The sequence below is a fragment of the Harpia harpyja genome, chromosome 20 (assembly GCF_026419915.1).
Source record: "Harpia harpyja isolate bHarHar1 chromosome 20, bHarHar1 primary haplotype, whole genome shotgun sequence".
NCBI lineage: Eukaryota > Metazoa > Chordata > Aves > Accipitriformes > Accipitridae > Harpia > Harpia harpyja.
The window spans coordinates 1,842,305-1,903,252 of NC_068959.1; the positions used below are offsets into that span (position 1 = coordinate 1,842,305).

The 60,948-nt window shown below is 43.3% G+C and overlaps 4 protein-coding genes across 14 annotated transcripts in view; 1 reads left to right on the top strand and 3 right to left on the bottom strand.

Moving 5' to 3' along the window:
• NDFIP1 (Nedd4 family interacting protein 1) overlaps positions 1-17,958 on the bottom strand; it is an 18,962-nt gene extending 1,004 nt beyond the window's left edge. Inside the window, exons 1-7 of the mRNA XM_052816470.1 lie at positions 17,473-17,958; positions 7,356-7,443; positions 6,036-6,166; positions 5,056-5,143; positions 4,757-4,881; positions 3,038-3,104; positions 2,321-2,426 (exon numbers count right to left, since the gene is read on the bottom strand). Coding sequence (XP_052672430.1) covers positions 2,323-2,426; positions 3,038-3,104; positions 4,757-4,881; positions 5,056-5,143; positions 6,036-6,166; positions 7,356-7,443; positions 17,473-17,517 — 648 coding nt within the window. The 5' untranslated portion in view covers positions 17,518-17,958 and the 3' untranslated portion in view covers positions 2,321-2,322. The remainder of the gene's footprint in view (positions 1-2,320; positions 2,427-3,037; positions 3,105-4,756; positions 4,882-5,055; positions 5,144-6,035; positions 6,167-7,355; positions 7,444-17,472) is intronic.
• Positions 17,959-24,218: 6,260 nt separating this feature from the next.
• Positions 24,219-30,188, top strand: GNPDA1 (glucosamine-6-phosphate deaminase 1). Of its 4 annotated transcripts, none has more exons than XM_052816287.1 (7): positions 24,219-24,369; positions 24,454-24,595; positions 24,679-24,780; positions 25,877-26,059; positions 27,754-27,953; positions 28,624-28,798; positions 29,076-30,188. In XM_052816287.1, the coding sequence occupies exons 2-7, from the start codon at positions 24,472-24,474 to the stop codon at positions 29,171-29,173; spliced, it is 882 nt and encodes a 293-aa protein (XP_052672247.1). In that variant the 5' UTR covers positions 24,219-24,369; positions 24,454-24,471; the 3' UTR covers positions 29,174-30,188. The 4 variants fall into 4 exon arrangements, with proteins under 4 accessions (XP_052672247.1, XP_052672248.1, XP_052672244.1 ...); XM_052816288.1 differs by having other exon boundaries at positions 24,219-24,360; XM_052816284.1 differs by having other exon boundaries at positions 24,219-24,595.
• Positions 30,189-32,029: 1,841 nt separating this feature from the next.
• On the bottom strand, positions 32,030-40,793 carry RNF14 (ring finger protein 14). Of its 3 annotated transcripts, none has more exons than XM_052816290.1 (9): positions 40,661-40,793; positions 39,980-40,135; positions 39,221-39,383; positions 38,528-38,679; positions 37,059-37,586; positions 36,422-36,650; positions 35,566-35,738; positions 34,844-34,974; positions 32,030-33,590 (listed from the first exon to the last, which is right to left on the bottom strand). In XM_052816290.1, exons 3-9 carry the CDS (start codon positions 39,372-39,374, stop codon positions 33,533-33,535), a joined length of 1,425 nt encoding a protein of 474 aa, XP_052672250.1. In that variant the 5' UTR covers positions 39,375-39,383; positions 39,980-40,135; positions 40,661-40,793; the 3' UTR covers positions 32,030-33,532. The 3 variants fall into 3 exon arrangements, with proteins under 3 accessions (XP_052672250.1, XP_052672249.1, XP_052672251.1); XM_052816289.1 differs by having other exon boundaries at positions 39,929-40,135; XM_052816291.1 differs by having other exon boundaries at positions 39,228-39,364; positions 39,929-40,135; positions 40,661-40,792.
• Positions 40,794-41,198: 405 nt separating this feature from the next.
• On the bottom strand, positions 41,199-60,405 carry HSPA4 (heat shock protein family A (Hsp70) member 4). 6 transcript variants are annotated; one of them, XM_052816330.1, is made up of 20 exons: positions 60,126-60,262; positions 55,812-55,869; positions 54,469-55,112; positions 54,000-54,140; positions 53,163-53,285; positions 52,610-52,709; positions 52,065-52,198; positions 49,909-50,153; positions 49,424-49,500; positions 48,969-49,120; positions 47,829-47,935; positions 47,350-47,483; positions 46,698-46,879; positions 46,190-46,279; positions 45,506-45,658; positions 44,864-44,989; positions 43,751-43,858; positions 43,326-43,445; positions 42,757-42,918; positions 41,199-42,479 (listed from the first exon to the last, which is right to left on the bottom strand). In XM_052816330.1, exons 3-20 carry the CDS (start codon positions 54,601-54,603, stop codon positions 42,276-42,278), a joined length of 2,493 nt encoding a protein of 830 aa, XP_052672290.1. In that variant the 5' UTR covers positions 54,604-55,112; positions 55,812-55,869; positions 60,126-60,262; the 3' UTR covers positions 41,199-42,275. The 6 variants fall into 6 exon arrangements, with proteins under 6 accessions (XP_052672290.1, XP_052672291.1, XP_052672288.1 ...); XM_052816331.1 differs by lacking the exon at positions 60,126-60,262 and having other exon boundaries at positions 54,469-54,656; positions 54,934-55,155; positions 55,812-55,851; XM_052816328.1 differs by lacking the exon at positions 54,469-55,112 and having other exon boundaries at positions 60,126-60,405.
• Between the last annotated feature and the right edge of the window lie 543 nt (positions 60,406-60,948).

Here is a 60,948-nt window from a genome sequence, read left to right on the forward strand (position 1 = left end):
TCAGAGAAGGATATTGAATATTGTAACTATAGTTAGATTGTTATTTTGGATAAGAGAAGGATATATTTCACAAAGAGTACAGGATGTCTAAAGGCTTATAAAGTATCTCAGTACACAATGATGTGACTCTAGCAAAACGCTCAGCAGTTTTGTGCATACTTTACAGTTCTGAAGAGTTAAAATTCCGTAGGGGAAAACAGGCACTAAACCAGACAATGCTCTTAGAAACACTGGCATAAAAACATACAGGTGTATGAAATTACACTGCATTCACACTATGAGAACAAAATTTGACTTGGTCTTTAGTTGCTGCATCCACTCAGGATGATTATGACTTTTCTATCTTTCTGTCAAGTGTTCTGGTATGAGAGAGACATCAGCTCTCATAAATCGTCTACTCCAGCCATACTGGCCAGAACTGTTTAAACCCCAGATCCAACAGAAACCACTTGCACTTGTCACACAGCTGATGTACTCTGCTGAGATGCTGCCAAGGGTAATGTCCATTACTAGCACTCGCAGGCTGAATGGTAAACACCAAGCTTTCGATTAGATTCATTTTTACCAGTTATGATTTTCTGGTTTGCACTAATTATTCCTCTCCTCCTCCCCTCCTAATTTTCTAAAAATTATCCCTGCTCTAAAATGAAAATGATCATTCACCATGCCCTTTTCATTATGCTCTGCAGAGGAAATCTCATCTTAAGAACAATAATACACTGAAAATCCAAGTCTTTTGTGGTTCCCCTGATCAGAATTTAGGATTAAAGATTTATTTTCAGGGGAATTATCAAAGTTGTAATATTTAGAAATTATTCTGGACATTTATCTCAATGTATCTAAAAGAGTGCTTTTTCAAAGCTCTAAAATGACCAAAAAATAAACAAATAAATAAAAATTTTTAAAAAACCCTCTACACCTCCATCCTCACAAGCAAAGTCTCTAAAATTTTCATTTCAAATTCCAAACACAGGAAAAGCCTGCGGAACAAGAAACCACACAGTTCCTTTAATAAATGAAAAAATAAGTTTCAGTAAAGAAGCAAAATCGAAAAAATTGTTCAGTGAGAATAAACGACAGATGATAAAGCTGATGCTTAAACACTCATGCTACATGACCATACAACTGGGGGAAATAAACCCTCTGGTGACTCAGCAGGAATTTGAGAGGATATTACAAATCCTGGAGGAGGTCATAAACCATAACTTTGTTAAACAGAACTGAAACACTTAAATAAATTGACTGAACTATTTTTACACACTATCACCAGTGGAAAACTCAAGCTGGAAAACACTGCACAATGGTCGTTTTGTGTAGCACGTTCTCATTACAGGCTAGAAATGAAGCAGAATCTTACGCAATTTGCAGTTTCTAATAAAAGGAAAGTGCATTTGGAAAAATCAAGCCTCAGTTTTAAAATCTGAACAATTTAATGACCCCCAATTTAAAACTGGGGTCTGTTTGGCTTCTTTATACCACTGTTCCAGCTGCAATTGCTTCAACCCTGTCTTGGGGAAATCTAGTGTTATTACGATATTTCTAAAGGGAGCATCATGTTGCACTCACCATCTGGGAAGCAACCTATTACAGGATTTCCTTCCCCTCAGGGAGGGACAGTTAATGCAAGGCCATTATCTGCTGTAAGCAGGAAATTATGCTAGAAGGGTTCAACTACTTAAGCCTCCTTCTTTAAAGTCCCATTAAGGCAGCAGCAATGTTAAGGTTCAGCCTCAAAGGGAAAGACTTTTAGGCATTAAGGTTATTGAAAGACGTTCAGGCAGGACAGTATGTTCAAGTATGTGGGAGGGGTTTGCAAAGAGCAAAGGTGTGCAAGAGTTTAATTTCTTCAGGAACTTGGCAGAAAATTCAAACAGCATGCAAAATTCAGACAAATTGTTCTTTCTGGGACATGAGCCAAAGACACTGGCACAATCTTCTAACAACATTTTGTGACCTTTACTCATGTTCAGGACATACCACGTGTTTCAGGCATGTGATTTATTCTGAAAGACACACTTGCCAAATACAGTGCATTACCAAGGGGCAGAGATTTTGTTCTTACAATGCAAGTCATGGAATCTAATGAATATACAATTCCTCAAAGCAAAAACTCAGGAAGAAATGTCAAGTATTCCTCTGCTCCCCACCAGGTCAGTCTGGACTCTGTAGAAACAGGAGCTGCATATGGGATATCAAGAACAACTGTCTTCTGCTGCCTTGTGTTCTAAAAATATTCAGGCAAAGAAAAGTCTAGCCTAAAAGTGTCACTAAATAGAGTTAAAACCAAAACAGAACAAATTCAGGAAAGTAGAAAGTTTACCTTCAGTAAATAAAGAGAACTCTGGTTCTGGGGAGAGTGGAAAAAGTATCTGGCATCTTCCTAACCTTTGCATAATTAATAAATCCTCTGAGAAACAGCAGAAAACCTAGATGGAAGAAACACATTTGTCCAGTTAACACAGGTGTTGCTTCTTCAATTAGAGAGGGAGCAGTTCAACTCAAGTTACTAGTATGGGGGACCTAAGTCACTGCGATGCACAACAGCTGCTTAAATACAAGAATTTTTTTTTTTTTTTTAATCAATTACACCTAATCTTTCAATTTCAGGCAATCTCAAAAACAAACTTCCTTAGGCAAACACAAAACTTTTGACTCCAAATGAGATCTAGTCACTTTCAAAGGAGGAAAAAGAAAAGAAAAAAAGAAAGACCACAACCCCCTCTTCCATTTAAGATATAAGAACAGATACAACATCAGTTACTATGAAGACAAGCATCGTTCTCTTCTTTACTTCTTCTGGATGATAAATAGGATGCTGCCACCAAAAAATGACAACAAAAGGATAGTTTTTATGTGTACCTTTAAAACCTAGAAGGCATTCAGTAAGAGGAGGAGTACTCTGAGGGTTACATTTCGGTTTTACATCTATACACATGTATTTTAATAGCCAGTAAAGCTATGCTCACAAAAGCCCTAATTGCACTTCACAGAGTTTTTAAGCGTGCATTCCCTCTTCCCCCCCCAAACAAACACTCACCTAGTACAAGGAAGACCCACCAAAGCCAATACTGGCCATCAAAGTAACCAGGAAAATAGGTGGAGAACTAAAAAACAAAAACCAACAAAAAACCGATACAAGTTAGAGCACATGGAAGTTTCTGAACACAAACCTATTCTCAGTAATATCAGCAGTAACCAAATAAAGCCCGCTGCATACACACATCAGACCAACTCTAACCAAGAGAAATGGAACAGATTCAATACCCAGCCATAAACTCTTGCAATCAGTGGAGCAGAAAGACACTACTGGGCAAATACTCCTATTTTCCCTCATATCTTTGATGCTTATAAACCACAGTTGCAGTTTCTGAAAGGGAAGATCAGGCTTGCAGCAGTGCATCACGTTAATTACACTGTAAGGTTGGATAGCATAGCAAACAAAAGCACAGGTGAAAAAAGAAATCCCAGATCTGTGGAACCCTCTGACAAGATTTTCTATTGGGAAAATAACTGCCTATTGAATGAAAGGCACTGACACTACTAGAGCACTGAAGTTCACCGTGTCAGTGGTAAATACAGTATAATTTTTTTGTTTTCATTCTATTCAAGTTTAGAAACCTAACAAAAAGCTAAGCTTATTATCAAAGTTTAAATCAAATCCACAGTTAAGGTCACTTGTTTCTGTCACACCCCTTAATCCAGCAAACAGTTCTTAACACCATTACAAGATGACCCCAAGAATCTTAATTTTCTACAGAAAAAGCTAACAGATTCTGCATTTACAAATTATAATTCCTATCTTTTCATGGGCTCCAAATAAAGCTTTTCTGATATTTTCTCACAGTCCCTCCAAAAAATAGTTTGACTTTTTTTTTTTTCCATTCCTTCCAGCATCAGCACATCTATATCCTTTTTTTTTTTCTCTCTCCCCAGAAAGATTTCTCTTTCTCCCCCTCCAAGTTTTAAAAATACTATGTCAGCCTTTCCCGCTTCTATGAGAAGAGGTCTGTGCCCTATCTTTGCATTGAGGCTCCCATAATACAAACCAGTTCCAATCAGTCACCTCCCTCCTCTCCCTGTGTGTTCTGGTGGAGGGGAGCACAGTGGGTGTTTTAACAGCCTGGATATGCCCAGAGTTTCTATGGAAAAATCAAACAGAACTGAAAAGCATGCTTCCTCCTGATCCCCTCTTGCTTGTGCCGCAGGCACGTCGCACCAGAGGGCACCAGCGGGCTTCTCCCATCCATGAAACAAAGCAGTGGCTGCCTCTTCTTCCTCCAGCAAAGAGCAAACCTCACACCTCTTAAGTCCCTATTTCCCTCTTCTCATCGGCTATCCCACATTTTAGATATTTTTTTTTTTTTTTCTCCCGAGAAGTACCTAAGGAACATCATACTGGAAACAAACATCGCTGTGCTGACGGCAGGGCTTGCTTTATCTGGATAAATGCTTTACAAAGATCAGATCATTGTTACTGCTCAACACACAAACGCAATTTGATCCAATACAGTGGCTCTGTCAGAGTGCACCATACTTGGGTGTGCAATCTTTATTCTCTTTTATTACAATAATAACTCCAGCATATAAACAGAACAGAACGATGAAAAAGCTCTGCTCTCAGTGAATAAGGGGCTCAAAATCTATTTTGTTATAAAAAGCTGAATTTATAACTAATTTCAGTATAAGTGAGATAAAAACGAGCTAAGGAAAGAGAGTACCAGTGTCTACATACATGTTTTTGCACTACACAACTTACCCTAACAATGAGGATCCATTTAATAAGAGACAGACCAAACCCAGAAATGGCCCCGTATCGTCCTGCAGCTGAAGTAGTCAGACAGAAAGACAGGAAAAATCCAATCCAGTTGAAGAGGAATGCCACTGAGAAAGCAGGAGAAAACCAGCAGGTCAAGCCCTCTTTATATTCCAAGGACAAAACAACATAAAAACCTTGCACACAGGTTTTTCCTTGTGCTGCATAAACATAAGTGTGAAAATAACTCTAGCTATTTTGGGTGACTGCCTGAAAAAAAGTAAGTTCCACCATGTACTTACTGAAGAAAGTTAGCATGAAAATGCCATCATTTCCTATCCTCAGCTGGTCGGTGTCGTCGAAGTCATCCCGTGTCACAAAGTCGTCATCCTGCAAATCAAAGGGAAAGAAGACGCGGGTGAATTTAAGTCAGTCCACTCCATACAGCAATCCCAATTCTGCACGTGGCTCTTCAACAAAGGGCCAGCAAACTGTATAGCCCTCTAAAAGCAGTGTACAATGGAGGGATATAAAATGCTTTGTTTACATTTAAGGAAAGCCCCCCATGGGGCAGGGGGGTGGAATCCTAAATCTCAAAAGGCTACAAATACAAGCAGGAAAAATTCCTGCTTCTCACCCTGAGATGATGCAAAGCATGCAATACTAAGTCACTGGCAGTACTTCTTAATTTTTTTTTAAGATGGTCAAGATCCAGCATATTCTTCTTCTCACTGTAAAGAATTCCCCTACTCATAAAAAAAATTAAACTTATCATCTCAGCAAGGAATTTGGCTTCTATGAAGAATCATAATGAGCAGTGGACATCTAATGCTAGCAGGGGTGGAGGGAGAGGCTGAAAGAGATAATGTTGAAAAAAGCCAAAACCAAATAAAAAAATAATTATTCTGACAAAATATCATCTGTCAGACATTTTATCACCCTTGTATCAGCTACACTAACTCTGGAAAGGTCAACTAAGTAAGCAGCAGGAGTATGAAGGGTAGATATGCTAGATGGTAAAAAAGCCCACAACAAAACAGTGACAGCACACACAGATTCAGTACCATGCCTCTGTCAGCTTGCCAAACTAATCTGAATAGCACATGCTGGCATTACTGAGATGTCTCACATCATCATAGCTGCCCAGAGGAAAATTTAAAAAAACCCAACAAAATTAGCCACAGAACTCTTGGGAATATGTAATATCACCACCCCAGAAAACTTAAAAAATAAATTCTACACAAGAAATGTGAAGGACATACAGCCAGCCAAGCGTACTCACTCTTCCAGGAACCAAGGGAATTGTGGCTTCAGCCTTGGTTCTCTCCGCCTCATCATAACTAGGCAGTGTTGTGGCCACGTTGTAAGATGGAGGCTTAGGAAATCCTGACTCATCCTTGTAGTCAAAATAAGCTGCAAAAAAAAAGTTATATGGAACATAACTTGTCAGTTCCTTAAGAACACTGTGTTGGGAATGAGAAGCGTTTCAGATGACTTCAAAAGACCCCAATAGCCCAGACTGTTGAAGCCTACCCCTCCTGTCCCTTCCCCACCCTTCTAGCCTCTTGCCATCCCAAAATGGAAAGTAAAAAACACAGGAGCACCTTATCTAACATAGAGTAATACGCAGAGCACTACTTTAACATGCCTGGTTGTATTTATTTTTAAAACAATGATACATGCTGTGTCCCTCCTGACTTCAATAAACAGTAGTAGTCATATTTTCAAATCCAAGTGGTTTGAGTGAGTCAAAGAAGGATCACTGCAAGCCCTGGGCCACTCATGACCAATTTTTCCAGAGAGAGACTCCAGATTGTTTTCTGATGGAGGGGAAAGGGATCAGAACAAAAAAATCAAACATAGCATTTCTGAGCCCCAGTTGCTGAGATGCACTTAAGGAACCAGAACTAATGGGACCTCTTTACAGTTAGCGTGCCAAGGCAGGACACTCAATAGGCAGCTTGAGAAACACAATATTCAAACTTCTATCCAAGGCTGGCTGGCTGTTTGAGAGACTGACAGTATGTTGTTGCATTTGATTCACAAATCTTATTCGAACGGTTGACTATGAAAGTTCTGGAGGGAAAAAAATGAGAAGATTTACCTAAGCCAAAATACTCTGATACATAACCAACACAAAACAAGCTGGTTTGCTAAAAGGTATTAGCGACATGACAGTATGATGATTCAGAAGAAGTATAATCCTTATGACCAAGTCCTTAGTTACTGAAAACTGCAGGAAGAGTGAATTCTTTAATCCCTTTTAAGTAACACATCTTTTTTGGAAGGAGCACAGCATCATCCAAATGCCAAATAATGAGAGGGTAACCACAAATCCTCATAGCACTTTGATTTTTAATTGTCTTCAATCTACTGAGAACACTGTGAAATGTAACTTCAACACCACTTGATGGGATGACATCAGATGAACGTAGCCAAAATGCATCTTCTAAACCACAAGTAACAATAGTGTCTCTGGATCAATTCTGATCCTTTGCAGCCTTAGTAAGGATGCTGCAATGCCATCCGTCAATAAGAACAATTAAGGAGGTAAGAAAGAACAAGAGAGCAAACCTAGCTACTTCCTTTCGGTTAAATTTACCTGTATTCTCCGCAGAAATGCTGCTGTAAGGTGGAGGGGCATCATTCACCACTGGTGCAGTCTCGCCTGGCTCCTCTTCATTCTGCAACTGAACAGACCCCCACACAAGAGAGGTTAACAGGGTTTCTCGAGTTCTGTGAAATTACCTCTGTAGTTTTGACTGCATATGGCAGAGTCTTCTGGAAGAAGACGGTTCCTCAGCATCATGGGGCATGCAAGCAGTTGCTCTGCTTCATATCGAAGTACTCCCACTTGAAATGATCAATATGACACCTCTAGTTTTAATGTGCTTTTAAATAGTATCCTCACACATCTCGACTTCAACAAGGCACAGCATACCTCTTTTCAGTATCTTTCCATTTCCCTGGCACTTCCTCAGATTCCTCAGCTCACACTGCTTAGGAGCTGCAGTTGCATCTGTTTCAGTCAAGGAAATAACAGGAGATACCCAACAAAGACTCCATTGCTGCCTGTGGCTTTGCTAAGGAAGGGGTTTTTTTCATGGATACATTACATAACGATAGATGTAAGTATGGATCTTGCCATTTCCCTTCAACCTTTCACACTGCATGACTGAAAAGGAGACAGTTTATTTTGTGCACAGTGCTTCCCACAGGCTCTGTATAAATAACCATACAGCTTACCAAATATACAGTGTCACTTGCATGAAGCAGGTATGCAAATGCAGGCTTTGATCAGCGAAGCTAGCAATACCAGGCCAGAAGCATTCAAAGCAGAATGTACCAGAAAGGAATTTACAAATCAGCTGCCATTTAATTTTTTTCTTCTTTCCATTTCTCATCATCTCATCAACAAAGAAATTGAGTTTTGATGCAGAAAGACAACTCATTTCAAAAAAGCACCTTGGGACTGAACCACTGGCTTGAACAGAGAGGTACCACCCTCTTCTGTAATCAACACGAAACAGCAGCAACCCTGCAACTTCTTCCTTAACATCTTCTTGAACTATCCCTTCTGCACAGCCCTGCTAATACTCTTGAAGCCATCCATGATATTTTGCTTTCTTTTCTTTGGAGAGACATGTTGCTGTTCAAGTCCTTCCCAAGCATTTGATGCAGGGGGTGGGAATATGTTCTTATTTTACTTGTATGTATTATCAAGGGAAAAAAGAAAACCAAACCAAAACCAAATCAACTCACACTTCTAAATGAAGGTCTTGTTTTATACGTAACTGTTCTGCGCCTTGTGTTTTCATTCCTTTTGCTGCCTAAGATCAAAGGTCAGACGACATCTGTGTCCTCTGTGACAGTCAAAGCCAAAACTTTTTCAGATGTTTGAAGTGCAATTCAATCAATTTGCATCCAAACCACAGCTGCATGTCTGAACTGTGAGACATCCAAGTCCTACAAGCTTGCTGAGAAGAGCACGGATTGTTTCATTTTCTCTGCCATTAACTGGACAGCCGCACACCTCCATCAGCTGCACAACCACAAGCATGCACCGAACGAGTAATTGCAACTCGGTGGTTCGTTGCACTGCGGCCAGACACAATGTCCCTGCTGGCTTTCCACCTCCTTGGCGTGGAGGCTGCCGTCCTCCCCAGCCTGCCGGCACAGCTGGTGTGTCATAGCTCCCTATGCCAGTTATGTCAAAAAGATTTTAAACACACCTGCTGTTAAAGGAGTTTAACCTAGTAAGGCTTAAATGACTTGGGTTAGCAGGCGATGATGGCACAAGCAGTTCTGCTGGCAGGTCCAAGGGGTCAGCCAGGAGGGGGAAAGGGAAGAAACGACACTGGGAAACACTGGAAAAAATTCAGCAGCACTATCACCCACTCCAGCTGTACCAAAACAACAGAACATCACAGCCCTGCACTCTGTTTCACTGTCAGATGAAGCTCACCTTGCTACTCCAACAGCAGCCTCCATGCTCTCCCCATTCACATTTTCTGAACAGGAGAGGTGGAAAAAAAAGAAAAAAAGAGGGAGTTGGTCAGCCCCAAGCTTTCTGGATAAGGACTCCCCACGTGGCACAAAACTGAACCACTTCCTTGAAGAAGGAGAAGTGATCCAGATGAAAATTTAATCCGTATTACACCAAGAGCACCTCCTAGCACAGATGCTATGGCTGTCAGCAGGAGACACGTAAAATGCTGGCCCCCGGCCAGATGCGAACCCACACCAAATCAACCCCTTTCTGCGCCCCAGGAGCAAGGCCGTAGGGTACACAGGGCAGAGGTGGCAGGTACCTGCCTCGATGCCTGCAGCTTTAATTAGCCTCAGGGCACCAAGCAATTAACACGATAAGCTGCAGCGACTCCCACGACAGCAATGCATCTTCATCATTTTCAAACCAGCTAACTCAGCGTGAGCCCTTACCAAGAAACAAAAATGCCTTATTTTATAAACCCCATGGAGTTCAGTCATTGGAAGAAAATGCAAACTAACTTGTGAAGTAATTGCCTATTAAAATAAGCTTTAAAAAAAAAAAAAAAAAAAAAAAAAGAGCACTGCTGCAGAAATTCAAGAGCAGCCTGCACACAGCATGAGAGGGGCAACCTAAGGGATAATCCAGTAAAATGCAGAGTCAAACTAGCTGATTTAGTCTCTCCCAGCTCTGTAGTCTATGAATTCTCAGAAAATGCTCCACCATGCTTATTTTCAGTCTATCCATGAAAATTCAATAGTCCTCCCCTTTTTGTCTTCTGCCTATGCAGGACCCAGTCTATTAACGAAGGAGGAAAGGCTCGGACACACTAGGGACACACTGGATACCGCATGCCCTGCACTACTGGCTCGCCCAGTGAGGGGGTGGCAGAAATTAAAACCCTAATGTTTGTAAGAAAGAAGACATATACAACCTAAAAGTACAATCACCAAGGAGGGCGAAGGAAAGCACTAGATGTGACAACACTGGAAGAGATGAAACAAAAGAGGACACAGATAGTTAAGTGTAATATTAATTCTTACCACTGGAAAGCTTACAAGGTTCTTCTTTCAATGGTAAAGAGAAATACATATTCTTACAACTACCTCGTGTGGGAGAAAGCAAGCTGAACTTACTGCTGGCTTCAAACCATTACAATTCAGGTAATGACACAAAAAATGCAGTTACTTTTTAAAGTTGAGCTAGAGGCTGTAGGAGGTATACAGATATAGAAAACAGATTTTTCCTCTAATGGACAAGGTACACAAATGCCTTCCAGCCTTTTTAATGATTCCAGGCATCTAAAATTCAACTAAGTGCTTATTAGCAAAGCAGTAAGGGTTCATGTGACAGGAAGAATGAGTCATCGGACCTCGCAGGGCCCAGCTCCCTGCACTGCGCAGCACTGGCCCTGTGTGCTCCATCTGCCTTGTGCAGCGCCAGGTACGCACAGCGAGGAAGGCTACGCACAGCGAGGAAGGCTGCACTGCTCGGGTTTGCAGGCAATTCCCCCTTGGGCCACTGCTGAGAGTCTTCAGAACCCAGAGAACCTGATAAAAGCAGTGTTTGGCTGAAGTCTATTTTGCTGAGGCTGTGCGGTATTCTTTCTTTGAGTCACTGATGGATGTTAGCTTTTAAAGCATGACTCTTGTATTTGTGGCATTAAAAAATAGTCTTTACAGCAATGCATAGTTATTAAAACAAAACTTTGGCTGTGCTTTTTTCACCAGATTGCTAAAACAACAGAAAGTTGCCTGATAGAACAGGACAAGACCCAGGCACATTTATTTTCCCAAAAACACCATCAGAAGCTTGGCTCTAAGCAAGACATCGCCTCTGTCTGCCACTTCCCCTGCTTGAGACATACGACATGTAAATACACACAGCACAGTAGCATTAAAGCTCGAAACTTACAAAATGGTTTGAAGTATTTCCATATAAACTTTGAAGAAAGCATTTCCAATAAATGTATTTGTTAACTCTTCCAAATTTTCTAAACTTAGCACATGGGCTGCTGACACAGTTTTGGATCTTTTTTTTTAACCTCCCCTTGCCCCAAGTCCTTAGGCTGCATGCAAATATTCTTTACACTGAATCAGCATTACTACAAGCTTCGCCTTAGCAATATATCACCAGTAATATATTAAACTCAGCCATATATCATCCATGTTTACTGCATTTCAGTTCTTTTTTTATGTTCTGGCATGCAAGGTAGAACTGCACAGAAATCCCACAGAGGAATTCTAGGATGAAGACAACCCTAATCAGATCGCATTTTTGTTGTTACTATGGTTTCTCTGAGATTTCAAAAAGGCAGATATTTAAGCTAATGACAGAAAGAGAATCAATATTTTTTTAAAAGGTGATAGGATTGATTTTTTTCAGAACAATGAAATCATAACCTTTGCAAGCCAAATGTTGAAAAAAATAAATAAATAAAAATGTCTATCACTACAAAATTTGAGAGTACTCCAGCAAGACAACAACCTGCCCACAAAAAGGTTATACTTCATTCCCATTGCAACACCCCCTAACTTTTCTCCTTCCATACCTCTGGCCTTTTGGAAGCAAGTGGAAGTTGCTGCCAGCTCTGAAGGAGAAGAAAATTGTTTTTATTGACTTACACTTCACTTTAAATGTACCCTGATTTGAAATCTTAACTTTTGCCCAATGCTGTTGCAGATTCCTATAACTTAATATCAGCTTATTAATCAGCACAAATAATGACAAGCTATTAGACAAGTCAACCCACGCGCATCAGCCCCTCTCCTTGATGAGCAAATAACTGTTTTCTCCCGTAAGCACTTCCAGTTCATTTAACCGAAGGAGAATGACAGCCCCGAACAGTGCGTCTACCCCAGCTACCCGTGCCCAGGCACGGCACGGTGTGTGCTGTGCGGCTCGTAGGTGACACGCTTGGCAGTCGCGCTGTCTAAGCAAACCCTCCCCTGCCTTCCCCCTGCACCGGGAGATGCTGATGCTCCTGCCCAAGCCTTGCACTGGGAAACTGATTCTCCCTGGCACAGGGCCCTGGGCACAGCCCAGCTCTGGGGAGCGACCTCCCGGGGTCTCTGCCAACCTGAGCTACTCCTTCATTTTAATAAAGGGCTGAAAACTGTGCCTCCACTCCCCCTCCCCAAAAATGTGGTGGGTTTTTTTTTTTCCAGCTGGACCAGCTCCCTCCCATGCAGCGAGCACACATCTGCACCCACATGGCGGGATGCACTGGGCAAGGACCAGACACCAGTGGGAGCATCTGCCTGAAGGGTACGTTTGCAACGACCCTCCCAGCTACCAAGGTAAAAACACAAATCAAAACGTATTTTATGTCCATCAAAACACAGCTTGTGCTCACGAGGATGTTGTTCTTCACTGACTCACTGCAGTTAAGGGCCTGACAACACGGAAATACACCTCAGTCCTGGGAAACACGCTGATTTAATTCCCTCACCTCTGCTCAAACGGGCAATTATACTGGTCTGGCTAGGCTGCAAACAAGCACTTTGGCCAGCACAAACCTGTGCCTAGACTGTCCTTAGATTTGAGCATTCAATACTGAAGAAGTAGGTTTTAATCTTAGATAGCTGTAATTAAATTTCATACACTTACCAAAGCATAAGGCCTTACCATAATATTTAGGATCAGATTAATGTTTTTCTGGACGTTAAGATATCACAGAAAGAATTCTGAATCTTTTAAGCATTTTAAAATATTTTTTTAATTGGCATAGGAAGAATGTTAAGTATCTTCAATGAAAAAAAAATATCCCATTGTGCCACCATACATCAAATTTGGGTATTTCACAAGAGGAGGCAGAAACAGAATGAATAGATACACCTTAATATTGAATTTTTCTTATTAGTCCCAATGATGAAGAATAAGAATTCACACACACACAGAAGTTTTCCTACTTGCTTTCAGTATGGCTAGTCTTAAAATGCGATGCCAAGCCCACATAAAGAGGTGCCACATCTGTGAGCCACTTAACAACCTGAAAGCCTGAGGGACTGTTCCTACATCTGCTTCCCAGATGGGATTTCGAAGCCCCGCCGAATTTTAGTGATGAGAGAAAAGTCACCAAAGAAGCCCAACTAAGAGTCCAACACAATCCTGATATCCAAGAGAGTATTTTACTAAAAAGTTTGTCGCAAGGCTATTTTCTCGTGTTAGAAAGGCTACGTGATGATACTGAACTACTACTGTTTCACTGTCTTCCCCAAGTCCTTCGAGTTTTAGAGATGGAATATATTTTAATTCTGTAACTACTTTTTCACTATGAATCACTAAAACCTTGCAAACTCACCTGACAGGCACTGATGCCTACAGAAGCAGGTGTTTCAGAACAGAACAGTGAGACTTTAGTCACCTGAACACAGACTGGGCTGGACATTGGACAGCATCAGACAAAGCGTGTGGCCCCCATCAGCTGCAGCAGAACCTAAGAGTGGCGGCTGTGCAAGAAGTGTGATTTTACTCTGCAACTTTCTTTTAAATCTTTATTGTTTCCATGTCAATGGACATCTCCTATTCTACTTGTCTGAATACAAAAAATAAAAAAAATGTGAAAACAACCTACCCCGCAAATTTCGTTACCGTTCTTATCAGTTGCCTGTATCTTTAGCAAGCACATCTTCTGCACACTACCTCACCAAGGAAACGAACAGCCACTGACATCACTAATTCTAACTGCTGACATTAAAAGATTTGGTATATTCTCACCTTTTAGTATCAATCTGCATGCCCATTTCAACTGAAAAATTAAATACCAGCTTAAGGTAAACACAAGGTAGCAACTGACATCTGCCTCTCAGTTTCACTCCAGCCTTCCCAGATATTAAGCATTGTGGTCCTTCATGGATTTAAACTGTATTCACATTCTATCTTCAGCAATATATTTCTTCTACAGTTTCACTGAAAGAAAACCAAACAAATGGAAAAGCCTTTCTTCCTTACATTTCCCACAGACACCTCCCCTTACGAAATGATTCATGATCCTTGTAAGCCTTCAACAAGTGGAACAGGAAGAAATATCACTTAAAAAGCAATGTGTCCTCATTATTTAAGACACCCACCATTTTCCAGGTGGAAAATTACTCCATATGAGAAAAATACATGACTCATATACATCACATATATTTTCAAATGGTTCAAGTAAAAAGCATGCCTCCATTAACGCACAGTGTAAATAAACCTAGTAAAAGCCTGGCTATTTTTTCCAGAATGGAGGCTAGTTTCTGTTCTAAGGTCAAAACACAGTTCTGTCACTGAACTCACAATCCAGGGGTTATGCTCAAAAGGCTTTAAGCCACCTAATCCTAACAACATCCCTGTGTAACTTACCCAAAGGCAGGTCTAAATGACAACAGCCTGCCAGTGTCCCTTTTTGGGACACAGCACCACCCAGAATGATGATACCAGGGCGTGCTGCAGCCTTCCTTCCTCCCAAACATCTCCCGTTCCCACCTCCAACAAGCACAGCCCCGTGTCACCCGGCCTGCAGAGGAGGAACTGAAACCAGCAGTCTGCCCTGGTCACTCTGCCCGGCTCCCGCTCGCCACCCCAGCCTGTGCTCACAACAGAAAGGGGCCAGGGGAAGCTGAGATCCTTTCTCTGGAGTTTTAGCTTTTTTTCTTCATCGAGCTGCACTTCCTCAGTATATTAGATCAGACCACCACATCATCCAAAGCCGTCATCACAGGCTATTTTTTATATCACATTACCTAACGCCTGAGCAAAGCACAAGGGCTAGAAAGTTAGCTTTAGAAAATAAATCACATGCCACTGAACACCCCTTCAACAGTGCACATACTGGTGAACGGACACAGGTTGTGAGTTTGCACAGCTCCCCCCCCTCCCACCCCCCATCTGCAGGGCAGCACGGGCTGAGGAACAGGGTGGAAGGAGAAACACAGAGGTTTCAAACTCAGTTACTGATTTCTGTTGTCCTCAGATCACCCTCATTAACTATCACCTTTTTTTCTGAAAGTACACACGCTCAGGGAATCCTACAAACATTTTACACGTTCAAATCGTGCCCACACCTCAGCAGTGCTGCTCCTACACACAGGTCAACACACGGCTAACACCTCCCGGAGCAGGGGTTACACGACCCTGGCATTCTTGGACAGTATATCACACTTAGCTGTACAGGAACCGCCCAGTTATGTGACAAACTCCACTAACGCATTACTCCCCCCTAGATTACCAAGTTTTATAATTCTCAGTTCTCCTTCACTGCCTCATAATCCAATAATTTAAAAGATTAAATGAGCTTGTTCTGAATTTCTACAGGCAACCTGCACTCACTATATTCAGCTCTAGCCTTTACGGTTATCAATTAACTACAAGTCTTTCTTCGTTGGCACATGGTAGGTTCATTAATTGTACATTCATACACACACTACGTTTCAATGTATGGAAAAAAAATTGACACATTCTATGCCAGAGAGACTCTCCCACCCTCACGTCTCCTCTTAATCTAAATAGCAACTCTGCATCTTTAGTTTCACAGCTTGCAGGGTTTTTTGGAGCAACAGAAGCATTAGGAGCCAGTTCAGCAATAACACGCTTTACAATACAAATACCAGGGTTCTGGCAGAGGGCGAGGAAAAAAAAGCAATTTCTAAGCATCTACACAAAAGTAAATATATTTATGCCTGGCTTTCCGATTCTGCACTCCAGTTACACCAGTCGTTTCACCGAGCCTCCATTATCTGTTTGTCTTTAGCAGTATAAATCCTTTGGGGCACAGCCTGCCTCCCTAATCTCTGCAGTACCACGCAGAGTTATGCTTTACAGCAACAGCGGTGTCTGCTACGTGTCTGTTGGATGTGTTAGCAGGATCTGGCAAAATGACAGCTTTACACATTTCTCTTTAAGGAAACCAGGACTGTGCTTATCCGTCAGGTAGAGAGTCACTGAAGAGCAACGCAATAGCGTCCTTCAGCACGTTTTGTCACCTATCTCCACGGGCTCAAGGCGATGAGACAGGAAGCTAGATAGCTTTGTAAACGACATTTGTGAAGACGTTTGTTGGGGTCAACACCAACGGCAGGACTCTGATGGGAAAGGCAATTAACAAAAAGGCCTGGTTATTTGTACCTATTATTTCCAAGAACAACAACAAAGAGATCTGTCTTTGTAAGGGAACACATCTGTTTTGCACAGAACAACAACAAAAAAAAAAGCCTAAGTTTTACTTAGCTTTTACATTTCTACTATGTAAAAACCAGAGCCCTCCAACTGTCATGCTGAGACTAATATTCTATCCCACTGGGAAGGTGCACCTCGTATTCTGAAGAGAGCAAGCCTACCCACGCTGAAAATGCTACCAAGGCAAAGCCATACCACAGCGATTTCTCGCAAGAACCTCGGTTAAGCAGGAGAGACCTGTGTACCATTTTGCATGATTTCTGCCTTACTTTAAGTAATGAAGTCGCCACGTCTGCAGGTCAGGAACATGCGCCAGCAGGAGCTGGGTCACACAGCGGGGCCCAACCGACCCCGAACCCTTTCTGCGAGGCCGATACTCCTGACAAAACACGTCCTCTCCTTCAGGAGGCAGGGAAGGAAGAACAACCCCAAATTTACAAGGGAGCTCGTTAAGGACAGTCTCTGGCCTACGGGGGTTTCAAGCTGAGCCAGAGGGAACCACGCGTAAAAGATGAAATAAAGTTAAGGGTCATCTCAAGACGACGCGGAACAAGTTCTCTCCTCGGGAGAGTCCAAGCAAAGTTCGCTGACCTGTGGGCTGGAACCCAGAGGCCGCGGCGCGTCTCTGCAGCATCGCGGGGGGGGGGGGTCGGAGAGGAACTTGACCCTGCGGGGACAGCACCCTGCGCGCAAGGTCGCTCCGGCCCCCTCCGCCCGGCGCTCCCCGCCGAGGCCGGCCCCGGGAGCGGGCAGACACCGGGCCCCGGGGGAGAGGCCTGGGGCAGCGCGGCCCCGGCGGGGAACCGCTCCCCAGCCGCCGGCCCGGCCCACCGCGCCCCAGCCGGCAGCCGCGGCCTCCGCCCCGGAGATCCGCGGGCCCGGTCACCGCCCCGCTCTCCCCGCAGCGGGACAGCGGGCCCCCGCGCCCGCAGGCCCGGCCCAGGCCCGCCCGCCGCTCCGGGAGACGCCCCGGCCTCAGGCCAGGGCTGAGGCGCCGCCCGGCTCCCGGCGCCCCGTCCTCCCCGGCGCGGCCTACGGAGCCGCGGCGCTCGCGTTACCCACCGCCGCCCTCCCTCACCTGCTGGTACCGGCCGCTGCTGGGCTCGGCGGCCGCGGCCGCCATGGCTCTCGGAGCGGGGCGGGGGGGGGGCTCGGCGGCGGCGCTGCCCGGCCGCCTCCCGACGGGCGCTGCGGAGGCGGAGGCGGCGGCGGCGGCGGCGGCAGCCGGGTCGCTCCTCGCTGCGGGCTCCGCTCCCGCCCCTCCGCCCGTCACGCTCGGTCGCGCCCGCCTCCCGCTCCGCCCGCGGGGACGGGCCAAGGGCCGCGGCCGGCGGCAGCGAGAGCCGGCCCGGGGGCTGAGGGCAACGCTGGACGGTGGGGTGACCCCGGGCCGGCTCCGCTGAGTGCCCGGAGGGCGACCAAACGCAGCGCCGGAGCCGGCCGGCTGTGCCCAGCTCCGGGGCGAGAGGAGAGCCGGTGCCTGCGGGCCGGCAGGAGGTTTCCCCGGCAGTTTGTGGGAGCTGCAGAAGTAACCCCACAAGCTGCGCGCGCTACGTGTGCTCTGTGTTACGAAACTTCACGTGTAATTAATTATTCGGAGTGAAAGCTTCCACAGAAAGTGTTAAAGAAACCCAGGCAGGCAGAAAATTGACGCAAACGCGTGTCGAAAAACAACGCCGCCTCAGCGAGGACCCGCCGGGGCCAGCACCCACAGAAACCGGCACCGTCCTGAGCCATGCCAACCTAGCCTTGGTCACATACACCCATGGCCTATCATCACCACCACCACCACCACGTCGTCACCGTGCCAGCACGTGCCCACGCTGCCGGCAGAGAAGAGGGCCGCGACGTGCTGCGCCGCAGCTGAAGCAAACACGAGATGTTGGCCAACTCCTCCGAAAGCGCCGTCAGATCCTTCATATCCACATAAAGCAGATGGCGTCGCAGATTTGAAATCTCATTCCAAAAGAAGCACGCGTAGGAAACCTACGCAGAGATAGAAGTTTGTTTATTCAGAGAGCTTTTGCATGGAATGTTACGTTGGTTGAGAGACTTTCCAGCCTGCGTAACCTTTATTTTCAACGTGTGCAGTTCAGCTATAGTCAGGCTTGTACAAAACTACCCACATCAATCCCTAAGGTTGATGAGACTTACATATATCAGCTTTAGGATGAGAAAGGCTGAATCAGCCCTGCTGGGATTCCAAGCTGCAAATCCAGAGAGTTGCAAGAGTTTAAACCTGAGGGCATGGTTTTGAACTGCATACTCAGTCATAAATACATGCCTTAATGCTTATTATTCAGTAGCATAATCAGGTTGGATTTTTTTTTTCTGTATTCTGTTTTTGCAGTAGTAGGTAGTTCACCCATGTCTTGGCGAGATGAATGAACATCACAGTTCTCATGTTGAAGGAGAGGCAGAAGTGGTAAAGGATTTTAGACAGGAATAACCTCAGAGAGTGACAAATGCCGGAGACACAAGGAGAATGCAGGTTCCTTGCAACACAGATACCTTTGAAGGGGCTGGAGTGAGAGCTGCAGGCACTGACAGACTCCCTGGTTTCACCTCTCCACAAGATTCACAATTTGCACTAAGAATCTCTCTCCAGTAAGAAGCTGTCCTGATGACAGGCATAGATTTACTTGCCATTGAGGTGGGATTATACCCTAAGTAAGGCTGTAGCCACAGTGGTAATTAGCTGTACACTGATTGACTTGGACATCGTAGAGACTAAAATAAGAAGCAACCTGTACATGTCCTCAGAAAAGATGCTGGAATGCATCCTGAAGAAATGGTGAAACAGTTTGTATCGATTGCCAGCTGGAGGCAAATCACTGCCTAATTAGGCCATCTAGTCCGAGCAAGACCCATTCAGGAGGGGTAATGGCAATATCTTCCAGCTGCTTTCTATGTATTTATTTTATTTTCTTAGGTGGGGAAGTTCTGTAGAAAGATGATGCTGTGGTTACAGCGCATGACTGGTTCTGCTTTCATTTCCCACGAGGTTTTAGGCGAATCACTTCATGCCTCTCTGTTTTTTGACTTTTCCTCCAGTGCAAAATGTCTTTTCTCCCAAGAGATGTTCTGAAGCTTGAAGTCATTGCTTTTTAGTGACTTCCGCAGGGGATGTGCTGTGAAAGTATTTGAAAGTAATTGGAAGTATTACAGAATTGCAGTACAGTGAGTCTTCTGAAATCCTAGCGCTGTACAAGTGTTTCTTTAATTATTGTGTATGACAGAGCAATAAAGGGAACACTTTTAATCTACACTTTGTAATAAATATTGAGCTCTAAAAGCTAAATAATAAACCTCAAAGGCAGGGTGTTTTAAAGCTAGACTAGTAAGAAATAAGCAGGACATTTAAACTAGATCTTTCTTAGTGATAAATGACCCAATTAAGAAAAAAGCAAAGACAAAATGTTCACGTGAGCTAGTGCGTCAGATGATTGTACCTCTGAAGCTCTCTGGTTTAATAGCTTAATCATATGCAAGCAGGCTGCAACTGGCAGGTTAAGAAAAAGTAAAAGTAACAGTAAAGAGTTGTTCATTAAAAGGATGGATTATCCACCCGTTTGCAATGCTGGGCTCAAGGAAGATGGAAACGTTATTATGACTCCGATCCAAAGACCGCTGGTATCAACAGAAACTTCACCGTGCTGCCCACAAAACCTCGATGGAGTGCTGTCAGCCTGGCTGGGAGCTGAGCTGCTGCTGTCCGCTTTGTTCCTTCGTTCCCAGTAGCTGTGTGTAGTGTTCACTGGTTGTCAGTACATTTACACGCTTATTGAAAAAAAATTTTTGTCATCAACTATAAATAATGAAGTGAGCAGTATTCCTGTGCCCCTAGAGGCATACATACTTAATATGCAAGAAATGGAATCATAGGGTTTGAATATACATATATGTCATGTCTTGTTTTCACACTGTGGAATAACATCTTGAATTATAGTTGCATAATTAGGCTGAAGAGATCTGTTAAGAATTAATAAATGCTGTCTAACAGATGTTCCTCCCCAAAACATCATGAAAGACTTCTGCAACTGTGAAAATGTAAAGACAGGACAAGAAGCAGGAGATGGGTCTCTCATATGTAATTAACTTTGACATAGCTGTTAATTGTTTCTAGCAATCTACTGATATGAAATTAATTTTACTTTGAGACACCACTATATACCTTGATGCTCTTCAGTTTCTTAATATTTTGCACTCAGTACCATGTTGTATTTGAATATTCTTTTAGCTTTTTGCCAGTTCAGAGCTTTATTGAGAGAGTACAGTATTCTCATCCCGAGTTAGTTTAAAACCATGTTACTGATGTATCTACAGTAGGTCAGGGCCTGACTGGGTCTTTCTGGTTTTGCTGCCTCTTCAGAGAAATGGAATCAGTATGCAAGCGCACACCCCAGCTGTTTCACAGGCAGCACGGCTTCACACCAGGATGTGCCTGCCTTTATGCTGCCCAGTCAAACGTGCTCTGACATGGTCTCTAAAAGCACCTGGGGGCCCCTGGCCTGACGCCCCATGACAGCCCCTGGCCAAGCAAGCTGCACCATACCTCATCCAACCTCGGCAGACGGCAGGTTCCCCAGCACAGCAGATGCAGGCGTGGATCTCTGTACGCATCTTTGAACATGCACGCAGCTGCAATTTTCCGTGACTGTTTGTTGTAACAACAAAAGCTGCTCGGTCATGTCGGGTCTGCTGTAACGACGAGTACCTACACAGAGAGCACAACCACACATGCTCTTACAGCCCAAGCAGAGCTATTCGTAAGCAGTGCCTCGTTTAGTGGTGCAGAAAATTACGCCCCAATAAGCCACAAGTATTGTAACAAAGGGGAATGAAGATAGCAGCAGCAGTGAGATGGAAGACTTTCCCAACGAGACTTCTGAAATTCAACAGTAGAATTGAGGTTCAGATACTGGATGAAGCCGAGTTTGTGCTGACTGTGAGCAGGGCAAGGCAGACAGCTGAGCGCCGAATTGCCTTCGTCTAGCATAGCCAACTCTGTCTGAGCCTGACTTTTGGAGCCCTAACTCACTGATTTCACCAGTGATCTTTGTCGCTCCATGATTTCTTCAGTCTACTGGAGAAATCACAATTAGCCAATGGTTAATTTAATCTTGCTATCCAGATTAAATCCCTTACTGCACAGACTAGCAATTTTTAACCTGGTGAGGAGTGAAGCTCTGCCAGCTTTCCCATGGGACCCTCGTCTGCAAAAATGGGAAGGGACTGGCATGTGCGCTCTCCAGTGCTGCCTGCTCGTGCACCACCCTAGCGTGTCAGCTTGCTGTGACCCCCCCCAACAAACTCCTAACTGGGATTTGGGTGCTACTGGGAGAGCTAAGCAGTGAGCGAGGCTTGCAGAAAAGAGCAGCTCCCCTCCAGCTCTATCCAACACAGAATCTTGTTTCTCCTTTTCTTATAAATAGTGTTGACAAGGTAAGTGGAACATGCTGGAGCAGGAAGAGGTGACAGATGGTAGATATTAAAAAGGCTCTTTACTGACAGGATTTGGAGAGAGGGTCCTTTATGGAGATAATTTTTTAATTGTTTCTTTTTTTAGGAAAAAAATCCCAGTGCTCCCAAGCAGTTCCCGGTAGCAAAAGCCCTGGTCTCTGAGCGCTGTTGACTCTAATCACTTCAACACAGAGAAAAAGAAAATGCTGTGCTTGTTAGAACTCCTTGGTTAAACTTCAACTTCTGCAGAGAAGTGTTTGTTTCCTTCCATCTGCTGCCTTTGCAAGGAAGGAAAATCAGCCTGTTCAGATACCAGGAAGTTCTTCAACATTTGAACAGCTAGCTGTAAACGCAGAAACAATAACATGCATAAATTATCATACCTAAAAATACCCTGCATGCTAGTCACACATATAACCCAGGCCTGGAGCAATTCCTAAGTAACGTAGGACTGTGTAAAGTATGCAGATACACGGGATGTGGGCAGAACAGGGCAGCTGTGGCGGCAGATGCACGTGCCTGGCTCTCTTGCATCATTGTAGTTTTTTCATCTCATCAAAACATGTTTTGCTTTTACTGGGAGCTGCCAGCTGCCTCCTACATCTTTGTGCACAGTATCTGCCAAAGCCACTTGCACAGGAGATTAAATCGAGAGCCAGACCATTTGCAATAGACAGAGACCCACAGCATTTGAATTTAAACCAAATCCATCCTGACACTGGGGCTGTGTGAGCAGCATGGCAGGATGCTGTAAGGCTGATCCTCAAATGCAGCAGCTCTCCATACCTCCAACGGGGCAAAGTGCAGTGAAGAAGGCAAGGCAGGTGGCAGGGGATGGGGTGACGGCTGTCCACAGGCCGCTCTGATGGCAGACAAACCCGACAGCCCGCAAGTCATGTCACCCCAGGAGGGGACGTGGTTGTTGCCCTGCAGCTCACCACTGTGGGAAGTCCACAATGTCTCTTGCAATCAATTCCTATGCGGTCTGTGCCTCCAGTATGTGCTTTTCAGAAATCTCCGAGCCCTTGTTGCGTTTCCGTGGTAACGCTGAGCGATCCGATGAGGGTTATTTGCAGAATCGCGGTGCTGATGCACATTCCCTTCCGAGCCCTGCAGCAGTTTTGGCTTTGCACACCAGAAGCTGCAGGTGTGCTGCAGTAACGGTGATGTTTTCTTCACCACAACTCTGACGTCAGCATGCAGGTCAGGAGGCACGCTCACCAGATTGCCTCTGTTTAGCTCAGTGCCTCGGTCCTGTGCCTATGAACCCACTGACGCTGTAATTCCTGCCAGTGTCCATGGGACCCATGGGTCTGTCGCACTGATATGACCTGATAGGAATAGCGGAAAAGCTGTCTCACCCAGAGCCAAAGCCCAGCCTGCCTGGCACTGCAAGAGAGCTGAGGATGCTGCTGCTGTCAGCTCTTCATCCAGCACTACAGCCACCGAAATACCTTCCTGCCTGCCGGCTAACCACTGCTGATGGAAACACATGGGGCTTTCAATTTATTTAGTCTCTGTGGCCTAAAACTCTTCCGACTGTCTGGCTACGGCCCGTCACACCCATCATTCCCCATCCAAATGCAAACCAAGCCAGGACTTCTCAGCATCCACGATGAGACAATATCGGGAGCATTCAGTCTAGCCAGGTTGTTTAAATCATTAAAATAAGAAGGAACTGCACTGCACGGGCTGGATCCTAGCAAAGCAATTTGTCTAGTATTCTTTCTTCTAATGAAGGTGAAAAGCTGTCTAACTTTGAAGTAAGAGCTCTGCGTCTCAACAGCGAACCAAGACCTTGCGAGGAGAGGTTGGGCCCACAGCTTGAAGGCAGCCGGAGCAAGAGCAGAAGGGCCTTTTGGGGCTACCACTGCCGTCAGGAGCAGCACAAACATCGGCAGATCACGGTCCGTTCACTGGAGAGGGGCTCCTCTGCCCGGGACAGGGCTTGTGGCTTCAATTTAGGGATCGTGGGTCACTCCGAGACACCCGGAGCGGCTGGAGGGCCGAGTCGGCGGATCTCAGCCATGACGGGGACACGCCAGCAGAAGCCTGAAGCAGTAAGGACACCTGAAGACGTAAGTGCCTTTTTAACGCATTTGGGGAAAACGCTGGTCCCCAAAAGCTTTGTCCAGGCATAAAGCACAGCCTCCGGCGTTCGCAACTTCGATTCATTTGAACAGACCGCTAGCAGCCCAAGCACTCCGTTCCTGGGTGTATTTATCCGCCTCCTTGAATTCTAACCCTCAATTCTGACCCTGCCATCCCGCGGGCTCCCCGGGCGCAGGGGCCGGGCCCTGCTCCTCCCGCCCCGCGGGGCCGCAGGGGCTCGGGGCCGCCCGCGGGGGTCCCGCAGCCAGCGGCCGCCGTGAGGGGCCGGGCCCGGCGCTCGCCGCCCACCGGCGGGGCGGGCGCGGAGGGCGGCCCGGGAGCCGCTGCCGCGTCGGCCGCGTCCTCTGAGGGGATCCCCGGGCGGCGGCGGCGGCGGGAGAGCCGGCGGCAGGTGGGTGAGGTAGGTAGAAGGAAGGAAGGTGAGCGGGGCGGCGGCGGTAAGATGGCGGCGCTCCTCAGCTCGGTTCCCTCCCGCCCTGCCCAGGCAGCGCCCGACCCCGCCATGAAGCTCATCATTCTGGAGACGTACGCGCAGGCCAGCGAGTGGGCCGCCAAGTACATCCGCAACCGCATCGTCCATTTCGGACCCGGGCCCGGGCGCTTCTTCACGCTGGGGCTGCCCACAGGTGGGTGCCGGGACCGGGACCGGGACCGGGGCCGGGGGCCGGGGCGGCCCTTCCCCGGGGCTGAGGCGGCGGCTTCCCCGCAGGCAGCACGCCGCTGGGCTGCTACAGGAAACTGGTGGAGTACTGCCGGAACGGGGACCTCTCCTTCAAGTACGTGAAGACCTTCAACATGGACGAGTACGTGGGTGAGTGCCCGCGGGCAAGAAGTACTTGGCTTTCGTTCTCTGTTTTGCTGTACCTCCTCTCCCTCTCCATGTCTGGTTAGTGAGGCAGGGCCGCCAGCCCGCTGGAGGGGCTGATGTGCCCCCAGCGCTCGGTACCGCAGCTCGAAGGTCTTGTCAGTGTGCGGTGGGCGCAGAAAATCCCACCTGCCAGGGATTCAAGGTAGGAGGGATAAAATTTGCTTTAGCCAAGGGAGTTAACAGGGACAGTTTGAAAACCGGTACAAGAAGTACTAAAGGGTGTCAGGTGTTGCCTGGCATTCTACACACTAGACACTGCCGTAGTTTACTTGAACTTGAGTATTGACCAGCTCCTCCATCTCACCACTGCAAGCCGAGGTAGTGTGCAGTATTAACTACCACCTTTGCTCTGGGAGTAAAACGGTCACTTTAGCTTCAGGTCTCTTACAAGGACTGATGTGTTACTTGCCCGAGTGCCCTTCGTAACTGACCTGCCCTCCTGTTAAGACAGCAGAGGACTGTTTTCGTTGATGAAGCTGTGATGAAATAGCTTCTTTAGAAGAAAGAGTACAGAGAGATTAGTGGGCAAGCCTAAAGCTCCAAAGGTGGAAAACAGACAGGCTAAATATTTGCTAATGCTAATTTTACGCTGGTCAAGAATTTTTTCTGTGAACAATCCTAATCAAGCAGCATTTGGGAATAGGCAGTCCAGTGTGGGTTTATAGCATTCAAGGGGGAAAAAAATTTATGCAATAAGTTATATTTCCCAGGCTTCTGCACAGTTTGCTAATTGTCTTTGCGAATACAAACCGGCAGGAAGGCTGAAAAGGTAGTAAAACATGAGGCACAGTGCATGCCTGCTTTTCTGGCACATCCGTCGCGTGTTAATACGAGCACGTCTTATGGGAGCTATCGTGTTTGATTTTAATTTTGCTATTTAGGGAAATAAAAACAACTCATGAAACTTGAGGGAGTCACAAATGACAGACAGAGAAAGCAGTGCTCTGTTACCAAAGCCACTGCAAGGGTGTGTAGGTGGTTTATGTTATGGGTGATATTCTTTCAGGTGGTCTTAGTCCCATGCATGCTCTGTTACCAGGTCTCCCAAGGGATCATCCGGAAAGTTACCATTCCTTCATGTGGAATAACTTCTTTAAGCATATTGACATCCCGGCAGAAAACGTTCACATTTTGGATGGAAATGCACCTGATCTACAGGCAGAGTGTGATGCATTTGAGGATAAAATCAAAGCAGCTGGAGGAATTGAACTCTTTGTTGGAGGTGAAAACCTGAAGGACTAGCGGTCTCTAAACACTGGCAGGAAGCACTGCCTTTCCTCTACCAGCTATCTATCTCATTTATTGTCAGGAGAGTTCATCTTCAATACAGTTCAGTGGATTTGCAGTGAAAGGCACCCCACATTCCATTGCCCTGGGCACTCGTGTGTTGGCAGCCTTGTCTTCCAATGTACTGCTCCCCCAGTTTTAAGTATTTCAATCCAGTTGGTGAATTGTTCAAGAAACTATTAGCAGGAGAAACAGGCAGGGCTAGAATTGTACCAAATACAAAATGTATTACAACTGCCAGGGCTAACAGGAAACTGCTAGGAGTAGTCAGAGTCCTCTGAGCCAACAGGAGCTCAACGCAAGCTTTTCCCATCAGTTTGCCTTAAGATTCTGCCATCTACTTTGCTTTATTGTTCTCCCAGCACAGTTAGAGAAGAGTCTCTATTGGCTTCAGCGGGGCCTTTTGCTATCATTCTGTGGTGGGTTGACCCTGGCTGGACAGCAGGTGCCCACCAAAGCCGCTCTATCACTCCCCTCCTCAGATGGACAGGCGAGAGAAAATATAACAAAAGGCTTCTAAGTCGAGATAAGGACAGGGAGAGATCACTCACTAATTACCATCATGGGCAAAACAGACTCAACTTCGGGAAAATTAATTTAATTTATTACCAATCAAATCAGAGTAGGATAAAACCAAATCTTAAAACACCTTCTGCCCACCCCTCCCTTCTTCCCAGGTTCAACTCCACTCCCGGTTTTCTCCACCTCCTCCCAGCCAAGCAGCGCAGGGGGACTGGGATTGGGGGTTGGGGTCAGTTCATCACACATTGTCTCTGCTGCTCCTTCCTCCTCAGGGGGAGGACTCCTCACTCGTCCCCTGCTCCAGCGTGGGTCCCTTCCCCAGGCTGCAGTCCTTCAGGCACAGACTGCTCCAGCATGGGTCCCCCATGGCGTCACAAGTCCTGCCAGCAAACCTGCTCCAGTGTGGGTACCTCCTTCCATGGGGCCACAGGTCCTGCCAGGAGCCTGCTCCAGCGTGGGCTTTCCCATGCAGTCACAGCCATCTTTGGGGGCATCCGACTGCTCTGGCATGGGCTCCTCCCCGGGCTGCAGGTGGAGATCTGCTCCACTGTGGGCCTCCCTGGGCTGCAGGGGGACAGCCTGCCTCACCGTGGTCTTCCCCACGCATTGCAGGGGAATCTCTGCTCCAGTGCCTGGAGCACCTCCTCCCCCTCCTTCTTCACTGACCTTGGGGTCTGCAGGGCTGTTTCTCTTACATGTTCTCACTCCTCTCTCCGGCTGCAGTTTCTGTTGCGCAGCAACTTTTCCCCCTTCTTAAATACGTTATCACAGAGGCGCTACTACCGTCGCTGCTGGGCTCGGCCTTGGCCAGCGGTGGGTCCGACTTGGAGCTGGCTGGCCTTGGCGCTGTCAGACATAGGGGAAGCTTCCAGCAGCTTCTCACAGAAGCCACCCCTGTAGCCCCTCTGCTACCAAAACCTTGCCACGCAGGCCCACTCCTACCAGAAGCAAATTTGAGCTTGAGCAGAAAAATTGAAAGTGTTTTTCTCAGATCTGTATCTATTCCTGGAAGCACTGAATGTCCTTCTAATAGGAGTGCTGCTGGCTCTGCTTCCTACAATAACCATTCCAGCCACTGACCCTCTTCTGAAACTGTCTCTGTCACAGGTATTGGCCCAGACGGTCACATTGCTTTCAACGAGCCTGGATCAAGTTTGGTATCCAGGACGCGAGTGAAGACCTTGGCTATGGACACTACATTGGCTAACGCCAGGTTCTTTGATGGCGACCTCTCCAAAGTCCCCACAATGGCTTTGACAGTCGGAGTAGGCACTGTCATGGATGCCAGAGAGGTTAGGAGAAAAGCAGTGAGTTCATACAGGAGCTCTTGAGCAGGGCTTCCTGGAGTAGCTAAAGATTACCCAGTCTTGGAGCAGCAATGCACCCTGCTGGTCTAGGTCAGCTTATGCTTTTCCTGCCACAGACCGCTGAATACCTACCTGATCCTCCTGTTCTTTTGCATCCTGCAACACTATGGAAAGGCTCTTGCTTTGTCTTCCATTTTTGCTCTACTAACAACACTCACATTTGTGTAACCCTGCAGTACAGTTGTGATGCACAGGGAGCAAGAAAGGTTTGGGAGGATGTCTTTAGTTAAGAATCTCATCTGGGGAAATAACTGCAAGAATCAGCAGCTGACTTGATGCTACACCAGCAGATCATGAAAACTCTATGGGATAGCTTTTAATTGAGTCTATACCTTGATTTATACTTGTTAAGTCTCAGCATACAGGTGCCTAACAGGGGAGCTCAAAGGATCTAAATCATTACAGTGACCCACCAGGCTATTATTTAATTGACAAATAAAATGCAGCCAGAGCAGAATTGTGATACAGTGAAATGCCTCTGGGGAGGATGATGGACATTGTCCCCTGTTGGGAACCGGGGCAGCTCTCTTAGTTCAGCAGGATGTGGGTGTGCTCTCTCTGAGTGTGTCTTCTAGACCCTAACTGCCATCCTCTGTGTCCTGGAGTCCAGGTGATGATTCTTATCACAGGAGCCCACAAAGCCTTTGCTTTGTACAAAGCCATTGAGGAAGGTGTCAACCACATGTGGACAGTATCTGCTTTCCAGCAACACCCCAACGCTGTGTTTGTGTGTGATGAGGATGCCACACTGGAACTCAAAGTTAAGACGGTGAAATACTTTAAAGGTGAGCGTTTGACCAGGCCAAGCAGCTGTTGTACTTAGTTTTTAAATAGCACAAGCCATGCTTTGCATTAGATGTTTCTGTCTAATCAACTCCCAAAGGAGTACATTCCTTAAATATAACAGCTGAAGTGTACAAGTGCAAAGGTAAAGGCTTAACTGCATGGGTATGGAAGCAAAGGAACAACGACTCTAGTAACATCTAATTTCATTAGCAACCAATGAATAAGAATTTTGCTTTATTATGTCTACTTAAGTCATCTTTTTACTTTCTACATTAGGTTTAATGCTGGTTCACAACAGGCTTGTGGAACCCTTATACAGCATGAAGGAGACGGGAGCAGAAAGAAGCCAGTCTAAGAAGCCATACAGTGATTAATCTCACTGTTCAGAGTAATGCTGAACCAGCTTTTCTGTTGAAAACCATCTGTGAAGAGAGGGAATTGCTGCAGAAATTAATCTCATATTTGTTCTTAAATTAGCAAAATGATTATGTGCTTGCTTCTCTCCATTAAAAAGACAGATGCAACACCTGCCTTAATTAACCAAACGAGGATGGGATCCAGTATACTGCATTCCACAAACTTCCGCCACTAGTTTATTCTCTGAAGGTAAAGTCAATGGAGAGTGAGTTGTTTAATCTATGAAGCAATTGTAATGATGGGGACTGAAGGCCCCAAAACTTAAATGTGAAGATATGTGAAAGTACAACGCTGCAGAAACTAAATGGGTAATCACTTCGGGATGTATGCCTTGCATTTATGACAAGTACCTCTTTGTGTCACTCCCCTCCACAATACACTCTTACATTATAGTCATTTAAAATGGGAACCGAGTTTGTTCAGCCTGGAGACGGGAAAGCTTCAGCATGACCTAATAGCAGCACGCTTCACAGCTACAAGGAGGTCATCAGGAAGATGACGCCAGGCTTTCCTGGGCAGTGTGTGGGCAGAAGATGAGAAGAGATGATGGGGCTTGAGTTGAGGCAAGATGCTCAGACTGGATATAAGGAAAAAATTTACCCATGAGGACAGTCAAGCAGTGGGGCAGGTTCCCCAGAGAGGCTGTGCAGTCTCTGTCCTTAAGAGGTTTTCAAGACCTGACTGGATCAAGCCTTGGCTGAACCTCGCTTTGAGCCAGATGTTGGACTTGAGACCATCTCGGCAAAAGGGAGGCTACAGAGAGCATTCATCAGTGCTGTATTAATAATGCAGTACCATTAATGCAGTTAATGGTTAGTTTACACATCTGTATGCTTTTATTTGTTGTCACACAAGAAGCCTTACATGTTCAGTTTCAGGGTATAATTTTATATGCCCTGGTGCTTTATGATGTACTACAGGAGAGTAGATTTGTTCAGATTAAGCATAAATGACTTCTCTCTTTGCTGCTCAGCGCTCTCTTATTTGTGTCAGAGCAGAGCCTGAAGCAGTAAGTTCTCTCCCCCTCCTTCCCATGCTTTACACTGCTACAAGGAAATGCCAAATAAGCCTCAAAGGAAACAGTCTGTTCCCTCTGGCCTCAGCCTGTGTTTAATTACAGAAGCCCCACACAGGTGGACAACAGCCCTTACTGGCAAGACCCCACCAATTCTGAAACTTGATTCCTGGGTTTCCTATCAAATGCTATCAATTGAGGGGCAAGACAAACTGGGCAGAATTTTCTTTATGCAGAAATTTTATAAGCTGTTGATCTGTAATGTAACTTTCTACAGTAAATGTCTTAATTTTTTCTAAATGGTCACACCGACTGTATCTGGTGCTCAGCCTCACCGTGCTAGTGAAATGGAACAGTTCATGAGGCTGAACAGGACTCGTAATACCATCTTTGAGCAGAACAACAAAACCATCAAAGCACGAGAAAGTCCTGTTATTTTGCACAAGATTTCTCTGTCACCTAGAACCAAAGCTGTATCAAAAGCTGTTTGGTAGAAATAGCTACTGCTGCTCCCTAGTTCAAGAGCTTCCTCGTCTTGTAATTGCTGGCAGGTTTCCACCAAACACCTGCTACAGTTCTGTCCTGCCAGGCAGCAGCCATTTCATAAAAAAAAAACAGTGGGGATCTTCAAAGGAAAACTGAGGTCACAGTTATTTACCTTTTACCACAAAATGTCTGCAAATAATCTAACGCTCATTCTGTGCATGCACAGTAATGGAGCAAGTGAGGAGGTCTGCAAGAGAGAAAAAATAAAAAATAAAAAAATGAAGAAGAAACACTGCCACATTTCCAGAGTTGCCTGCCTTGCTCTCTGTTGGTGAAGCCAGATTCTGGTTTTAATCGTCCCTGCTCTGCAACACCAGCTGATGGTCCTACGACTGCAGTCGCCTCCTTGTCCCCTCCTCAGAGAGTCTGTCCTCCTCTGCCTCACTGCAGAATATGGGAGCTCCAGCCCAGGGGTCCCCGAGTGCTCAGAATTCACAGATACGGTGGTGACTACATCACCGTTCCTCCTTTCTCCACACAAAGTTCTTGAAAGCAGAGGTAGTTCATCACAACACCTTCAAATACTTCACCATAGCGCTTGTGCTCTGGTAGCTCTGGCAGACATTCCCAGCCACGGCTTTTCATCCCAACATACCCTTTGGGGTCCAGGCCCTGCCCTCAGCCCACCTCTGTCCTGCCAGAAGGGACCTGCCCAGCCTCCTGCAGGTTTAAGAGATCCAACACCCCCTCCTCTATCCAGGCACAAAAACAGGTTTTAAGCACACGCTTCTCGTCACAAACGTTCCCCATCTGCCCACGTACGCAGCTTAGCGGGAAGAAAGCCCCTTCCAAAAGCAGGCAGTTTTTGGACTCGGCCTGTAGAGTTAAAAATTGTGGCCGAGATAAAAAAAAAAGAGCGGAAACTCCTGTGGGGACTGCAGCTCAAAGCTGGCTACATCCGACACAGTGATCTCGAAGCAGCGTCATGATAGCCACCGTCTATCAGTTAGGGGCTTGTGTCTCCAAGGGAAAACCAGGGCTCTTTCTTTGGGTGCGAGGGCACTTCACATACACAAATCTCCAAACTTCTGTCAGCAGAACACATCCTGTGCCAGCTTCACTCGAGAGCTTTGCGCGAGCCCTGGTCTGTTCTATGTCATTCTACAGGCGACCGCGCGAGTGAGCGCCTCGGCCCCGTGGCACGCCAGCACTGGAGGCGATGGCCACCCAGACGCAGAACAAAACTGTCCCACGCACTGACCTGTGCTGCCATATACATGCCATAATGAAGACAAACAGGGAGGCAACTATGTTTACTATCTTAAAGTGAATTTAGTGCATGTGAAAGGTGCAGGAAATAAATACAGTTTAAATCATACACAGTGGAACCCTTCCCTACACACTGTCCTATAGCCTAAACCAAGACGAAAGACCCACCCTTACCATCTCGTATCTTTTTAATCGCTGCCAATTCTAATAGTACAGACTTCCATCCTCTGTGAAAGCAACTAAATCAGCACTCATTTTGGCCAGATATCCAAGTATAAATTTATTTAGTAACAGGCAAAACTGAGTGAGAGGTGTTCACCTTGAGTTTCTGAAGAGTCTTCCAGCTCCTGAGCTATCCATCCGGACCCTGCTATTTGTTTTGAACACAGCACATGCAGTTTTAATTTCAAAATAAATTTTTAGACCATTCTGCAAGTGGAAAAACTTGTAAAAAATTAGTGGTTCCCTCCAGTAATTACTCTCATGCTCACAAAACTGCTCACTGAGCTTTTAGGGGAAAGAAGTTGGGTTTTGAAATAATTTGAAGTGCAAGAACAGTGGAAATAAGGAATCTAGTCCAGAAGCAAAACTATCAACTAATCAGATTTCTTACATGAAGAGTTAGTAAAAAATAAATTCATCATCTGAGAAGACAAGGTAAATTTCAGTATCTTGAAAAATTCAAGTTAATGTCAACTATGTACCCATAAAAATGTGTTTCAATATCTGAGTGATACTTTTCACCCTCTCACTGGCCACATACTCGGTTCATTGCCTTAGCACTCATCACTGTCAAAATAAGGAGAGGCAACGTGAGCAAACACAACAGCGACACCGAGATGAGTCATCAAACTGATTCAAATTTTTCAAGTTTTCTGCCAAAGCATTCAGTAATGCAAAGACCCAGGCATTACAGCCAGTAAGAAGGGGGTTAGGAATAATCGACTTTGCCATCGTTAGAAAGTATCAGTGACAAAGCAATGAGCCGCTTTTCAGAGAAACGGGTCAGGAAACACTATAGAAGCAACAGGCTCAGCTGCTGAATACAGAAGAAATTTTCTATAATGTATCAGAAAACTTTCCCTGTGCAAGCAGCATCACTAAACAGCTCCAGAAAGAGCACTACAGCTACAATAAAACTGCCGTAAACCCAACAATGGATATAAGCCAAGATCCTCGAAAGGTCAGTCTCGCTAAAGGAAACCCCCAAATACTTCTATGATTTGGGGCTTCAGTTTTGTTTGTTTGCTTCTCAAAAAGGGGCACCTCTTAGTACATATTTTTCCAGTAACTTTCCAACTTCTGATGGGTTGTATTTGTCTTTAACAATCAGTAGGATTATTAGGGCCTTCCATGGTGATCCTGACCACAGGATGGGTAAAATGGTCTCCTTTGGTTTTGGCAACAGCCTCTGAAGTGCGAGTATCCTGCAGTGCAAGGTAGTTATTCTTCTATCACATAATGGAAGTGAAAAGCAAACAAACTTGACACAAAAATGGAAAGCATCTATCTCTGGTTTGTTCAGCTTTTGTTGTAGAGAAAGCTACTAGTCTTCATCTTCAGCTTCCCATAACTCACCATCAATATGCATGGCTTGAAACAATCTGCAAGACAGCCAATAATTTACATCAGGATGTAAAAAAAGTAAAATATGTAAAAAAAAAAAAAAAAATTCAATCTAAATGTGACCAAAGATACAAAAGCAGCAAGTTTCAAAATTTTTTTCAGTATCATAAACCACTCATACTGCAGTCCTCAAAGTCAATTAAAATAAGCTACTCTGCAATTCTACAGCACGTTACACCAGAAGGCTTTACAGTACCTTACAAACATGGTATCTCAAGAAATTCCTGAAAAATATTAATAATCCAAAATGTATTACAAGTTACCTAACATGCTGCTGTTCCTAGTTGGTCTTAGGCAGTATATAATCAGCAGCCAAGCCTGCCTGCTCCAAACAGCTTACAATCTAATCGGACAATACAGAGCTGGGCAAACAACTGTAACATATAAACGGGGGAGGAGCAAAAGGGAAGAAAAAAATTGTTTTTTTATAAAACAGATGAGCTTAGTCAAGATAGGTAGAAGTTAAGCTAAACTAAAGGAAAAAAGAACAGCAGGAGACACCAGAAGAAAAATAGAAACAAAAAAAGGGTAGGAAGTGAAAAAAATACTGTTGGGAGAAAAGGGAATGCTGAAAAAGAAGGGCCAAGAACAAGGGAAAAAAAAAAAAAAAAAAGAATCCTGTCAGCCACATCTATTAAAGCAGAATAGACGGTGGAGGATTGAGTAAACTATTGGTATATTGACTTTTGTATCCAGGCACTATATATAACAGCGATGGGCACAACCCAATGGAATACACACGAGATTAGAGGCTGCCACTATTACACCTCTCTGACCTGCCTGCCCTTTCGTTTGTCCAGATGGCAGTGGCATCCTTTGTCTCTTGATATATCTCTAATAGCGATGATGTAAGCCAAGTTTGCAGCTTTTTAGAAGCAGCTTTCTCACCCAAAGCCCTGTGTTGCACTATCATATACCTGAGCATCTGCAAAGAAACATTTCACTACAGGCTGCTCTCAGTCAGAGGCAGGAAGTACAGCATCAGGAATAGGCCCAGAAGACTTCTCCAGAATTTAAACCAGAAGTTCTTAAAAAGCAAAACCATATCCCAAATCACTCCTGATTTTTTTATTGTTGTCAGGTCCTTGTAAGTGTAAATATTTGAGAGAAGAAATTGTGTCTTAAACTGTATAGCTACAAATTCCAAGGTAAGAATAATCTGGGAGAGGCTGTAAGAATAAATACAAAAATAAGTGGTACAGCACTAGAAGAAATACATGTAAATACGTACCTATTAAAGCATGGGGAAGATGGATCATTGAAGTGCCTGTATGGGTTCACCCTTGACAGAGAACCCATACAAAGCCAGCAGAAATACTGCATGCAGCCAGTACACGTCATTTTGTTACAACCATCTAGTTTCTGGCAGGGGAAAGAAACAAGAAATAGCAGTAACGAAATCTTACCATGTCAGTCTTCAGGCCTGTCTCTAAATGGTAACAGTCCTCAAAAACGCATCAACTAATGAATACATTTTACCCCAACTCCATCATAACACTGGTATTTTTCCACTGTTCAAAAAAACTAGGAGCTAGAATCACAGAATTGTAAATTGGCTGTAGTACTAGTAACACTGGAAATTAATATTTTTCTGAAGCTAGTTTTATTTCCTGCCTGTAGTCTGAAACAGCAGTAGCCTGAAACACATGGTAAACACAGGGATTCATAGGGATCCATAGTCAGCCTGGATCTTTTTAGTACTGGAGTCTGAACAATACCAGTTGCTGTATTTACTCAAGTCCCTGAGCTCCAGAAACATCACCTCCTTTTCTATATAACACAGACAGAAATGGAAAGCTCTCTCACCATTTCCTAGAAATTTACCTTCCCTGGTGAGCTTGGAGGCTACAAATAAATCTCTGTTCCAGCCTAAATACAGAACTGACTTAGCAATTTATGTTAGTTTCTGTTAAGAGTTACTATGATTCTTCAGCCTTTCCCCTCGGTGCTTACCTCTATATGAGTACCACAGCAAGGACAAGACTTCGAGTTCTTTTCTAGCCATTCTTTACTCTCCATCTCCTCGAGGGCTTTCTGAATCACTCGTTTGCCATAGCGTTGTTCCAAAAATCTCTTAGTTGCCTCGTCTGCTTCTAAATATTCATTTCGCAAATCCATTAATTTCTCTGGGGAATAAAACAAAAAACAACAACAAAACCAAACACAAACAAAAAAACAAAACACCTTTTGTAATATGTTATATAAAGAAGTCCAGCTAATAACAGCATAAAGTATTCTCAAAGGAAACTAACATCATTAATTAAAAAGCAAGTGAAACATTAGAATACATAAGAAAAAGATGAGAATATTAAAACCCCACTACCTCAAAATTCAACAGTTTTACACTGTTTCATTATAAACGAGACCAGTCAATGGAACTAGAAAAAATCTACAATGTAAAATAAACTGAAAAATGGAAATGTTGTTTCTGAACACACATTTAATGAAACTGTGTCATGATTTTGAGGCCAAGCAGATACAGAAGCATCCACCTGATTCCAGTATCAACTCTGACAACAGAAAGTAGTGGATTCGCAGGAAAGGGTGAAAAAAGGCACATATAAAATTATTCTTCCCCTGCTATGGCCTCAGCATTTGGCAATCAGCAGTTTAGGGACTTCCTGAGCTGCGGAGTGTCATCAAAGCAATACTTTTTAATTGCCAGCAACAGACCTACTCCAAATGAATCCGTCTAATCTTTTAGAAAGCTCACGTGGTGTTGAGTTCCCTTGCTTAATTTCTGACTTTCAGACTTATTCACACGATGCTTAATTGCTTCTTGATCTGTTTCTGAAATATGATGACTCACCCGCAGTAACTTTACATGGAGAGACCCCATGGTAAGTCATTTTACAGAGAGTACAAAAAGCATAGTTGCAACGGGAACATATGCCCATGGTGCATCCTGGTTCTTGCATGACTGGTGTCTGACAGCCCGGGCGAGGGCAATACACTACATCCGCCATCAGGTCCAAGCTAGACTGCAGAAGCAGGCGGTCATAGCGTGCAAATAGCTGCTCTCCAACCAACTCTTTCACCTAAACAAAGATCAAAGGAAGATTCTGAGCCAGCTAGCTTCAGCAAAAACAGTACGTTAGCAAAAAGTACCTACAGCTGGGATGAATCCACTTTATATTCTCCAGTAAGTCATGAAAATACTCCTAGAAATGCTATTTTAATAATAATTAATCAAATGAAAAGCATGCAGTGTCAAATGCGATGGGACATGAATTCAGGCCTCTGACCAATGCCAGTACTAATAAAGTGCGCAAAACATGTGCCAAGTCATCCAGTTTTAACTCTGATGCCTCTGTGCGGCTCAGAGCACGAAAAAAATTTTCCCCGGGTATATTCACAATGCTCACCATGAAAAGCCACACCTTGTCTTCTGTAATTATTGGTAAGTTAGCAGAACTCTACCATCACTGCTCGCACACTTCTATTACCTGGCCAGGAGTAGCAACAGAAGAACACTTCGGTTCTGGACAGTTGAGACAGTGGACCTGACCATCCCTGATCTGTATTTCAAAGTAGTCCTTCAGGCATGCTTTGCAGTATACATGGCTGCACTCGGTGAAGTACATACATTCACTGCCCAGCTTCTCACAGAAGCAGATATTGCACAAGTACATCTTACTGTTAAAGCACTTCCTCTTCTGAGCCTGATCAAAGTCCAAGATTTCCCTAATCAGACTTGACAACGATTCCACATCCTGTACAGCTCTTGCATCGATGAGTTCTTCTTCAGCTGCTGCAGAGCCTGCGGCACCACCACAATCCTTCTCAGCGTCGAGAGGGACCAAAGGTGTCCTACTCTGCCCATTCCCTTGATGGCACATTTTGAGCTCATACGGGGAGGAAATATTCAGGTAACTCAGCGTTTCTTCCTTCAGAAACTGCATCCAGGCAAATAAGACCACACAGCCTCGGTTCTCTTCCCATACGTTGTCTAAGTGTTTGCAAAGAGCACTGAGCTAGAAAAGAAAAAACAATTCCGGATTTTAGTAAGTTCTGACAACTCATTACTGTCTTCCTCTCCTCCCACGGTCCTCCTTAGTGCATACTTAGATTTCACATTCTGGAGTTTTTAATATATACATAAAATACATATAAAAATAATGCTCATAGATGCAAGCTTTCATTCCTCAGAATGGTGACCAAATAAAAACAAGTAGGAAACAAAAGAAGAGCCAACTGAAAGAGCAGCATAATTGTTTATGTCTTAATTTTACTTTCATCTACTCCATTAACATCCCCCAGAGCACCGTTAATTATGAACTTACTCATGATCACAAAAGCTCTGTTAAAATGTGTCCTGGTTTCAGCTGGGATAGAGTTAATTTTCCTCCTAGCAGCTGGTATAGCGTTATGTCTTGGATTCAGTACGAAGAACACTGATAACACATTGATGTTTTCAGTTGTTGCTAAGTAATGTTTAGTCTAAAGTCAAGGATTTTTCAGCTTCTCCTGCCCAGCCAGCAAGAAGGCTGGAGGGGCACAAGGAGTTGGGAGGGGGCACAGACAGGGCAGCTGACCCAAACTGGCCAAAGGGGTATTCCATACCATGGGACATCGTGCCCAGTATATAAACTGGGGGGAGTTGGTCTGGGGGGGGATCGCTGCTTGGGATCTAACTAGGCATCGGTCAGCAAGTGGTGAGCAATTGCATTGTGCATCACTTGTTTTGTATTTTCTAATTCTTTTATTATTGTAATTTTATTATTGTTGTTATCATCATTAGTTTCTTCCTTTCTGTTCTATTAAACTGTTCTTCTCTTAACCCACGAGTTTTACATTTTTTTCCCGATTCTCTCCCCCATCCCACGGGGTGGAGGGGGAGCGAGTGAGCGGCTGCGTGGTGCTTAGTTACCAGCTGAGGTTAAACCACAACAAATGTTAAAACTATTTTGCAGACCTGAGCTTGGGAGAGCCATTTTCCACTGAGGGTAAACACTGGGGGGGAGGTTGATGGGTAGTCTGGTGGGAGTTCAAAATTCAGCACAAGGGGAGGCAGAAAGCAAACGGTGTATTCAAACCCGTTGTTCTGGAGGCTCTCTGTGGAATTGCCTGAATCAAAGAGAATTGAGACAGCTTGAGAAGTAACAGGAAAATTAAAACTACCAAACTGTAACTGTTTATGACAGCACCCACTATATCTCTTTTCATTTGATAAATTTCTGAGTACAAAATTATTTATTCAACCCTAAGTAACATAACTTCTCAGTGCAGTAAAAGTTCGTGGGGTTGTATGCACATGGTTAAATGAGTAAACACCAGTACCGTGAAATATCAGATCCTGCACAAACCAAGAACCTGGAAAGACATCTCCTCAAGCTAAAAAAAAATAATAAATGAACTTAATTATTCCAAAGAAATACTATTACTCATCTCTAATTTTAAAGTTCACTGAAGAGGTTATATGTATGAGGATGAAATCACCTACTCAGATATAAACCCCAACAATACCGCAAGCCCAGCACACAGTCTGTCATGGCTTTGTCTAGTCCGTGTTCCTATAGGTCGCTAGAGCAGCAACTGCCCAAGCACATACCAGAAAATTAGCTTGGTAAAAGCTAATTTCAGGATAACACAAAACATCTCAACTCACCACTCACAAAAATTTTGAAGTTTTGGGGCAACTCCAGACAAATTCTTGTTTCTCCTCCTTGGGCAGACTCGGCTCTCTTAAACTCATCTTCATCATAAATGCTAGCCAAAGCCAGCAGCTCATCCTCCTGAGCTTCTTTGTCTTCTGAAGACATTTAAATTTTCTGTGGAGTTAACACCACTCTACAAGATCAACTGAGTTAACGCATCCTATTGAAATTATTGATTTGGGGTATCTATTTTATGCTATTATAAGATTTAGAAACCCAAGTAACCGATATAAAATAATGTAAAACATAATTAAGCTTTTTTACAGGTTGAAAAAATATCGATAGCTTTATAAAATAAAAAAAACACCTTAACAGAACATTGAAAAGTCAAAAAGCAAACTGTCGGTAAGTGTTGGTGGCTAAAGACAGCCGTAAGGGGGGAAAAATAGTGAAATACACCGATGGCCAAAGTGACACAGGGACTTTTCATTAATGTTTGAAAGGGAAAATAGACCCCCCAAAAACCCAAGAAAAAGGAATTAGTAACAGTATCTCTCGTCCAGTGTCCTAAAACAAACAAGCAAACAGCCCCATTTACGATTAAAGTTATCGAAGGTATCAATAAGAAGCTTCAGATCCTACACAGGCATCTTGTAGATGCACTCCTATACCATTTCTGCTCTAGATTTGGGGAAATAAAGCCACGTTTAAGGGGTTACCTTTCTATTCACAACTGCACAGTGGCAAAGTTGTAGGTACCGGTTACTGACCAAGGACAGCCACGTCAGTAGGACCAGAGCAGAGCCCCTGATCATTCCTCTGGGAGAGCTGGAGGTCATAAACTTTTCCTCACGTAAGGCATCAAAAAACGTCAACTCTGTCGTCGAAGTGCATATGGTTATACGGCACCGGTGCTTCTGAGCTGCCTGCAGCCAAACAAACAACCAACCGCTCTTGGCGATTAAAGTCCTCTCAGCGTTTTCGTTGTGAAGGCTAACAAACAATTTCAGTTGAGCAGGCACGCGCAGTAATTCAGAATACTTTTTTTTTCAGCTCTAATAGCAGTGGCTCGTTTACGTGCATAAGCAATTCCGACCGTTACCTGGGCTAACTCAGGAGCCCGGTAAGGGCCCCACTGAAGTCAGCAGAAATCCCACCCTGCTGCTCCCCCCCCCCCGCCACCATTCAGGGAAACCACTCGCTGCTAAACAGCAAGGGGAAGCCCTTCCGAACGGGCAGCACGGGGAATTACAAACATAACCCAAGAATTACAACAACAAACCACGTTTTCAGGCCAGGCCTCCCCCATACACCCGCCCGGCGCGGCTGAGGGAGGCCCGGGTCGCGCCGGAGGCTCCGCAGCCCACACGCCCAGCGCTGCCACACGCCCTACGATACAGCACGGCCCGGCCCGGCCCGGCGCGGCCCACCGCCCCCGCCTCACCGGTTACCTCAGCCACGGGGGCTCGGGGACGGCGAGGCGGGGCCCGGCCCGGCCCGGCGCGGCCGGTGCCGCGGCTTGAAGCAGACGTGAGAGGAGGGGAACGGCTGCCGGGCGGTAGGCGCCGGCCCGGCCCGGCCCCCCCCCCTCCACCGCCCCGCTCCTCACCGCGCTCCCGGCCCCGCCGCCGCAGCGCCCCCGGCGGCCGGGAGGGACGGCAGCGCCCGGCCGAGGGCCGCGGTCCAGCGCGGCGCAGGCGCCGGGTGCTCCGGGAGCGGCGGTGTGAGGCGCTGCCCCGGCCAGCCACAGGCGGGGAAAAGGCCGCCGAGCTCAGGGCCGCCCCCCGACCCCTTCCCTGACACCCCCCCCCCCCCCGGTATTTATTAGCTCTACTTCGTTAAAGTGGGTTTGCAGCGACGTCTGTAAAGCACGGCTTCACCTGGCATTAAAACCAGAGCTCTTCGCACGCCTCCAGCAAGGAGGGACGCGGCCCTCGCCTCTACCCCCCGAGTTCTCTCTTGATGGCAATCAACAGCTGGAGAAGGTGATCCAGTAGAATCCAGTGCATTTATTTCTTGCAATATCTGAATGGGTGTTTCAGCTTTGGATTTTAACACATACAAATTAATGTTTGCAAGTTTAATGACAATCAGTACTAGAAGCAAATCATTGTATAAAGCTCATAGAAAAAAATGCCAAATCGCTCAGGTCTTTCTTTTCCTGGGAAAGAAAACAGAACAAAAAAAAAAAACCAAGCATTCCAAATGAAGGCCTCGTGGAAGCAAGCATACCCCCTTCAGAAAAAGTTAGGAACCAGTCAGAATCGGCTATCAGCATAGGCAGCTGAAATACAAGTATTCATTCTTTCTACAAGCAGCTAATTTCACCAGAGACAAAGAAGTTTACAGGCTCTAACCAGCTGGGGAGTTGGCCAGGAGCAGACACTCGTGTCTAGGAGCACATTCATGGTCTGAGCTGCAGGAGTGCACAGTGGCTGCTACTCTATGTTATCAGATTAATGAATCCCAGTCACCTGTCACGCAATGGCACCAGCTAAGGAATAAACGTGCTGATGCTCTGCAAACCTTGTGTTACTATGAACTGTTCAAGTGCAAATCAAATCTAGAGTGGTGCATTAACACTAAAAACAAGGGCTAGATTAAGGTGAGCAAGTGAAAGACTATGCTTTAGCAGGAGCACTCCCTCTCCCCCATTATCTTCTTGCAGTGCAAGTGTCAAGGGGCACTTTATATAAACACTGTTGCTGCAGTCCACAAGGGAACAAACAGCGTGCCCAGTCTGGCTTCAGAGGGTGCTGTCTCACTACTTTAAAATAAGATCGACTCACCATGGACATTAAAAATGGAGAACCAGCTTATGGCTGTTCCTGTAGGTCAAGTAAGAATACCAAAACTTCTAAATACAATCATAATGGTAAGAAATACTGCTTATTCAACTGAGTAGTTAGCTACCTAAGCGTTCTGACTTGATGCATTGACCAAACCTCTCCAAAAATTCCTAAGAGTGCTGTGGTATTCACTTGCTTCAATTTGTATTCAGAACATACAAAGTTGACAACTTAAAGCTTTATTGTAGTTTGCAATAATATAAACAAGTGCTGAAATTCAGTCAATGTCCATTTCGGGAAGCTTCTTCTCCGTGGCCGTTGGGGCAGCAGCAGCACTCTGTTCGGCAGCCTGGGACCCGCCGTTGGCTTCTCCCTGGCCTTCTACTGGTCCATTGGGTTCAGTTGGTTTCTGCTCCTCCTTTGGGAGTTCAACTTTGGGTTTTGGTTTTGTGACTATAGGATTACAAATACTTGTCAATTCCTAGAAAACATAGAAATAAAACACTGTTAGAAATGTTTCTGGATACCAACAGTTGTACTTTAACCTGTTGCTCCAATTATCCATCAAGTATGGTCAGAAGAAGCTGTTCAAGTTGAGGGCTGGTGTTCCCCAATACGCATGTTTAAGAGATTAATACCCTATCACTGTCTTTCTAATTATAGATTTCTCACCTCAGAGTCTTCCTCTGAGCACAAACAACTAGACTAAGAAACAGAAAGATTCATGGAAATACAGTGAATTACATAGACAGACTTACTTTAGTTTTAGCTTGTATGTCTTTAGCTTTTATAACTGGGTCCAAAGTAAGACTTCTCTTGTTTTGAAGATTAAGTTTATTGTTCATCCACTCCATAGCTTCATTTGCACTCTTCTCCACTTTTGCTACATCTGCTTCATCTAGATGGTCATACTGTTCATCCTGAAACAGCCAAATTAGTAGTAGCTGTGCAAATATTTGTTTTGAACATGTGAACTGCATGCTTATTTCTTCAAACTTTTAGCTTCAAAATACAAGACAGACCATTAAGCCAGAAGGCTGTTCTAGTTAACAGAGATCAACCACAAGCTGATCAACTACAGCTCTACAACCAGAGAACTGAGGTTCTACTGCTGCTGGCATTTCCCCCCCATGAAGAAATCAACACCTGATTAAAAAAGACTGTCAGGTTTTCCAGCCAACACCCACTTCTGAAAATATGTTAAATATCAAGAACTCAGAAGCTAGCCAGGAGGTTGCACCAGCTTTTTGTTCAAAGGAGCTTACTTAAAATTCAGAAAAGATTTGTACCACTTCCTTGCACTTGCCAAAGTTAAGTATGGAAATACCTTTGCTTTGAATGCATGAACAGTTTTCATGTACTGTTGAATTTGCTTCCCTAAGTCCTCAAATGCTTTTGGTCTTTCCTCCGATTCTTGAAATCTTGCCTGAATAGGTTGACCCAGAGTCTGAAACAAAGTACAACAGATATCAAAAACCATGCAGCATCACAATATGATCCTGCAAGATTTGACAGAATGCATCAACATTTCTGAACTCCTTGGAACTTTTACTCCTCCCTCCACTTACGGGGAAGCCTGAGTCTTCCTCAACCCTGTACTGTTACAGGTCTACAGGAGATCTGCTCCTCATATACTTAATAAGCAAACTAAGTCATTTGTTACCACTGAATCAGCAGACCTAAGACAGCTCCCCGCTTGAACAAAGTTCTCTAGATTCAGTAAATCCCCATGGGAATGTAAGAATCACTTACCTTCAATTCTGTCAATTTATCAATATAAATTTGTTTGGGTTGGTCTTCACCATCTTCATAAAGCCAGTTTTCTGTATCTTCCAGCTTCAGCGTGAAACTATTTCGATCCTGAAGCAATCCATACAAAATAGGTAGGTGAGATAATTCTGTTAGATGGCAGATTGTACTAAATGATACTTGGAACCTTTCTGGAAGGGTTACATTTTTAGAAGGTAAAGAACTGTCTGAACTCTTTATCCTATTTCAGTGAAAAATAACAAATAAAATATTCGTCAGTATGGCTTCATGGTGGAGACCAGGCCTAAGGAAGAACCATCTATGGCACCCACAGTTTAGATCAATACTGTCACATAAAAGCCTATTTTTTTCCTTCTCCCCCCCCCCTCACATTTTCATCATCACTATACCAGCAAGTCTGAGAACAGAGTGAAACTTATCTTCAGCAAAGGTACCATGAATCTCACTCAACTTGTCCCCGTTTTAGCTCTGACATAGGCACCCGGGCTCTGTAGATACCCTGCTGGCAAGGCTCCCATTATAATCAATGGGGATCTAGTCAAGGGTTTGGGGTGATTCATCTGACTAATGTAGACATCTAACTTATATTAATTACGCACCAAGCTCCTTTAGTACAACAGGGAAAGATAATTAATAATACCAAGAGATTTTTAGGCAGCCTGTTCAGGAACAGGTGCCCACATTTAGTCAGACTAACTCCACCTATTATGTTCCTAGGTAGGGTTGTTCTTTGATTGTTTTTTTAATCTTAAACTATTCCTAAATACTGACAAAGAGCCAGAATAGAATAGGTTGCCTTAAAATTATTCTGCAAGTGCTCCTAGTCTGTTTCAGTCTGAAAACACGTGCTCTGATAATATCTTAATTGCTGCAACTGTTTTGGAAAAAAGCACACAATATATCCTGGGTACCATCTGCTTGTACTTGAGCCACATTTAGAAGGTTATCTTCGTAGCCAGAAAGGTTAAAAGCTATTTCTCCAAATTTAAAGTCTGAAAATACAGTCTAAGTAAACCTGATACAGGTCAAAGGTTATTAAAATACTGTTCATTGTAACAAAATATATCAGGAAACCATCAAGCTAGCAATACTTACATCTTCACTAACAAATTTCTCGTAAATACCGCAGAGTTTGTCTCTCATATCATACACATATTCTTCCACTGCATTCTTGGCATCATTCCTCTCTTTCTCTAGCTTATCCTGCATTATCATTTTACCCTGTGAAAAAGTTGTCAAATTAGTTGGCTAAAAAGCTAGTTATTTAACATTTATTGCCAGGATACCTTGTTAGCAAAGGCTTAAGTTTGACTAAAGATTTTGAAATGCTGTAGTTTACAGAACTGTTCTAAACACAGCACATGAATAAAAACTAATTTCAGTTTTGGTGGGATATCCAATACAGTACAGAACAATCTTCCTCCAGTTGAGGAACCTTCACCCTGATGGTAGCAGCCACTGAGTACCTTGTAACTGCAGGTGATTTTGGAAATAATCACCCTATGAACTAGCTCTCCTGCAGAACACCTCTTCAGTAAGAATTACAGCATTCACTTAACAAGGAGAATGTATTTTGGCTTCATGGGGCACTGTTGTTCACCTCAGAAAAAACTGCTTTTTTTTTTTTTCCTTCTCATCTTTCCTTGATCACCCTTAAGCATTAACCATGTTTAATGAGCAGCAAAATTTCTGGAGATCAGCTAGTGAAATTTGTAGCTTGGGCAAGTAGAAGTTTACCTCATTCTCAATGAATAAGTTCAGCATATCTTTCCCTATCTGCCACACCAACTGATTCTCAATGGGAAGGTCCACTGTAGTTGTCTTTACTTTAGCCTTCTTGGCTTGAGGCGGTTGATCCACTTTCTTGTCTTTTGAGTCAGCCTGAGAAGTCTGCATTAAAGAAATAAACTCAAAGTAAAAACAGCATCACCCAACAGTTCAAGTATTCAAGACTTGTAATGGAAAAAGTATTATTGAGTTAGTGCACTTCAACATTAGAACTACATACTATCTGTCATTCTGACACTTCAGCTGCTAAAGAAGTCAGAGATAATTAATGCAACTACTGACATTTTCTGGGCACACTGACTACATTCATAGGAGTGATGGTGCTTATAGTAGAACACTTTTCTAGTATTTAAGTTACTGAAAACTAAATGATTATGTCTTCCATGAACAGGACAGTTCACCCATTTTATCAGTACTAGGTCACTTGACAGATCTGCAATTGCCCATGCCATTTATATACTTCTTAAGCTCCAATCACAATACAGACTACCAATATATTCAAATAAAAGTTTAGCTTCCAGAGCTATGGACAAAGGCAGCAGATAGGCTCACACACTACATATTCTCATGAATCTTCCAGAGTAATCCATGAATCCTGTAAGAAAACAGAAGTGTCTCAGATGTTAATGTTACCTCCATTTCTTCAGACTCTGCCTTATTTTCAGGTTGGGCCTGCTGTTGTTCTTCAGGCTTTTGTTGCTCTTCCTGGTCTACCTGCATCTTCTGAAATTCATAGACAGATCCAATTCGACATATTAAAACAATGCACATGCAGATGATTGCTTTAGTTCTTAGGCTGATCAATTACGCCTAATGCTCTTTAGGCAAAAGAAGAAACAGAACGAAAACTGAAGTGGAGTCTCAAGGCACAAATTAGAAGCTTCTAGTCTTTGCTTAGGCAAGTAACAGCTCACTCCTAGCATAATTAAGCATTTCATCTATACCTCACCGTCCTGGTTTCAAGAAATCTGTCACTGGTGTGACATACTTCAGTTAGTACTTAATCACATCTTCATATTTTAGTTGCTGAACACATTTACTGAAATCTTACACAACTCTTAGAACCTTCCCAGAACTTGGCCAATTAAGCTTCGTCATAAAAGCAGTTTTCTAAGTAGCTAAGAGCAATTAAGTCTGTTACCTCTTCCTCTTTTGCATGCTGATCTGTTTCCATAGGCTCTTCATTCTCATCAGATTTATGAACCTCCACTAAAGATGCACTTGAAACACTGAAGATGCCATGGATATTTACTCTAACTTTCACTTTCACTTTTGAACTGGATCCATCTGTTTGAGGAGTGACCTTCTGAACCAAAAAGTGAGCTAAACAATCCCAAAGAGAAAAAACATACCATTTGATTAACTTAATCACTGAATGTAAAGTAAAACCTGACTGTTGCTGACAACAGATCACTGCAACACACTCAGAAGATATCAAATCCTACTCAATCCAAACAATTCAGCTTTTTACTCAGCAATGCTAGGATACACAGCAATTAGAAATTCTCTATGGTATGCTGTAAAAGCTGGTGTTACTTGTACTATAGGAAAAGACTGCACAACTCTCAGCATGCCCCTTTCAGGTTTGCTCCAACATTAAGATGCTCTTTATTTAGCCTATTTGTCCATGAACTTCATGTTATTCCACTCATTTCACTGTAGATCCATGACTTTGGAAACCTGTCCCTACAGCATTTGTAGTAGGTTGCACTTTCCAGACTATATAATTAGACAGAAAGAAGTCCTGAAACATGTACAAGACTATTAATATAAAGCTATAGAATGGTCTTAACCTATAGCAGGATCTGGGTAAGGCAATTCCTTGGGAGAACTGTAGTATGCCTCAAGAGTAAAAGGTTCCTTTCTGTAGAACGTGAGGACCTTTGAAAATGGAGCAGCATGGTTCTTGGGAAAGACCTCACAGTCACTGTAAGAGAAAACAGAGCACTTGTTCAGTATGTGGGATAATGCATCTGATAAAGTTAACAAAACTTTTCCAGATACTCTTATATCTTAAGGAAAAGCTTCTTAAAGAAGTGACAAAAGCATCTCCTAACCTTTTAGGTTAAAATAAGACTGATAGCCGTGTGGGAAGTGCTGAACTGCCACCCATTCTTGGTTTTGTTTTCTATTATCACTAACTTCAGAAAAAGTATCAAAGCTTGAATTGTTAAGTGGGCATTGTTCTGGAAGTGGTATTTACTCTAGTTGTCATCAGTTAGTTTTAAGCTGTATGTAAACATGCAAGAAGATTGAACATCAGGTTTTTTACCTTAACCCTTCCTCTGCTGGTGAATTCCATCGTAAAGAAATAGGATACGGTATCAAATCTGTGATAGAAAATTCTCTCACTTTGAAAGCCGGGGATAAAATCGCACACTGAAAGAGCACAGAGCCATATTACAAACAATCAGACTTCAGATGAATAGTAATTTAATTCAGTAAGTAGCTATTTATGCTGTTTAATATGTAGATTTACTCTAGGTTAAGGGACACTAATACTGATGGACTTGGGACCTGCATAATAAGCACTGTAAGTTCATATGTACCCTTCCTTTTCAAGAAACTATCACAATCTGTTCACTCTGAAAAGTGAAAATATGCAAGGTTTAATTTAGAGCCATCATCTTTGGCTTGTGTGGTTAGGCTACTGAATTGTTTTTAGTGCCAACAAAGAAACAGGAAAACCTCAATTAAAGTTACTTTTTAGAGTGACATAGTACCAGGGTTTTTGCATGCTATAACACAAAATTCTCTTTTTAAGCAGTTTACAATAGCTAGTTTGTACCACCGATGGAACATAGCTGTAAGCACATATTACACATTTGAAAAGAGAAGTGAGGTGATCAGAGCAAAATTAAGGTGCATTCAAGAGATGGTAGCACTATTAACCATAGAGTATTTACTACTGCTTAAGCTATTCAGTAGTGACCAATTCCAGCTCAGGACACAGAATTCCATTAGCAAGAACCTAAGCTTTCACTTCCATCTATGTTCATAAGCAACTGTTGTCTCACAAGTTTATCAGTAGTGCTGTAAAAAAAAAAAAAAAAAAAAAAAAACCACCACAAAAAAACAACACTTTTTTCCCTGTTTAACCTAGGCCCCCAAAGGAGCCTGGAGGAAAAAACATCATCATGTGAGCTTTATCAGACTCCCAGCTTCCAGACACAGCAGAAGCAGAGTACATGTTTTGCTTCAACAAGCTACAATGATCCACTGATTTGGCTTAGACAAACAGTACAAAGGAATCACAAACCACTATTCTCATTCTTCCAGCCACCTTCAAAAAGCTTATTCGAATCCATTCTGATACACATGAAGTATCTCCCACATTACCTGTGGACTCTGGCTTAAGTATTTATGGATTTCAATAAAAATACTCACAGCTAAAACAAACAGCACTTTTTACCTGCAGCGCACAACCTCGTGCAACAGCCTCATCTGCATTCAAAGTTGTACTGACTTCTTTGCCAAAAAATTTACTGATCTTCTCTTTTACAGCAGGGATTCTTGTGGTACCACCAACTATCTCTACTGCATAAATATCCTCCTTCTTTAACTCTAGAAGAGAGTCAGACATTGGTTTTATAGATTAAATGTTTCTGTTTTACATGAATATGCTGACATTGTAAACTAGAAGTTTTACTAGACCAACCATTCTTTTAAGCTTGTTCTCTAAGTTTCTAAGCAATACGAATTTCAAATCTTAGCTTGTGTGAAAATTTTAAAAAGCTTGTAACTGCTAAGCAAGAAATTGTTAGGTGCGCTAAATACATCTGTCCAAGTTCTGTCAACACCCAAAGGAAGCTTGCATTACAGATGTCTCTCTTCTGTATGCAGAATACAGAATGCATATACACTTACTGGCTTGCTCCAGCACACTGCGAAGCGGGGGTTCTACTCTTGCAAGGAGTCCATCACACATCTCTAAAAATTTGCTCCTGTTGGAAGAAGCCGTAAATAAAGCTATAGCATACCATAAGCAAGTTAATACTGCACATATAACAGGATGCCAAAACTGAAAGAATGCCATTTTAACTATGTACTGCAGGGTTTTCTCTCTCTCCCCAATCCTAGTTTTAAACTTATTTAGTATATTTCCAGACAAACTTGGTTCTAGCAATCTAGGCACACTTGCAACATTCACAGCCCTCCCTCCCAACTCAAGGCCACTGACCAGTCTCTAAACATTATTGTTTTGAGCAGCACCCCTGCCCATGTTGTTCTCACATTTCCCACCTCCCTCCAATCCTAAGGACTGGTATTTTATATTAAGTTTCTTTCTTGACTGAAGCCAACTGGACTGAAGAGCACTCTAAAGCTTACCTTTGTAAAAGTATAAACATTACCTGTTCATTGTTCCAGAGACATCTATGTCATTCATGAAGCATTCTATGTTCATCGGAAGATCAGAGGCATTAGCGCTCATCAATTTTTTCAGTTTTTCGCATTCCTGGTATAGTCTCAACAATGCACGAATCTTTGACTTTACGTCTAGTTTATATTTCTTTCCGAATTCTTCACAAAAGTATTCAACTAACATCTCATCAAACTTCCTGCCTCCAAGTGTTGTATCAAATGATGTAGCAAGAACCTTAAAAAAATTGAACTCTTCAGTAATAGTACAATTTGTCATTACTTCAGTGAAACCAATTAGCAGTTCATGTCAAAGCATTTCTTTGTTTCAAATATACTCCAACTTTAAATGAAAGCATGTGTCACAACATTACTATGGAGGACAAATTATACCGGTGCAGCCATAACAGAAAAAGATCTGGTACAGTTCATTTTTATTCTGCCCTTGCCATCACCAGTAAAGAGTTTCTTTTGATGAGCCTCATCTAGAAGTCTAACCTATCCCAAACAATAAAGCCACATCCCGTACTCATCTTTCACATTTCATGGACACTGCCGGCAACAATTAAGCTATTCTCTTGCATTTCAGGGCAATCTAAGTAGCAATTGCATTACTAGCATCTGATAGTTTATGTGAATTGCAACTGCAGAAATAGTTGCACACATGCTAAGATATGCATTTTTTTTTTTTTAAGCCTACCATGATTATCCTATGCCTTTTGTAGCTGATATTAGATATGTTCAAAATGCTGTTGGAGAAAGAACCACCATTACCACAGACAAATTCTGGCAGCTACACAAATATTAGACCTCTTTGTGAATGATAATTCTCACAAGAATTGCAGCACATACATACAGCAGTTACAAGCTCCAGGAGAAAAAAAACATCTGCTATCTCAAATGCTAAAAAGCAGCCCTGGGCACCCAGCCTTCCTGTAATGAGGTGACAACTTTTAGAAGAAATTTAGGAAGATAGGGTAAGGCTTAGCAACGCAATCTGTTCCGCAACTTGTACGGTAAGCAGACCATCAGAGTTTTCAAATTCTGCTTAGCCACTGTCAGTCTGAATCATACCCCAGTTTAATATTTGATGCCTCATAAGGGTGGAACATGCTTACACCAAGCTAAAAATAAAACATGAAGAGAATAAGTGCTATTAACTCTTGCAAATAGGCGCTCATTTCTGATGAAGGAGTTATCTGCAAAGAACATCTGTAGCCTATCCACCTCAGCTGATTCTACTCTTTAAACGTATTGTGAACTTAATTTTTTTTTTACTGATTTCTATTCCTAGAAAAAAAGTATCACATTATTCTCAATACACCTTCAGACTAGGTTTGGTCTCTACGCTGTTTTTAACTACCTTGCTGTCCAGTTCTCCATTCTATACTCAAAAGCGTCTCTTCCATATTTCTATGGTTTCAAAGTTCAAAGGACAAGTCTGAGAAACACAAAGTAGGTTACGTTTCCTCACTAGAGGAAACATAGCTACAACAACACTAATGTTTTCAGAACTCTTGTCTTCTCTTCATTTCACTACCCCATGCTTTAAAATTTTTGTTTGTTTTTCTAGTTAAGAGAAATTATTGGAACTGCAAAAGTCCAGATTGTAACCATAAAAAAGCCAACTAAGAAATGTTAGTATTTGCTGGAAAACAGTCATGCTTTGGCAACTTACACTTACAAGTATACTGTAACTTACTTAGCTTCCATTTGCAGCTTAAAGTAATTCAGAATGTTTTTACTCTTTTACATGAGCACCACAGTGAGTGTTAAAAAAAAAAAATGTTTGTCACTTACACCATTCTAGGAATTCTTGGTTTAATGCTAGATCTCATGACTGGAGTATTTTTTGAAAGTAGCCCCCAGTCAGATATGGTAATTTCTGAATAAACAATTTAATCCAGGTTTTTTATTCTTTGCCAAAGTCTGGCGATTAAGGCATGTTTCCTTCCTCCATGTACCGCTCAAAAGCTCTCTAGCTCCCTGCCCTACTTTTAACTCCAGACAAAGTGCAATTTTAAGAATATGAATTGAGCTGTCTGGACACGCTTATGTAAAGCCAGGCAAGCTTGCCTGTCACAGGCCATGTATGTACTGATGAATATTTCTACTGATAATTAAAATGGATGCATAATAGATTGTTTACTTTCAGTTTTCCTTTGTTGAATGCACAAACAGAAACTTGATAAGCAGAATGCCCCATATCCACAAAAACAACATTCCGAGGCTTCTCTTCCAAGGCAGGCAGGTCTTGCTTATAGATTCCATATGCAAGGGCAACTACAGAGAAACAAGAGTCAAAGAGCATAGTTAGGACATTCAGTTTTGTAATTCCTCAAGAAATAAATGGTACATCAGTAAACAGCATTAGCATTTCATCTTACTTTCCAACCTACAGAAATTGGTATCCTGTTAAACAAAATTCCCAATGCTAAAGGAACATGCAATAATATTAAACAGCATTAGCCCCTCCTAGTAGCTGCATAAAAACAGATATTCAAGAAATACCTTTATGCCTCCGTAAAGCAATGAAAAAACAGACCAGAGCTTAAGGAACTTTATCAACTAATCTATTTTAAGTTTGCAAAACCAGTGGTAATTCCAGAGGGCATGGATCAGCAACAGATTAAAAGCCTTTTTAGCTAATAAAGCTACAATATTAAGTGAGGGGGAGAGAAAGGAAGGTATTACCTGCAGTTGTTTCATTTATTAGTCTCAGACAGTTGAGACCAGCAATCTGTGTAGCATCCATCACAGATCTCCTTTCTGCATCTGTGTAGAAACAAGGAACCTGCAAGAAGATCAGATATCTAATATTAACATTTAGAAGAGCCATCTTTAGCAAATAATGACAAGCATATCTAGAGAGTCAGTATAGAGCACAGCTGAGGTATCCCTCAAATTTAGTATTCATTTCAGTTGCAATAGAGAAAAAGCAAAGAAAACATTACATGAAGACAAAGTTACTTTTTGTGAATCTTCTTCCATTCTGCCTCACAAGCCACTCATTTTAGGAGCAAAGAAACAGAAACAGGTATCAATTATTATTTATGCTGCTAATTAGCAGCAATTTAAGACATTTTACCATTAATGAAGTAAGTCTAGTTTTGAAGAAGATATGTGAGCAAGATTCAGTTTTAAACAGAAAAGACAAATACCTGAATATTCAAGTTTAATGGGCAATTTAATGCTGCAATCATTTCAGTTTATGATACCAGCCAAATATGTACTATCACATACTTACAGAAACAACACAGTCAACTACAGGCTTCTTAAGCGCATTCTCAGCAGTCTCTTTTAATTTGGTAAGAAGCATTCCTGTCACCTGTTCAATAGTAAAGTTTCTTTCTTCTTCCATGTACATGGCCTTCAAATAAAAATTGTGTACACACATTACACTACAGTAAAAGCCACACACTACAAACATAAGGAACACATGCAAGAAACAGTCTTTACTGAAAGTAATGCAGCTCTAGAAAACCTGCTCTCTGACAGCCTAGCTCATGCACAGCAACTGCAAGAAGATAATACATAAACACTGGAATGCACATTTAAGAATTCACATACACAAAGCTGCTCTGGACACAGATTTTTTTTTTTTAATCCCAATTGCTAGACAATGCCTAGGATGCCTTCCTCCCTACTGTTTTGGGGTAAGTTAATTAGTTACTGCTAAAATCCAAATCAGAAGTTCAGCCATTGTTGAAAAAGACAAATTTTTACCATTTCACCCAAAGTACTAAGCTAGCATCTTACACCCTTGCAGTATCTGGACAGCAGCTAAATAAGTACACTGGCCAGGTAGCTTGTCTTCCAAATTCACCATGGAGTGAAGGAAAAAAGCACTGCTAAAACAGTTTGTGTGGGACTGGCTTTGCAAGGCAGAGAAATTCTACAACTGTAAAATCAGTCTCACCTAACACCTGGAAAGACCATCTATATTATTAGCCTTTTATTCCCCATTTAAGACTTTCCATTCACAAGAGAACAGAAACTACACCAAGCAGATTCAAAATAAGGAGATAAAAGGAAACTTTATCAGTTCCCTCCTCTGGCTCTTTTTCAAATATGCCAGACTTACCTTGATGCCAGTTGAGCCTGTTGGCAGCTGGACAAGTTCATACGCAAGGCTTGCTTTTTCAGCTTGAACAAAGGGATCTGAGAATGCACGACCATGAAATCTTTTAAAACTTTGTACTGTATTCTTTGCATTTGAAATAACCTAGAGGAAAAGAAATCTTTAATACAACGTGTCAGGGGAACATCTGAATTTCAAGCAGAAGACAGTTTTGTTCTCATGCTTCCCTCACCAGGATATTTTTGTGATTTGTATCTTAATAGTATCAGGGCAGCTGCTAGAAGACAACTTCCCTCTGATTGCTCAGGTAACCTACAGGAATTTGAGATTTAAAATAAAATGTATGCTAGAAAACTGAGCCAAGATTCTAAAATCAATTAAAATAGCACTCAATTTTCATAGTATATGCGTAGGACACTTTAAAAATGTTAGCAAAGTGTCTTTCCCATTTACCTGTTTCCTATCACCCTACCTTTCTATTGCGTTGCAGCCAGTAATTTTGCAAATATAACAAGCATATTGACGTAAACTCCAGTTCAGGTTCATCACATGCATGTGACAGCCAACACATAGATATTCTCACAAAACAGCTCAAGGACCTTGTCATGAAGCTTTAAAAAGTCAGGAGGGCACCAACGTGATATTGTCAACTTGATTTAACTGACAAAAGGTAGATTGTCTTATTAATAACAGAGATCAGTGCAAATAAAGAAATGAAAAATCGTTATAGCTTGTTTTCACGTAGTGCAAGTAAACTTGTTTAATTCTTTCATTTACATTAGAGCAAGATACATACTGGAAAAAAACACAGTAATTGACAAAGCAGACAAGCACTGTACCATATAACATTTACCTCTGATTTCAGTTTCAGTCAAGGGTCTATTTCCTAAGTAACCTGGTTTTAATTTTCTGTAAGTTTAGTTTCTGCAGAACATACCTCATCTCTACTGGATCTCTGTATCAATGAATTTCTTTAAGCTAAGCAGACACTCAATTCCAGAAAAAACATCTGTATTTAGTTCTAGTACAGTTCTTCTGTTCTTGAATAACATGGTTGTGTCGAGTCATTTTTGTATTCTAGATAATGAATCTTCACACATCTCTAGGTATTTTAGGCTAAGAAAAACCAAGTGTTTGAATAGTCACTTCCTGTAGAGGACTTCAAAAAAAATCATGTTTTATAGGGGTTTCACAGCAATACAAGATACAATACAGCAGGACCCAAATGTCACAAGCAGGACAAATCAGCTTAACTTCTTCTCAGTCCTTAAATCATATTTACCTACCTACACCAAACAAAACTCAAAGTATGAACAAGAATGCCTAAGACAAGTATTTAGGTTGTAATTCAACCACAAAGAGTCAAGAAAGCTACATATATTTACATTCAAGCTTGTCCCCTTTCTGCCAAAACTATGCACTTAATGGAATTCTACAGAATGTAGTCACATAATTAAAAGCTATCATAATGCACACGAACTGGAAGAAGCTAGGGTAGGATGAAACACTACTGCTTAGCTTTAGAATTTACATTTGCAACCTAAAGAAAACACTAGTATTTATCAGAATTTAAGGGCAAAGATTTTTTTTTTTTGTACATTTCATTACATACAACTATCAACCCTTATTCTGTCCAAGATGACAAAGCAGCATTACATGCTGAACAGCTGAATTAAGCTCAGCTGTTCATTACAGTTATGGAGACACTAGGATACCAGCTCAGAGACATTTGTAACCTTCAATGATAAAAAAAATACATTGTGCTAATCTGATTCTTGACTACTGAAGTTGCTTTTACCCAAACTATACGCTCACCTGGCTTTTAGCTGCAGCACCAATTGAGCGATTCTTGGGTCCAAAGGCTATACATGATCTATAATAAGAAGAAAGATTTCCAGTCAGTAAGCAATTGGTAGAATTGCACTGCACATCTTTTTGTTAACTGTTGATAAAAGTGTTGATAATATCAATTAGACTAGAGATATTTTAAACAGCATTTGGTCCACTGAGAAAGTTGGTCACTCACTGCAATATATGCATGGAATGTTCTGTGAATTCTGGAAAGAAACAGGCACGAGTTCAATTAAAACAGCAATCCTCCTCACTGAAGGACAGCACTAAAACCAAACTTATTCATGCTACTTCAAGTTTTACATCCGAGTAATAATTGGGTAGACACCCTTGATCTCAATAACTACCTGTGTATCTAAGCCACTCAAAGATAAGTTGTTGGCTAATAATACAGGAAACATTAAACTGTTCAGAAGAAATACATGAGGTAAAACAGATATTAAGAAAATCATTCCTACACGTCTGTACCAAATGCTAACTAAGGTTTCCAGTTTTAAAGCAAACCTTCAAGAGCAGGAAGAAAAATCCTGCACAGAAAGACTGGTGTTTGAGTTTCATCCGTACTCACTGAAATAATGTAAATTACAGAAAGAAAAATCATACTTTACTCCAAACTACTTTGCAACAGCTTACGTTTCTGAAAAAGATGGAATTAAAAAAATCCTCCTTTTTGGAGAAATCCCTAGTCCTATTAAGCCTCTTGATTTACATATTTAACAAACTGTAGAAGCCGTAATGAAATTAAATCCAGCCTTCTAATCCAAGTTCCTCATACCATTGAGGTAAACTTACCAGAGAAAAAAAAAATTGCCATTAGTCAAGCAGATCTTTCCTATTCACACAACATACTAACAGCATAATTAAGCCGCTCTCTATGTGGTGGGTCAGGAATCTGCTTTACAGCAGGGTTATGCCATAGGGCTGCCACAAGAAACAAATTCCAACTCAGCCTGAGGTTTAGAATTGGCCTTCCAAACAGAAACTGTCAAAACCAGAATGGAAGACTAGAGTGATATAATTGCATTCGTTTTCTATCTTCTTCCAATTTATTAATAACTTAACAAATGAAACAAGGCCCACCCTACAGCATATGTTGCAACAGAATTAATATTTCTGAATTAACCTCTTATTATTTGAAACCATTATTCAAGGGATTAGTTAACTAAAAGCGAGGAAGTTCTGTGCTATGCAGACCCTAAAGCCCATGCTAAGGGAAAAGGAGCTGCAGAGCATACAGCTAAAAATCTAATGAGCCCCAAGCAGGAAGCTAGTTATTAATTTACTCTGGTCTCCAGAAAGGAATTAAGACATGAACATGAATTGTTGCTTTTCTCCTAGATGAAAAAAAATATCCAGCTACTTCACCGCTAGATTCACAAGCCGTCAGTCCTCAATCACCACAAATCCACTAATTTAGATTACAGAACCATTTAAACCCACCAGACTAAAACCTCAAGGTAGAAGTCTGTCTCAAGAGAAGGATACAGCACAGTAATCAAAAATATGGGCTTCCATATTATGCGCTGGGAATAAAACCCTTAAGTGCATACATTCTTCTTAAACATGCTTGCCCCCTGCTTGGCTTTATAAACAGGCATGGTTCTCGAAGGAGCTGCAGCTGGACAGACAGGATGGTTCTACCTGGCTCCACTCCTTTGCTTTCTGCCTACCCCAACACTTCTCCTGAGTTAACCCTGGCTCCCAATGGAACTTCGGGGAGCCACACAGGGACCCAGCACAGAGGGAAGTTCAACTGGGAAGAGTGAGGGAAGGAAAAATTTTCAGCCAGTCTCATTCCCCAAATCAGTTCACCATAGGAACCAGGGTTAACTTATTAAATACAAATTATACTATTACACAATTTTACTGGAGGTTGAATAACTAACCATAGCATTTTAAGTAGAAACATAATCACAGTGAAGGTCATCAGAGGTCTAGTGAAGCAACTTAAGCAGAGCTTTGAACTTCCTGAACACACCTGCAGGCACTACTTCACCCTTACCCTCTCACCCACTTTTTCTTTGGAAGACATCCCTCAACCCTGAAAATCAGTGCTAGCTTTCTAAGATCAGTTGCAACTACTGCACTTAATTCAAGTCCCTTCATCCTTATGGAGATAATGAAACAATCTTACATTTTTTTACTCTCATTTTTTACTAGCTTTCTCTCTACCACTTTTCCATTTTGTGAATAACATATTGAAAGACAAAACATGTTTTGCACTGCTTTTGGATATACAAGTTCAAATTTTACAGGATTCTGGAAGAATCCAAGCACAGAGCTGAAAGCAGATTCAGTGAGAATGTCATCTGTGCCAGCGAACTAAGCACAATGTATTGAGTAGGGTTTACTTTACCAATACAAACAATTACAATAACACACATCTGCTAATCCTTCCCAAAACTTGGATGTCATCTTGAAAACATAAAATAAGTGTTTAACCCTGACCACAAGCTGATTCCTGAGGAAACCTGTCACAACACCTTGCACAACTCCCTCCAGAGCTCACTGTAAAGAAATGCTAAGCACCGACTTTTTGAACCAGGCTGTTTCTAAGACAAACACTTAAAAATCATTAAGAATTTCTTTTAATAGATGGGTTTGCTTACAGAATTGTTTTCTGTATTCCCTCAGAACAGTGCTCGGAGATTAAGTCCTGTTAAAAACTATCATTTTCATTATGCTAATTTCTTCCATTTTACTTCAGCCTTTCATAACTGAATTATTTCCTGAAAGATTCATTGTGTCAGATATTTTACATAGCTCATCTCCTTCAGTGAAGGAGACTCATGTTCATGTTTCAGCTATATGTAAGCAGAACTTCAACTCTCTGAGGGACAGATACCTAGAGCTATTAGAAGATTGCTTTGAAATTCTTGACGTTAAACATTTTCTTAGTACATCTAACCTTTAAACTTCCATATTAATGAGAATACATAAGAGACTAGTCCTTACTCTAGCACATGTACCAAATAAAAATTTCCTTCTCCATTTATTCACTGCTTAGAGACAGTAACAGGCAAACAGAGCCGAGATATTGTCTAATGAGAAGCAAGGTCATTTTATGCCTCTGGTCTTTTTAAACAGATGTGAGAGATCTAAAAAAAAAAAAAAAACAAAACAAAACAAAACAACTAAGACGATGCATTTGTCTCACCAAGACAGCTATTTATTTTAGTATCTGATTAAAATAAAGTTAGCTATACTACAACATAGAGTAAGCTGTAGAAACACTTTTAAGACAGCTTTCCAAACAGTTCCCCTCCAGGTCTGATGCACTGGAAGTCCCTTTTCCACCTTTATTTCACAATTGATTCTTAGAAGAGTTTTATCCCAGCTCTCCCTCTCCTTCTTAGCAAGTTTCTTATTAAAAATAGGTAATGCACACTCTTCAGGAGAAATGTGTTGGGAGGCCTATTTATATAACCAGAGTTAGAATATACTATACACATCGTATAGTGTAATGTGCTTCAAGACCAAGTTCACCAGCAAACTGCACTGTTGGTCAGCCCATCCCCTTCCCAGGAAAGCAGATGTCTGACACTGTACTGTCTATTCACACTCCGCTTCCCCATCCCAATTACTTGTCAATCTGGTGGCTAGTTTCAAGTGAGAGTTTAAAAGACCCAATACTCAAAAAAGCGCAGATTTTTTGAGAACCCTTGCTGAACAAAGAAGCACGCAGGCTGAAGGGAAGGCTGCTAAGAAGCTTTGCTAAGCTTTGACCCAGCGGCAGGCCAAGGAGCTCGCACAGAGCGAAGCACCAGCTCGGCGTTCACCTCCACGGTCCGGCTGCCCTGGGGGAGACAGGACTGGAGCTGCAGGAGAACAAACAGGTACGCTATCAGGTGCGTCAAAGCACGGCGTATAAATTCACAGGGAAATTAAGCTTCGTGACTTCCCGCCGTCAGAGATACGGTTGCTTTTTCTGATGCTCAGGGACCCTATCCTTTTAATCCTCACAACGCAGCGCTGCCTCCGGGAGGACAAACTGGTCTTACTACACAAAAAGCGAAGGAGCAGAGCGGGTCGCCCGGAACATCTCTCCACGCCTGCCGCACGGTATCCGTCCTTTCTTTAAGCACTTATTTAACAAAGTCCACTTCTCCCGACCCCCACCCCCACCCCCACCACGGCTGCCTTCCCTCCCCGCCACACCGGGGCAGGACCGGGCCCCGCGGGCGTCTTCCCCTCAGCGGGAGGTCCGCCGCCCCGGCCCCGCTCCTCAGCCCGGCGGCAGCGGGAAGGCGGCGCGGCCCGCCCCGAGCCCGCACTCACGGCGTGCTGCGGTCGCTGTACTCATTAGCGATGGTCTCGATGCCGCCGGCGCGGGCCACGGCCACGTAACAGCTCTGGAAACCCAAATCGATGCCCACCACCGACATAGCTACGGCGGGAGAAGGGACTGAGGCGCCTTGAGGAGCGGCGGCTCGGCCCGTTTAAATGCGCGGCGGCGGCGGCGGGCGCTGCCTCCTCGGGGCGGGGGGACTTCTCGAAAGATCCCGTCGGGCCGCGGCCGAGCGGAGCGCTGAGAGGAAAGGGGCGGGGAGAGGAAGCTCTCGCGAGACTTGCCGCCGCGGAGGGGAGGGGAGGGGCGAGCGGGGGTGGGCTACCGCGCAGGCGCGGGAGGGCACGGCGGTGGGGGGCGGGGCTAGGCGTGGCCACGCCCTTTCAGCGGGAGGCCGCGCCGTCTCCTTCGCGAAAGGGTTTTTGTTTGGTTTGGTTTTTTTTTTTTCTTGCATAAGCTTGTAAGAATTGGAGAAAAATGCGATAAAGTCAGAACTCGGCAGCACTGCAGAGGTCTTTGTGTTATTATTTCCTGTTGGGCCCGAGGCTTTAAGAAGGCCGTCAGTGCAAATAGAAAAGCCGTTTTATGTATTTCTTTTTTTTTTTCCCCTACGGCGTGATCGCCTGATTGGAACAGATGGGGCTCGAAGGAAAACGGCATGCCATGAGATTAAAAAAAAAAAGCAACCAAAAATAAAATCACAATTTCTGGAAACGCACACAGGTTTTGCAGAAAAGGACCTAAACGCCTCCCGAGTAGTTCTATCTGCTGTCAGGATATTGTCATTTTGCGTTCTGTCAATTCAAGAGGACC

Bases quoted from the DNA above. Each gene is read 5' to 3' on its own strand.
- GNPDA1 (XM_052816284.1), top strand. From the start codon at position 24,412: ATGGCGGCGCTCCTCAGCTCGGTTCCCTCCCGCCCTGCCCAGGCAGCG. The intron at 27,954-28,623 runs GTGAGTTCATAC...CCTGGAGTCCAG, and splicing joins GAGAGGTTAGGAGAAAAGCA to GTGATGATTCTTATCACAGG. The intron at 28,799-29,075 runs GTGAGCGTTTGA...TTTCTACATTAG, and splicing joins GACGGTGAAATACTTTAAAG to GTTTAATGCTGGTTCACAAC.
- RNF14 (XM_052816290.1), bottom strand. From the start codon at position 39,374: ATGTCTTCAGAAGACAAAGAAGCTCAGGAGGATGAGCTGCTGGCTTTG. The intron at 37,587-38,527 runs GTCTGCAAAATA...TTTCTTTTCTAG, and splicing joins AATGGCTCTCCCAAGCTCAG to CTCAGTGCTCTTTGCAAACA. The intron at 35,739-36,421 runs GTGAGTCATCAT...TTTATTCCCCAG, and splicing joins TCCATGTAAAGTTACTGCGG to AGAAATTAATGGATTTGCGA.
- HSPA4 (XM_052816328.1), bottom strand. From the start codon at position 60,232: ATGTCGGTGGTGGGCATCGATTTGGGTTTCCAGAGCTGTTACGTGGCC. The intron at 52,199-52,609 runs GTAATACCTTCC...GTTTCTCTGTAG, and splicing joins AATAAATGAAACAACTGCAG to TTGCCCTTGCATATGGAATC. The intron at 42,919-43,325 runs GTATTTCCATAC...TGGCTGTTTCAG, and splicing joins TTCATGCATTCAAAGCAAAG to GATGAACAGTATGACCATCT.